Source organism: Hypanus sabinus, chromosome 5, assembly GCF_030144855.1.
Source record: "Hypanus sabinus isolate sHypSab1 chromosome 5, sHypSab1.hap1, whole genome shotgun sequence".
Lineage (NCBI taxonomy): Eukaryota > Metazoa > Chordata > Chondrichthyes > Myliobatiformes > Dasyatidae > Hypanus > Hypanus sabinus.
The window spans coordinates 33,280,802-33,341,749 of NC_082710.1; the positions used below are offsets into that span (position 1 = coordinate 33,280,802).

General features: G+C 40.0%; 1 protein-coding gene across 1 annotated transcript; it reads right to left on the minus strand.

Moving 5' to 3' along the window:
- Positions 1 to 9,212: 9,212 nt before the first annotated feature.
- Positions 9,213 to 60,259, minus strand: aldh7a1 (aldehyde dehydrogenase 7 family, member A1). Its single transcript, XM_059969687.1, has 18 exons — positions 59,920 to 60,259; positions 45,736 to 45,789; positions 45,555 to 45,620; positions 40,767 to 40,847; positions 37,002 to 37,125; positions 33,130 to 33,262; positions 29,267 to 29,311; positions 28,312 to 28,389; positions 24,877 to 24,974; positions 24,714 to 24,755; positions 20,735 to 20,829; positions 19,943 to 20,027; positions 18,258 to 18,364; positions 17,345 to 17,461; positions 16,988 to 17,085; positions 16,400 to 16,473; positions 13,957 to 14,032; positions 9,213 to 9,571 (listed from the first exon to the last, which is right to left on the minus strand). Exons 1-18 carry the CDS (start codon positions 60,103 to 60,105, stop codon positions 9,517 to 9,519), a joined length of 1,614 nt encoding a protein of 537 aa, XP_059825670.1. The 5' UTR covers positions 60,106 to 60,259; the 3' UTR covers positions 9,213 to 9,516.
- Between the last annotated feature and the right edge of the window lie 689 nt (positions 60,260 to 60,948).

Here is a 60,948-nt window from a genome sequence, read left to right on the forward strand (position 1 = left end):
GATTGTAAGACCGTACTCACTCAGTCGGGCGCAGAGTTGACGGAGGTGGGACAGATGCTCCTGACGACTGCCGCTGGCTATGAGGATGTCATCCAAATAGATGAACGCGAAGTCCAGGTCCCGTCCCACCGCGTCCATTAACCGCTGGAACGTCTGTGCGGCATTCTTCAGGCCGAACGGCATGCGGAGGAACTCGAAGAGGCCAAACGGGGTGATGAGAGCCGTCTTGGGGACGTCGTCAGGATGCATCGGGATTTGATGGTACCCTCGGACAAGGTCGACCTTGGAGAAGATCCGGGCGCCGTGCAGGTTTGCCGCAAAGTCCTGAATGTGCGGCACAGGGTAGCGGTCCGGTGTGGTAGCCTCGTTCAGCCTGCGGTAGTCGCCGCACGGTCTCCAGCCCCCCGTCGCTTTGGGCACCATGTGCAGGGGGGAAGCCCAGGGGCTGTCGGACCGCCGGATGATCCCCAATTCCTCCATTCTCTGGAACTCCTCCTTCGCCAGTCGGAGCTTGTCCGGGGGAAGCCGCCGAGCACGGGCATGGAGGGGTGGTCCCTGTGTCGGGATGTGGTGCTGTACGCCGTGCCTGGGCATGGCTGCTGTGAACTGCGGTGCCAGAACCGATGGGAACTCCGCCAGGACCCTGGTGAAGTCGTTGTCGGACAGCGTGATGGAGCCGAGGTGAGGGGCTGGCAACTGGGCCGCGCCCAGGGAGAACGTCTGAAAGGTCTCGGCGTGTACCAGTCTCTTCCTGGGCAGGTCAACCAGCAGGCTGTGAGCTCGCAAAAAATCCGCACCCAGAAGCGGTTGGGCTACGGCGGCCAGTGTGAAGTCCCACGTGAACTGGCTGGGGCCGAACTGTAGCTGCACCTGACGGGTGCCATAGGTCCTTACTGTGCTGCCATTCACGGCCCTCAGGGGGGGACCCGGTGCCCTGCTGCGAGTGTCGTAACTTGTCGGAGGTAAAACGCTGACCTCAGCCCCAGTATCGACCAAAAAGCGGCGTCCCGACCTGCTATCCCACACATACAGGAGGCTATCCCGATGGCCAGCCGCCGTAGCCATCAGCGGCGGCTGGCCCTGGCGTTTCCCGGGAACTTGCAGGGCGGTCGGCAACGGCGGGCTTCTGCGCCCCACCGCTGGTGGTAGAAGCACCAGTGGTCATTGGGCCGGGGGTTAGTGGGCTCTGCGGCCGGGCCTGGACTGGTTTGCTGCTGGGAGCGTGGCTGGGAGATCTGTGCGATGGACGCCCCGCTCACCTTTTTGGCATTCCACAGCAAGTCCGCCCGGGCTGCCACCTTCCGGGGGTCACTGAAATCCGCGTCGGACAGCAGCAGGCGTATGTCCTCGGGCAGCTGCTCCAGGAATGCCTGCTCAAACATGAGGCCTGTGTGTCCCTCGGCCAGAGACAACATCTCGTTCATTAAAGCCGATGGAGGTCTGTCGCCCAAGCCATCCAGGTGCAGTAAACGGGCAGCCCGCTCGCGCCGTGAGAGTCCGAAAGTCCTGAGGAGCAGGGCTTTAAATTCCGTGTACTTGCCGTCTGCCGGGGGCGACTGTACGAACTCCGCGACCTGGGCCGCTGTGTCCTGGTCGAGGGAGCTCACCACGTAGTAGTAGCGGGTGTCTTCTGAGGTGATCCGGCGAACGTGGAATTGGGCTTCGGCTTGCTGGAACCATAGGTCCGGGCGCTGTGTCCAGAAACCCGGCAGTTTCAACGAAACCGCATGAACAGAGGCGGCGTCGGTCATTTCTGGTCCAAAAATCGTTTGGACCGTCTGGGTCACCAATTGTAGCGGTGTGCTACAAACAGCGCTAAAATTACGACACGGAGTCGGTAACTGCAGTCGAAGGAAAAAACTTTATTCGAAAACTTCAGCCTCACTTTTAAGCCTCTGTCAACCGGCCCCCCATGGCGAAGAGGCTCCAAAGCTCTGTGCTCGCAAACCCCCGTAGGCTATCTAATTGTGAGTCGGTTCGCATACGCTAGGAAATGAGCCGCCACAGTCATACCTTTATTTCTCAGTTCCACCCATAACACCTCTCTAATCCAGTTCTCCAGTCTGTACTGATGAAGTGACATATTCTGACTAGTGAGGCCATCCCTCCTCCTTTAATCCCTCCCACTCTATCCAATCTAAAACACTAAAACCCCAGAATATAAAGCTGCCAGTCCTGCCCCTCTTACAACTAAGTCTCACTAATGGCTACAACATCATTATTCCAAGTGTTGATCCATGTCCTGAGCTCATTGCCTTTCCTATGATAGATACTTCTTGCATTGAAATATACACAGCTCAGGACACTAGTTGCCCATGCTCAATCATTTGATACCTGACTTTGTCGGAGGTCTCTCCAACATCTGTCTCCACAACCTCTCCACCAACTGTTCTGGCACTCAGGTTTCGCTAACCATTTAGAACTTAACCCAGAAATGCAGAAAATTGTCTTGCTAACATGACATTTAACAATGGAGTGGAATAGTGGCCATAATCGGAGAAATGACAACAACTAACATCTTTGTAGTAAGTATGTTAGACCAGTAGATATAGCAGCAGTAGGCCATTCAGCCCATCAAGTCTGCTCTGCCATTCAGTCATGGGCTGATCCAATTCTTCCAGTTATCCCCACCCCCTGCATTCACCCCATACCCTTTGATGCCCTGGCTAATCAAGAACGAATCTATCTCTGCCTTAAACACACCCAATGACTTGGCCTCCACAGTCGCTCTTGGCAACAAATTCCAGATTTACCATCCTCTGACAAAAGTAATTTCTCTGCATCTCAGTTCTAAATGGATGTCCTTCAATCCTGAAGTTGTGCCCTCTTGTCCTAGACTCCCCTACCATGGGAAATAACTTTGCCACATCTAATCTGCTCAGGCTTTTTAATATTTGGAATGTTTCTATGAGATTCCCCCCTCATTCTCCTGAACTCCAGGTCATACAGCCTAAGAGCTGCCAGACATTCCTCATATGGTAACCCTTTTCATTCCTGGAATCTTTCTCATGAATCTTTTCTGAACCCTCTCCAATGTCAGTATACCCTTTCTAAAATAAGCAGCCCAAAACTGCACACAATAACTCCAAATGTGGTCTCACAAGTGCCTTATACAGCTTCAACATTACATCCCTACTCTTATATTCTAAACCTCTGGAAACGAATGCCAACATTGCATTTGTCTTCTTCACAACTGACTCAACTGGAGGTTAACCTTTAGAATACCTTGCACAAGGACTCCCAAGTCTATTTGCATCTCTGCATTTTGAATTCTCTCCCCATCTAAATAATAGTCTGCCCATTTATTTCTTCCACCAAAGTGCATGACCATACACTTTCCAACATTGTATTTCATTTGCCACTTCTTTGCCCGTTCCCTTAAACTACTCAAGTCCCTCTGCAGGCTCTCTGTTTCCTCAACACTGCCCACTCCTCCACCTATCTTTGTATCATTGGCAAATTTAGCCACAAATCCATTAATACCGTAATGGATACCTTAATATTCATATACTTGATGGCTTAAAGGGAAAGTGCCACAAGGTATCTGTCTAATGTAGAAGTCTTCATTAAAAAAAAGTCTCAATGCTCTAGACTAAGTTCCCATTAGTGAGCCCATTCAATGACATAATGGTGTCTATACTTTTCTTGAAGAGGGATCCACATCAAGGGATTCCTGTATTGTTTACTTACGGCCTGTTATACCACTGGCTTTTAGGGCATCGATGAAAGTCCTCCACCTCTGACAGCATTCATTGCTTCCTTCATCGTATCAGTAGCTTCCTCTCGGTTGTCACTACTGTCGGTCATGCAGGTGGAAACTCGGGAATACCGTAGGAGTCAGATGTAGAAGGATCTTTCATTGCTGTTTCTTACCAGTCAGGGTTGTTAGCCCTGAGCTGAACCTCCAAACCTGGTGGACTAGTGGGCCACTCTTCGTCTGGCCTTTACTCTTTGACCTGTTTGGCATGGGTGACCCTCCAAAGAGCTAAGGCATAAAGCCCTGACTCCAGCCAACATAGCTGTCCAGGGCATTGAGACATGCAAGTCTCCAAACCACGACAAAGTTGTGCTCTTGTAAAACAGCACTGTAAGTGACCCTTCTGCATAATGAGCCTGCTGCACCCAAATACACCCATGTGACCAATTAACCCTACAAACCCATACATCTTTGGAATGTGGGAGTAAACAGTGCACTCTGCAGAAACCCACACTGCCGTGGGGAGAACATACAAACTCCTTACAGATAGTGGCAGTATTTAGAGTTGGTCTTGTCAATTAAGGAATGGCCCCACTGTAAATGTATAATTCTACAGAACCACTTATCGGCATCCAAACTACTGAAGTCAGCTATAGAAGGATGTAACATATTCAAGATCAGGAAGATTCTTCCACCAAGTTTCTCTGCAGACCCGCTTGAGCCAAATAAAGATCTGTTACTTCTGCAGCTCTGTTTATGATGTTGCTCACTTAAAATCACAGCAGTATGAATTGTATATTGCACACAGCATATGTTCAAACAACTTTGCACATGGGCACATCATCCACATGTGCTACATTTTTAAGTCCACAAATGGAGAAAAACACTAGGAGTATGTGGCATGTCAATCATAGTTAGATTCAGATAAAAATGCCATAAAGCCCATAACATCACAGCGCTGTAATAGTATTTCTACACCAATGTTTCTAATGCTATTTCAAGTGCATATAAACTCAAGTCTATATCTCTGGGGTTGAATTTAAATCCACATTTTCTGACTCAGATGTAGTATTGTTTTGATTCTAATGCAAGTAAACATATCTACTGACAGACAATGCCCAAGTATAATAAAGGAATTAACTTTAAACCTATCCTTTTAGTATGGCAATTTGACAAATGGCAAAGAACCAAGTACTCCACCAGGATTTAACAATGTAAAACAATAAACAATCTACACTAGGAAAATTTATGTGCATTTTAAGGTATTTCACATATCCATTCTGATCCTTGGCTTACTATAAACAGCTTGGGGTCCATATTCCTTAATCACTAAATTTTATAAACTCACTTTTATAAAACAAATAAGGACACAGGTCTTAAGGTCTCTTCACAGTTGATGCCTGACTTGCTAATTAAGCTATACATTTACAAAATGATGTACGTTATGCCATCTTGCATAATGCACGAGCATCATTTAAAGATGAATGTGTTTCCACTGTAACACACAAACTGCATATATATACACACACACATATACAGTGGCATGCAACAGTTTGGGCACCCCTGGTCAAAATTTCTGTTACGTGAGTGGAAGATGAACTGATCTCCAAAAGTCATAAAGTTAAAGATGAAATATTCTTTTCAATATTTTAAGCAAGATTAGTGTATTATTTTTGTTTTGTACAATTTTAGAGTGAAAAAAGGAAAGGAGCACCATGCAAAAGTTTGGGCACCCCAAGAGATCTGAGCTCTCAGATAACTTTTACGAAGGTCTCAGACCTTAATTAGCTTGTTAGGGCTATGGCTTGCTCACAGTTGTTGTTAGGAAAGGCCAGGTGATGCAAATTTCAAAGCTTTATGAATACCGACTCCTCAAAACTTTGTCCCAACAATCAGCAGCCATGGGCTCCTCTAAGCAGCTGCCTAGCACTCTGAAAATTAAAATAAATGATGCCCACAAAGCAGAAGGCTATAAGAAGATAGCAAAACGTTTTCAGGTAGCCGTTTCCTCAGTTTGTAATGTAATTAAGAAATGGCAGTTAACAGGAACGGTGGAGGTCAAGTTGAGGTCTGGAAGACCATGAAAGCTTTCTGAAAGAACTGCTCATAGGATTGCTAGAAAGGCAAATCAAAACCCCTGTTTGTCTGCAAAAGACCTTCAGGAAGATTTAGCAGACTCTGGAGTGATGGTGCTCTGTTCTACTGTGCAGCGACACTTGCACAAATATGACCTTCATGGAATAGTCATCAGAAGAAAACCTTTCCTGCATCCTCACCACAAAATTCAGAGTCAGAAGTTTGCAAAGGAACATCTAAACAAGCCTGATGCATTTTGGAAACAAGTCCTGTGGACTGATGAAGTTAAAATAGAACTTTTTGGCCACGATGAGTAAAGGTATGTTTGGAGAAAAAAAGGTGCAGAATTTCATGAAAAGAACACCTGTCCAACTGTTAAGCACAGGGGTGGATCGATCATGCTTTGGGCTTGTGTTGCAGCCAGTGGCACAGGGAACATTTCACTAGTAGAGGGAAGAATGAATTCAATTCAATTAAAAACATCACACCGTCTATAAAAAGCCTGAAGATAAAAAGAGGATGGCTTCCACAACAGGATAATGATCCTAAACACACCTCAAAATCCACAATGGACTACCTCAAGAGGCGCAAGCTGAAGGTTTTGCCATGGTCCTCACAGTCCTCCATCCTAAACATCATCGAAAATCTGTGGATAGACCTCAAAAGAACAGTGCATGCCAGACGGCCCAGGAATCTCACAGAACTAGAAGTCTTTTGCGAGGAAGAATGGGCGAAAATCTCCCAAACAAGAATTGAAAGAACGGAAGAAGTGCTACACCTGCCCCCACACTTCTTCCCTCACCACCATCCCAGGCCCCAGACAGTCCTTTCAGGTGAGGCACCATTTCACCTGCGAGTCAACTGGGGTGATATACTGTATCCGGTGCTCCCGATGTGGCCATTTATACGTTGGGGAGACCCGCTGCAGACTGGGAGACCGTTTCGCCGAACACCGGCACTCAGTCCTCCTGCAGTGGCGGGATCTCCCTGTGGCCACACACTTCAATTCCACTCCGACATGTCTGTCCATGGCCTCCTCTACCGTCAAGATGAGGCCACACGCAGGTCGATGGAGCAATACCTTATCTCCCGCCTAGGTAGCCTCCTAGGTTGCATTAACATCCAACTCACAGACCTCCGTTGATACCCCTGCCCCCCCCCCCCTTACCCTCATACCTATCTATAATTTTAGTCTGGTTCTCTTTCTCTCTCTCTCTTCCCCCCCTCACTATAATCTCCCCCCCCCCCCAGCCCTACCTTTCTTTCTCTTTTATTTCCCATAATTCTCCACCTTCCCCCTAGCCCATTTCTTCCCAGCTCTCTACTTCATCCCTCCCCCCATTTCTTATCCTCCCTCGACCATCCCATGTTACTTCACTCTTGATTAAGGGTTTTGGCCCGAAATGTCATTACTACCTCCTCCCATAGATGCTGTCTGGCCAGAGTTCTGAGTTCTGCCAGCATTTTGTGTTTTTATTTCCAGCATCTGCAGGTTCACTCGTGTTGCCTTTAAAAGACTCGTAGCTCGCTACAGAGAGCGTTTACAAGCTGTAATACTTGCCAAAGTGGGTGTTACTAAGTACTGGCCATGCAGGGTGCCCAAACTTTTGCTTCCGGCCCTTTTCCTTTTTTGAAAATGGAAATAATAGTTATCTTGCTTAAAATATTAAAGAAATGTGTCATCTTTAACTATGCCTTGTGGAAATCAGCTAATCTTTTACTTACTTAGCTATTTACAGTTACAGAAATTTTGACCAGGGGTGCCCAAATTTTTGCGTGTGCGTGTGCGCATACATACACAGACACACACACACACGTCTCTGTGTCATCTCAAAGAGAGATTTCATTTTATATTGCTCCCTTAATTAAATGATTCTCGGTTAGAATCTCCAAAGATTCTCTTCAACAGACTAACCAACTAAATGAATCTTTACCATTACATCCTAATAAGAATGAAGAACAAAACTAATTCAAATTTAAATACAAGAGATTGTGCAGATGAAAAATACTGCTGGAATTTAGCAAGTCACAGGCAGCAACAATGGAGGGGAATAAAGAGTCGCCACTTCAGGCTGAGACCCTTCATCAGGACTGGAAAGGAAAATCGAAGACCCTCGAATAAGAAGCTGGGGGAAGGGGAAGGAGTACGGCTGACAGGTGAAACCAGACGAGGGAGACGGTGGTTCAAACTTCCAGTTTTCCATTGCAACAGCAGCACTACAGAAGTGTCAGACACCGTACAGCACTTCATGCACAAGGTAATCACTTTTATTGCATTTTCCAAACAGTGGCTATTTTTCCAAATATGGGAATAACGTAAAAGAACACTCATTATAATTTAATTGGTCTTGGCTGAAGGGTCAAGGAGAGAGATGAGATCATTTAAACAAATGGTATCCTATTTATTATCTATTTTGCAGTCCACCCAAATTTCCTCCTTGTAGGCTTCAATATACAAGTTCTAAAACCCCAGCATCTTCCCTCTCACTGCCCACCTTAGTACAGTTAACCACCCCACAAGCTGGAATGTAGTCAAGATGACAGTGCACTTGCATCAATAACATCAAATAACTGCAGCTAAGTAATAGGAAATGGACTTCATTTTAAACCACTGCAAATTATAGACACCATCAACAGATTTTGAATGCAGTTTGATTTACATGAATATTATATTCATACTGTTCCAATGAATTCAACAGATCGATGCATATTCTCTTTTTAATCCAGAACAGAAGTTGCTAATTTCAGAAAGACACCAATCAACATCAGGACTGAACCTGGCTTGCTAAACTTTTGTAGCAACAGCTTCTGCACCAAGAGCTGCTCTGTAAAATAACCTAGGCTGCCTGACCTCAGTGGTTGGCAATTACCTTTCTGCTGTTTCATGGGCTCATTCAACACCTCTAACCTTGCTTCCTCCCACCCCAGAGGATGTCACAGATCCTGAGATGTTTAGCAATATAAGTAGTCCAGATTATTTATGCTTTCTCTACCCACAATCATCATACCAACCTTTTCTAGGGCTGGAGAAATGCAGAAATGATACATGATCATACAAATGAAACACAGGGCAGAGATTCAACCAAAGAAACCAGTAAGAACTTAACAATTTAATTGATCAAATTACTTGTTAAATTTAATAATAACCACTGGGTTATTTTTATCAAGAATATTCCTGGAGGATAGAGGCCCCTTTCTTTCTCATTTTTTCTCTGCACATTGTATTGTTTTATACATTTGTGACTGTACTGCTTGATACTTCAAAGACGCTATATTACACAAATGCTTCCAAATTAACACTGCATCCAAAAATAGAAGACCCCAAATACAGATTACTTCTACACAAATATAGGTGCTATAATAGTAATTATTACTGTAAAGTGCTCAAGTGACCATTATAAAGATCAGTTAAACAAAGAAAATAAAGGACTGGCTCAAATTCATTTCAAAGTGTGAGGATTTATTTTCATTTTACTTGCCATTGGAGGGAAACTAATCCAATGTTCTATACAGAGGTTATCCTGTTAGTAATGAAAAGCAGATGTGTTACATCACAGTTCCATCTCTGAAAGTCTGAAGAAAAGCAAAATCCCAAATATCCAAGTCTGGTAGTTCATAGGTAAAATCATTTCAGATTTTAGAGTTTGCACAACATGATTTAATTCCCCTTATGAAAATTATTCTAAACTTTCATCCTCACTCATTCAAAGTCTTGATAGTTGATATAATATCACATATCATCTTTATTCAAACTTGATCCCTTGAGCCAAAGGAAGTTCCTTGCTATAGTTGATGGTGCTAAAACAATGGGGAGAAAGAAAGAGAGTTAGTTTCAGTCTATAGAATAAATGATCTGGGCTGAGAAACTGTATGAAAACAACAACTAAATTTATGATTTATGCCTTTGCTGTCTTGGGATTACTTATCAAGATCAAGACCAAAATTCTGCAGAGGCTAGGAATATGAAAACATATACAGAAAATGCTGGAAAGTTGATAACTTTTCATTATGCATGGTCATAGTTCATCAACACGTTCTTGGTCCAGATACTCTTCATTCAGTGGCTGTGGTTATAACCCCTCCTTAAAGTGTAACAGGCCACAAGTGGCAACTAGACATCAGGTGATGGAAGCAGCAGCCACATCCTCTCCTCGGATACCATTCAGGGGCAATTGAATGGATTAACATTAAAAGATTTTAAAATAATGACTTTAAAACAGGTTAAACCATTGTAAAGGCAGGTTATTAATAGAGGGAAGCAAAACCAGAAGCTAAGCTAAACCCTTTTTTTGAGGTTGATAGCTTAAGACCTGTTGCCTGTACCAGTCGGAAACACTGGTACAGTGCAGAAACACTGTTGTCCCCTCCCGTTGCAGTGAGCTCAGCTTCAATAGTTGCTAATGACGGATTTCTGTGGACCAGGACCAAGCTTGTACTTTCTTCTTCACAGATACTGCCTGACCTACTAAGCACTGTCAGCATTTTCTGTTTTTATATCAGAATCAAGATATTGCATGAAAAGTTTAACAAGTACTGGAGCCAAACATTTGTGATAACACCCTCAGAACAACTATTTGCAGAAACAGTAACTGATGAAATCGTAATTCAGAAGAAAGGAACCGTTTAACATTGGCCTCTGATTTATTATGCAGCATCTGAGAAATCTGCAACAGCTATTAGTAATTTGGTAAGTTAGAAACTCCATTTGTGCTCACAGAACACTGGTGCTATTCTGACATAACCAATTTGGAAAATTGATTTAAAAAGTGGGAAGAGTAACCAATATAATATGTAAAGAATTAGAGAGGTCAAAACACCGAACAGTACAAATTTTAACATCATGAAGAGCTCCATCCAAGTTAAGATTCTTCAGTCCTAAAGGGAAATAAATGTTCTGTAGATTAAGGACGTTTCAGAACTAACAATTTTCCTCAGATTAGTAAGATTTCCGAGTGGTTGGCTCATTGGCTTGATTTCAGCCACACCCACTCAATTTTACACACTTGATGATTGGGCAAGTTGGTGAAAAAAATTTTCTTCTGAAATTTCACAAAAAAATCCTAACCTAAAAAAAACCACCAAATCAGGAAAATTTCCTACTGTTTTGCTGACACCTACAGGTTAGGTTGGTATTTGCAAAATTCAACACGAAACATATATTGGTTTCTTTAATGCAGAAAAATGTCCAAGGCATTTCACATAGCATAATGAGAAAGAAGTGGACACCAAGTCATTTAAATTGTTATCAGGAGGGGTGAGCTAAAGCTGAAAAAAATTAGAAAATAACACAGAGAATGCTGTGAACACACAGAAGGTCATGCACATCTGTGGAATGAGACATGGAATGAGAGCTGACACTTATGGTCAAAGACACTGCCAGAACTGCAGGTTAGTCAAGACTAGATTTTAAAGATGATCTTAAAAGACAAGGGGTAAGTGTATGGAGGGTACCTTAAGAGATATTTTTTATTTATTTTATTTATCTAGAGATTCAGCACAGTAACAGGATCTTCAGGCACCACAGGCCCCTGCCAAGCACCTATCTTTGGAACGTGGGAGGAGACTCACACAGACATGGGGAGCCCATACAACCTTTGTACAGAACCCAGCTCACTTCAGTGGTGTTACTCTAATCATCCCCAGAGCATGGAGTCTAGAAGCTGAAGGAACAACCACAGTAAACAGGAGTGAGCAGGGGAGGAGTGCACACAAGCGGGGGGGAGGGGGTGGGAAGCTGCAGCTGAAAAAAAGCAGGTTTGAAAGAATCTGCAAAAAAAAACATGTTTTTCAATCAAAGTGCCCCAAGCTCCAAGGCAACGTTGTCAGTCCGTTCCACATGATATAACTGCTGTTTCACAAAATATGGGGCATTAGTGTATCCGGCATGGCACTACCTTGCTTCACCTTAGCACTTTTGGTGCTCTGGTCTCAACACTCACAGGCAGCCACTCATTTATACTTAATGAAAAGTCATCATCCTGGACCACCATCTAGTGAGCTGGGAACCTATCATGAGAGTCTCATAGTCGGGTCAGCCGAAGGGAGGGCTGCCACTCCATGCTAAAAGGAGAACTCAGGAGGGCAGCAGACAATAGTTGTTTCTTTCCTGTGTTTACAATCCACAATTCTTACAGCTTTTCTCATCACCTTCAGTCGAATGTGATGAGAAGGGTGTGTCCTTCCCCACCACTCTGCAATCCTCCTCAGCAACATGCTCAACACTGGGCCGCTTCCACCACACACAAAAGGCAGCGATGAGGGAGACGGCTGTCTCAACACACAGAAGGGCTTTCACCATGCTGATGTTGTTGCAGACCCTTCTACCCACACATCTTGTCCACCAACAGTACCATGCGTGACCTTGTCCTACCTGGCACGGCCAACTGATTGCTGGACGAGCCAAGAAGTGGTAGGGGCACGTCCAGGTCACCAGTGCTACTGTGCTGTTAAAATCTCTGCATATAAAATGGCGTGATACCCTCTCAGCACTGGCTGCTTTAGAGTCATAAAGTGATAGAGCACTACAGCAGAGAAACAGGCCCTTTGGCCCATCTGGTTTTCTCCCTAGTCCCATCACCCTGCAACCTCCATATCTCTTTCATCCACGTAGCTATCCAAACTTCTCTTAAATGTTACAACTCAACTCACACCTACCATTTCTACAAGTTGCTCATTCCACATTCGCACCACCTTTCACTCTAGAGCTACGTTCTTATTCTTGGTTTTGCCCAACATGAGGGGAGAAAAGCCTGCATGCATTCACCCTTTTTTGTTCCCCTCTGCGCACTGGGTGGCAACCTTTAGCATATGTTTGGTGTTTTTTTTTAAAAACAAGGCCAAGTTGCTAGCTTGATGCTCAACCCAGCACGGACAGACAGTGTGCAAGGAGCCTGCGGATTCGAACCCAGGACCATTCCCTTCGAAGTCTGGTATGGATGCTACTACAGTCCACACCTGCTCCTGTCCGTACCCCTCTTAATTTCACATACTGCTGTAAGATCTCCTGTCATTCCCCTGTTCTCCAGGGAATAAAGTCCTACCCTATTTACCCTATCCCTGTAAGTCCCAAGTCCCAGCAACATCCATGTAAGTTTTCTCTGCTCTCTATCAGGCTTATTGATATCTTTCCTGTAGGTAGGTGGCTGACCTGAACTGCCACATAATATTCCAAATTTGGCCTCATCATGTCTTATACAACTTACTGCGCTCATTCCAGGTACTGCATGCTGAGCTCTACACACGGGACGAGTGTACGTCAGAAAGTACAGACAATGCAGGATTATCCACCTCAGCATGTGGGAACTCACTGTGTCACATGCTCTGAACACATCAGGCCAACCTATGTCAGAGCACTTCTTGGTATATTATTTTTAAAGCACTATGAAGTAAAGGAAATAAGGAAGAACACAAAGTGCAACACATCAAAGAAATATTCTATAAGGAAGAACACACTGTTATAAAAAGATATTCTAACAGACAACGTAAGAGGGACTGCAGATGCTGCAAAATCTGAAACGATGTACACTAGATGCTGGAGGAACTCAGCTGGTCAGGCAGCATCTCAGACCGAAACATCGACTATCCATTTCCATCCAAAGCTCTGCCTGACCTGCTGAGTTCCTCCAGAATTTTGTGCATGTTGCTCGATATTCCAAATGACCTTGTATCTCAGCCTGACCTCTATTTGAATTGAACATCTGCCTATCCATCTATACCCTTCCATGGAAGTTATGGCTACACCTCATGGGCTCCCAACGATATACCAAGTTACAAGCAGGCATTTTCCCTCAGCACAATAGTACATTGGAACTGAAATGGTGTGGCTATCCAGTTCTTAGAAGCCTAGCATTATGTGGACAGTGACAAGTTCCATAGGATATCTGCTAGTTGTTTTCTTTTTTAAATTCATGATTTGACAGATTATGAAAAGATTTCCAGCTACAAATGTAGACATTAACATTCAGGACTTCAATCCTGAAACATGTTACATTTACTAAATTGAGGTCAATGATCAAATCACCCATGATCTTTCTGAATCACAGAGCATGCTCAAGTAATCCTGCTTCTCTTTCTCATGTCTGAAAATTAAACTTAAAGCTCTAGACATTTTTAATTTTTATTTAATCCATTCCTCCCATTCATATTCTAGTCATTCAGAGTGACCCAATTGTCCTTTTACCTACCAGGTAGACCTCCTCATGTAATGCTTCCATGCATCACTGCCGGATTCTCTGCCTCCACCCGTATGTTTCTCTCCACCTAAAAACATTCATGTTTCAGAATCAGCATCGGTTTAATATCCCTGGCTTGTGTCAAGATATTTGTCACCTTTGCGGAAGCAGTACGTTGCAATACATCATAGAGATAAAAAACAATGAATTGCAGTAAGTACTGTATGTGTGTATATTATACGCACACACACACACACACAGAGTAGTTAAATTAAATAAATAATGCAAATAAATTTAAAATAAATTTTAAAGAAATAGTGAGATAGTGTTCATGAGTTCAATGTCCATTTAGAAATCGGGTGTCAGAGGGAAAGATGCTGTTCCTCGGTCATTGAGTGTGTGCCTTCAGGTTTCTGTACCTCCTTCCTGATGGAAGCAAAGAGAACAGGGCACGCCCTGGCGGATCGGGGTCTTTAATGATGGATGCTGCCTTTTTGAGGCATCGCTCCTTGAAGATGTCCCGGACGCTACGGAGGCTGGTGCCCAAGATGGAGCTGACTAAACTTACAACTCTCTTAGGGTATAAAAGGGGAAAAAAAACAGGCAGCAGGGCTTTGCATCAGTAACTTCTGGAGATGTCAACAATTCAGTAACTCTCCAATATCATATCAACATGGGACTTTAATGGCACTGGACTAGCAGATGTTTTAGAATGCACAGTACTCCTACTAATACACAAATATAATTGTAATTAACAAACACAAATTGCTGGAGGAACTCAGGTGCTCAACCAGCACCAGTGGAGGGGAATGAACAATTGACCTTTCATCGGGACTAGAAAGGAAGGGGAAACGAGGTGTTGGGTGAGTGAAGGAGTACAAGCTAGCAGGTGATAGGTGAGGGGGAAGCTAGGTGGGTGGGGGTGGAGGGAATGAAGTGAGAAGCTGGAAGGGGTTAAGTGTAAGAAGTAAAGGGCTGAAGAAGAAATCTGATAAGTGAGGAGAGTGGACCGCGTGAGAACAGGAAGGAGGAGAGGCACCAAAGATAGGCAGAGGAGGAGAAAAGATGCAAGAGCAGAACCAGAAAGGGGGAAAAGAAAAAAAACAGGGAAGGGAGAGGGGAGAGAAATTACCAGAAGTTAGAGAAATCAATGTTTATGCCATCAAGTTGGAGACTACCAAGACAGAAGATGAGGTGTTGCTTCTCCAGCGTGAGAATGGCCACATCACTGCAGTAGAGCAGGTCATAAACTGTCATGTTAGAACGGGAATGGAAAGGAGAATTAAAAAGGGTGGCTACAGTAGTAGAAACACCTTTCCACTGCACCAAATTAATTTAAAAGGAGCACAGGAAATGAGGGCCCGAGCCAGTATAAAGAGCCAATTTTACCATGTATAAAGGCAACATTGGAAAAAAAAGAAATTGACAGGTCAGATGCTGAATCTTTAGGATTTACAGAAAATGAGACAGTGGATTAGCAGTTTCACTCTACATCCATTGTGAGACAGAGGCATCATCTCTAACAAGGTCGCAGTGTCACCAAATCACCACCTGATTGCTTAGATCAGGACTGTGCCAGAATCAAAGTTTAAAAACAGCTTTGGAAGCCATTTCTCAAAATCTGTAAGTGTCAGGTATAAATCCATCCACCTTTGTATCAAAGAAGATTTCCTATGATTTCCTCAGGAATTAGTGAATTTCAATGTGACCAAAATCTAAAACCAGGAAGATGCTGACTATCAAAGGATTAATTATTTAAACAAGGCCTCAAAGCATTCAATAAGTAATAACCACCTGAGAGTGGAGTGTAAAATGAGCACTATTGCTAATCTGTGACTGATTTTCCCACCTGACTCTGCATGCAGAGTGAAGAACAGTGAGCCATTCTATTAAGAAAGGACAGAATAAAGCAGAAGATCTCAGTCATTTAGAATTCATTATTATAAAATGTAAAGGCAAGAGTTAAAAATTATGCAAAGGATAAATCAAGAAAACCTGCCTTTGTTTATGTGTACATTGTTGAATGCGATTTTTAAAATTAAGGTAACTTAAATTTGATTTCATTTCTGTACAATTATTTGCCGTCAAATTGTGAAAAGCCATGCGATGCAATTGCCACATATGTAGGAAATCATCTGGTTTAATATCACGTTAAGAGTAACAAGGAATCATTGTTCAGCAAGGCACAGGATATTTTGAAACAAATTAATTGGACCAGAGACTTGTTTCCATAGTCTTGTACATTCTGCATTTTCTTACTAAACCATTCAATTCAGATGTGTTTTTTCTGCCATGAATACTTCAATGACAAAGTATAATTCTGTGTCTGACTGATCCGCTCATTATTAATCTTGCAACACACTTCCCATCACAGTGCATTAAAAATTTACGAGTAAAACAATTTTGAAACTGTAAATTAAGAAAGTTCCTGTTACAAATGTAATTTTAAAATTACCAAAGGCTCCTCCGATTTCGGCACCACTGGTTGGAATGTTGATGTTCACAACTCCGCAATCTGAACCTTTGGGTCTGAGCAGAAGAGGTAAAAAAACATTATCAGAAATGGGAAACAAATAATAAGTAAAAACTTTATCACAGAGATTATTTGTAAAAAGTATCTACTTTTCACTGTACTTTCTACACTGAGTTGAATCTCTAGAGTTATTGAATACAACATCAGAGCAAATGCAAAACAAAATAATCAAGGTTTGAAAGAAAATCTGAAAAGAAAAAACTAAAATCATGTAACAAGAAGTCAACTAAAGCAAAAAGGTACTGAATGGCCTGAAGGGTTTCCACCTTTTCATTTCACAACATTGCAGCAACAGATGTAAAAACAGCAAAAAAAAACAGATTACACTCTAATCCTTTATGTTCTTCATGGGGGAGGGGTTGTTAAAATAAGTAATCAGTATTGGGTGAAGGTATTAGTATGTGCCTTTTTATTGTATGCTTAAAGAACTACTGAGTTAGCGCAGTGTTTCTGAGTTTGGAAGTAAATCACTGCAAATTATTTGTGCAAAAATAAATTTAAAGAGCTTACCCCAGCCAACGGAACATTCGACCTACATCCTTGGTGAAGATGCTACTGGAAAGACCCTGTTTGACCTCGTTGTTCCATGTAAATGCTTCTTTCTCAGACTGAAAGATAAAAGAAAGAAAAATAAATCATGACATTATTGTTGGAATTAGGTACTATAAGATAACCCTGTTTTTGCATACACTATAATAAGTAAGCTTAATTATGTTCATTTGTAAAAACTGTAACTAACGGTGACTCAGTATTTTATTCAAATAGAGCCATATGATTACATGCAAATAAATTAGAACTTTCAAGAGTTCAATGCTCCATTTTACCGCATTTTAAAATGCTCTCTTTGCAATAATGAACACACTTTACCTTAAATTTGAGAACATACAAAATGGGTGCAAATGTCTCAGTATGAACAATTGCTGCATCGTGGGGCAGTCCAGTTACAATGGTTGGTTCTACATAGTTTCCTGGACGATCAATGGCCTATCACAAAACAACAAAATCAATATTAGTACACATAGTTTGCCTCTGCTAAAACAGACGGCAAAATGCAAAGAAAACATATTCCTCTCCTTGGCTTCTCCTGCAGAAGGAGTTTGCCAATGCAGTCCAAGTCAATTGGACAATGTTTTAACAAACTGAGTGATTGGCATACTGTCCTCCTGAAGCAGCAATATGGAATTTGAATTTAGTTACAGGATAAGACAGCCCAGTTAATAAGAAACAGCACAAAGGCAGTGTGCTTATAATTGAACACACTGAACAATGAGTGAAAACCAATACTCCTCTTACTGTCAGATTACCTGTCTGACTTCGACTATACATTCTTCAGTTGAATAATTTGAAGACCTGTCAAAATTCTTCATTCCTCACAAAGCATGCTCATTACTTCCTCCCCAGAACTGCTCATTTCTGCTTTTACTTCACTCTCTTGGATGCCAAAATCCTTCATCAGCAGCCAATTATCCCTAAGCTCCTCTTCCTCAGTTCACATGGTAAACTACTTGCTCAAATCACAGCTACCGTAATGTCCGTGTCAAACACACAATGCTGAATTAAACTAAATCTCTTCTGCCTGCACGTGATCCTTAACTCTCTTTTCCCTGCATATTAATGTGTCGAACAGCCTCTTTAAAGCCCACATATCTGCTCCAACCAAACCTTGGGCAGCCTGTTCCAATCACCTGTCACTCTGAGTAAAAGAATCCACCCTGCGTATCTCTTTAAAACTTTTCCCCTCTCGCATTAAATACTCGTTTTCTAGTAGCAAACGCCTTACCTTTCCACCGTAAACTACCTTGCCACCTTGCTGTTTGGCCTGATCCACTGCATTCTTGTACATATCCACTGCTTGCTTAGTGTGAAGGGGGCCATACAAGGTATTAGCTAAAAGGGGAGAAAAGCATAATATTTACTCAACTTGGGAAGAAAGTAGTCTAAAGTGCAGAACACATCTTGTTATAGCACTATCTCATTTTTCAACAGATAACTATCATCAATCAATAATTACTTTGCTGCATATGGTGCTATAATTATTTTAAAAACCTGAGATATAAAATAAACATCTTTGTAATATCTGCATACTTATCTCCCCTTAATTTTGTTCCTGAACACAAGTGATCTTAGCTTACCTGGTATGTGTTTCAACTAATGTTAATGCTGGGTGCGTATGAAGTGCCCTATCCTGTAAATCTGGGCAATCAGTTGGTGCTCTCTTAAGCTCTATGTAGTTATAGATTGTTGAGGTCTGGGATCAGATTCTACAGTGTCAGAGTTGGCATGCTTCCATATTGGACAAAAGCTGAGAGATAGAAAATGTGACAAAAAAATGGCAGCTGGCACACATTTACAGCACCTATTATTACCACTGATAAGCTCCACCTGCTCCTGCTTTTGACTAGGACACAAGAGGTGATAAGAGTACTGACAGCCACTCAACGGTGGCAGAGGCAGCCAAGGAGGTAGGGAGCTGTGTGGCCAAGGATAGGAAGCAGGAAAGTACGAGCAACAAGAAACAGTTTGTCAGGGGCAAGGCAAGTGAGCTGGCAGTTTACTGTGACTGGCTGATTCACATCACCTCTGACGGGAAGACCAAACGGCAGTAATTACAGGCTTATCTTTCAAATAGTTATGAAAGCAAGAGTTAACATTTCAGTATCTAATCTTAACAAAATTTTATTACTTTTACAACAATTAGAAACAGTCCTGACAGGAGGTAAGTAGAAGAATTTTAAAAGAAACTAATATATTGCCAATGACCTTAATCACAGATGGCCAGAAGAATTTAAATAATTTTAGTAACTATTTGTTGTAGAGAGTGGAGCCTTTCCTCCAGGCTCATGTAAGTGTCTGCTAAATTCTGAACATGGTAGCTATCTGCCTGCAATGGAGATTCTGGTTTGTAAGTTTCTTGCATGGTAGGCTTGGTTTCATTGCTTCATTTTTAAAGCTAGTGATTCAGTGCATTCCCCGAGCAGCTTGACCAGAGACACAGAACAAAGAACATCTCAGCACAGAATGGGTCCTTTGGCCCACGTCGCTGTGCTAACCAGTTAGCCTGTTCTTGAGATCAATCTAACCCTTCCTTCCTACACAGCCCGTAACTTCCCATTTTTTTTTCATCCATGGGCGTATCTCAGAGTCTCTTAAATCTATCAGCCTCTACCACCGCCCCCAACAATGCATTCCAGGCTCCTACATTTAAACCATTACCCCTAAACATTTCGCCACTCAACTCAAACAGATGTCCTCTGGTATCAGCTTTTGCCACCCTGCTGTTCACTCCACGTCTCCTATCATCTTCTGCATCTCTATCAAGTCTCCTCAAGAGCCTGAGCTCGTTTTACCTTTCCTCATAAAACATGTTCTCAATTTCAGACAAATCATAGTTATAAAGTTAGTACTACAACAAATTATTGGTCACGATGGCTTTCAATCTGAGCAACAAAATTCCTTTAAACTTACGGTCCAATGGGTCTCCAATTCGGATCTGTTTATAAGCTTTGGTAAGTCTTTCCACCACCTCGTCGTGAACACTTTCATGTAAAAACTAGAAGAAAAAATCCCAAAAAGGTAAAGGAGGGTTTACTTCAGAATCATTATCAGGTCTAATATCACCGGCATATGTCATGAAGTTTGATAACTTTACAGCAGTATTACAAAGCAATACATGATAAATATAGAGAAAAAAAACTTTTAAATTACATTAATTATAAACACCTCTTTTAAATAGTGAAGCTAAAATAAGTAGTGCAAAAAACAGAAATATAAAGAAGTAGTGAGGTAGTGTTCATGCACTTCAGTGTTCATTTAGAAGTTGGATGGCAGAGGGGAAGAAGCTGTTCCTTTATCACTGAGTGTGCCTTCAGGCTTCTGTACCTCCTTCCTGACAGTAACAATGAGAAGAGGGTATGTCCTGGGTGGTGGGGGCCCTTAATGATGCACGTTGCCTTCCTAAGGCACCACTCCCTAAAGGTGTCCAGGATACTACAGAGGCTAGTACCCATGATGGGGCTGACTAGTTTTACAAGTTTCTGCAACTTACTTCGATCTTGTGCAGTACAGCCCCCACCCCTATACCAGACGTTGATGCAGCCAGTTAGACTGCACTCCACTGTTACTAACTTGCAATAGTTAAACTTAAACTTGAGCCAATTGGCACTGTCATCCCTGTCAAACTACATTAAAAACGACTGATGGTTTGGTCCAGAAAATATTTACTACGAAACATGTACCAACTGCGGTGTAACAACTCACCAGACGTCTGGTTGTTGTGCACCTCTGCCCTGCAGTTCCCACAGCAGCAAACAGAACAGATGGAATCACCATATTTAGATCAGCATCATCAAACACTGCCAGGAAAGAGACAATAACCAGTCAAATCCCATAAAAAAATACAATCAGAGAACAAACATCGCCAAAGTAATCAGGAACCAACACATTCTGATGCACGTCAAAGTTTTCCAGCGGATATTTGGTCTCCAGACAATGCGCCTGAAGACTAACTTGATAACCTAAAGCAGGGGTTCCCAACCTGGGGCCTCCAGACCCCTCGGTGGGGTCCACAGCATAACAAAGATTAGGAAGCCCTGTCCTAAAGGATGACCCATGAACATATTTGAACTCAGATGCTTTAATGCTGAGACCTACAGAGAATTAAACAAACGTTTTAAATCATGCATTTAGGAATAAAACTATTTAGAAAAACAATAAATTACAACACCAACTGCACAATCTTGCTTTCATTTCAATATTTAAATAATTAGTGTATATTTCTCTTCCGTGTGCAATATTCGTTTTACAGTTAACATCATATTTGGGTTTCTTATGATGATGAATTATTATGAAGTTGTTTAGCCAATTGCATACATATTCTCTGAATTATCAAACTTCGCAGACAATCACAATTGCACTTAAAAATACAAGGTGAAATATTCTCCTAGAGTATGTTAACTGGCTCTTCCTATTTAAAATACTGGCTATAATTAAACAGAAAGCTGAGAACATTAAACCACACCTATCTAGAGTTCAGAATTACAACCCACATGTGACATTTGGTCATTTTTGTGTAATGTTTTGTAATGCTTCTTTCTATTTATAAAAGCTTGCACAATATCTAATAGATCCAAACTTTGTGTGCTGTTCACATTCTGGAAGAAATTTTAAAAATTGTGGACTATTGAAAATGTAATAAATTGCATTCATTTCCAACAAAGTGGGAGATACAGAATTTATTGAATTATTCTCATCAGCATTTCCGAAACAGAACAAATTGACAAAAGCTTCAATTCCAATTTCAATTTGGAAGTCTTGCAATTCATTATCGTGACCAGAAGGTGGCACACAGGCTCTTTGAAATGCTTCATCTCCCAAAAAAAATCAGAATTCCTTTTACACCACCAAGAGATAGAGCAGCAGTGGAAACAAAGTTGTATAGAATTCCTAAGGTATTATGCATCTCAAAATAATCTACATGATGATCAAGTATTAGAGCCCTAAAGTCAGATTAATACCGCACAAGCCCTTTGGCCCACTGGCTCATGCCAACAAAGCCAGTCCCATTTGCCTCTGTTTAGCCTTCATCTTTTACTTGTTTATTACTGTAACAGCTTCAATCAGCTCCTCTAGTAGCTTGTTCCTTTAATGCAAACCTTCTGTATGAAGAAGTTGCCCTCGACGTTATTCAAGTTAGTTATTCATTTAGAGATGCTCCACTACAACAGGCCCTTCTGGCTCATCGAGCCAACACCACCCAATTACACCCCGTGACCAACTAACCAACCAACTTGCACGTCTTTGGAGTGTGCGGGAAAACCGGAGCGCCTGGAGAAAACTCACACAGTCATGAGGAGAACGTACAAACTCCTTGGAGACAGTGACAGAATTGAACGTGGCTCACCGGCATTGTAAAGCAATGATATACTACTGTACCGTGCCACAGAATGCAGAGTTAGCGCATTCTTAAACGATAGTTACTACTTTCATATAGGGAAATCCTAAAGCGAATTTGCTTAAATAAGGTCAAGAATGATCAAGGTAACGATAGTCTTAGTTAAGGAGTACCTATTGTTTATAAACCGAGAGATAATGCTCCAGCTCCCATTCAAATGAGTACAATGAGATGATATACATCCACCTGGGAGAGCACACACAACTTTGCTGTAATAAACTGTACAAAAGATGGTAATTCTGACAATTAGGCAACTACCTTTCCAATATGACACTAGACATTTAAATAAAATGTAGGGGCTCGCCCAACCCAGCAGTTGATCTTTCAACTGTGTGGCAGATAGAGACATTCTTTTCCAAATTGCTGGTACATAATTAAATAAAACTGTCCATACATATTAAACATTCTATATTTAATTAGAGCAATTGAGGCTTTTTCAGCCTCAGGTTGGCTAAGACTAGAACTAGAAGTCATAGTTTTAGGGTGTATGGTAAAATACTTGACGGGAATCTGAGAAGGAAGTTCTTCACTCAGAGGGTAGTGTCGGTGTGGATCGAGCTGCCAGTAAAAGTGGTAACATTTAAGAGAAGTTTGGATAAGCACATGGATGAGAGTGGTTTAGAGAACCAGATTCATTCTCACTGACATGTCACCTAATTAGTTGGTAACAGTAGAGTGCAAGGTACAAAACATTGCTATGATGTGATAAAAATAAAATAAATAGTGCAAAAGAAGAATATTGTGGGTGCTAATGGAGGGAATAGGCAGATCGGGTCAGCATGGACTAGGTGGGCTGAAGGGCCTATTTCTGTACGGTAGCACTCATGACCATGACTCCAAGTCACTTGAGTTATCTGGTACAAACTGGAAGGTGAGCAGGGCATTAAGGTTAGGTGTAATGACGGCCTTGACAAGCAAAGTTGCTGCTGAACATGCCTGGTTGTCGGTTCAAGTTAGAGAGCTGCATGCCGAATAGCTCTGATATCTCCCTCGTGAGCGGAGGCTCTTCAGGTCAACTATTCTCAATGAAGACTCATGGAGAGTCTGACTTTCTGCACAACCACACTTTGTCTCTTCCCTCTTGTCCCTGCTACTGCTCCCTTTTATTCCCCCGTCATGGGCCCAGAGTCACCCTGCCAGATCTCCCACAGCTGTAGTAAAAACGTCTGGCAGGCAGACAACAGCATCACAAGTACCCTTTCCCAAAGTTATAATTAACTTCTTGTAAGTTAGATTAAAGTCCAAAAAAGTTAACAAGCAAACTAAAAGGCCAACCTGGCAATGAATCTTCAGTGAGCACATGATCCTTGTTAACAGAGTGTTTGAAGGACTATCTGATGATACAGTAACCAACATTAATTCCACGTTTGAGAGTCATATAGAAAAGACACAGGCACTTCATCCCCACGTCCAGGCCAACCATCAAGTCCACATCTATACTAATTCCATTTACCAGCAATTCGACCATCACCTACTTTGCCCTGGCAATTCAAGTACCTCACTTCGCTGCTTCTTAAATCTCGTGAAACCATCTCCTTGCAAGCACTTTCAACGAAAATTGCCTCACCAGGCATATGCCTCTCACAATGTTATACACCTCTTCTGGTTTCTGCACTTAGCCTCTGCTCTTCCGAGGGAAACAAATGCAGCCTATCCCAGTCTCTCCTCACAACTGAAACATTCCAACCCGGGCAACGTCTCTTCATTCACCCCCTTCTTTAAGGATGGTTTCATTCTCAGCATTATGGATTCACAATTAATCTTTCCTTTGACAGTCTGACAATGGTCTAGCAAACAGAGGAACTGGAAATAATAAAAAAAATAGTGGATTCCAGTTAATTGGGACACAGTGGGCCTAGTACATTTTGGCCAAATTAAGCAGCTGCCCAATTAGCTGAAGTTTAATGGAAGTAAATAAAAAGGCATAAAGAGACAAACTACCATTTAGTTGAATAACAATTTAAATTACATGCAAAACAAATTATAACATTAGCAATACTACTATAAAATTGTGTATTAGTTCATAATAATTACAGACAGAGGAATGCATTCCAGTGTTCCAAAGGACATAAGCCTAGCCAAATTCATCCAGGAAATTGCTCGGCAACATTCTCCTGTCCCAATTAAGCAGCAACAAGTCCCAAATACACAAAGGGAAACTTTGCTCTTTAAGAGTTGTCCCAAATAAGCAGCTGTCCCAATTAACCAGAATCCACTGAATTTCCAACATGACTTTGTGACTTTGGACTAAACTATTACAAATCACCAAATACTTCAATACTTTACCAATGATAGCATTATTGCCCCCAAGCTCCAGAAGCTTACGCCCTGAAAGGGAAAGAATAAAATACAATTATTTTTTCACAAAACTGTTAAATCATGAACTAAAATTGCCAGCTTCAAATAAAAAAATACAGGCTTCCTTAGGGCTGCTGTCAAAATCTCTTACCAAATCGTTCTTGAACTACTAAGGACACTTGTTTTCCAACATTTGTGCTTCCAGTAAAGGACAGAAGGTCTACTCGCTCATCTTTACTCATTGCAGTACTGAAAGTAATAAGAGAAATTTAGAACGTCAATCACCTTCCAGAATACTCAGTTATGAACTCATGAACAGTTTACCTAGTTGGCACCTGGCAAGTTTAATTAATTCAATGAGCAACTCTCTCCAAATCTCCAATCTGCCTTTGTTCTCAAGATCCCTGGAACATTCTGTCACTTCCCAGAGTAGTGCCAATCGTACCCAAACAACCCTTGCAAAGTCATTTCAGATTCCACTCACAGTACCAAATCAACTTTTAATGTCACAAGGCCATCCTAAATGTCCTTTATAATAAATACCCTTCTCTTTAATCACCACTGCCTTCTCCAGCACCATACTGTCTGCTTTAATTCTCTTATATTTCCAGGAATAGTACTGAGATCATAATTTTGTCCATGCCTGAACAAGACCAACAATGAGTCCAGATTAAGCAAAACTGGGTTTTAGAATCTTTATCCTTTTCCATCTCGCTAAGTTTCAATGAGGAGTGAAGCACACCACTGATATATCCACCCTCAACCAATTATAGTCTCGTAAGCAATCATATGTGAACTTAACTACTCTACCACTACTGCCAATTATATTCATCAAATATTCCCTCCAAAAACCTCTCGACCCATCAATATGCTTTAACTGCATCTCATAAAGGTCTCAGACCAGGGTTACAATCGGATGGTACTATTATCTATTAATGTTGAATGTCAAATTTTGTTTAACCCCCCCCCCACCCCCGCAGTGCTTTGGGATATAGTGATACAGTACATAAACACCTGTTGTGAACACTGGTTCTCCCTTATCTACAGCGTGGTTGCTTTTCGAATGTATAATGCCACGTAGCACTGCATACAGGAAATCGTGACTGATTCAAATTAGGAAGCATTGCTTTTGTGAGGGTGTGGATGGCGACAAGATTTCGAGAGAGGCTGCGGGGAAGACAGTGAGAAAAGAAGCAAAAATACAACTTAATAGGAAAGAGTAGGTTATGAACCTACTCGACTTTGGAGCAGTGAAAAATGTTGGAGGGGGATTGGGGAATGACGTCAGATAAACTACTCAAAATAAAAAGCAAATTAGATTTTGATTCCAGCTGGAAACAGGAAGAGAGGAGATATGCAATCAAATGAATCACTTTTGACCAGAAATGACTAAGACATCTATGCAATTTGGTATAGGAAATTTGACAATATATCAATAGAGGCAGTAACTATGACATTGTGGACTTCCTTCGAATCGGCAATGCGTCCATGACACATACTGCACAGACTTTCCTTTGGGTTGTAGCATTTCAAGTCAAGTCATGTAACTTTTATTGTCATTTCGACCATAACTGCTGGTACAGTACATAGGAAAAACAAGACGTTTTTCAGGACCATGGTGTTACATGACACAGTTCAAAAACTAGACTGAATTACGTAAAGAACAACACAGTGAGAGAAAAAAAAAACAACTACACTAGGCTACAGACCTACCCAGGACTGCATAAAGTGCAAAAAAACAGTGCAGGCATTACAATAAATAATAAACAAGACAATAGGGCAGTAAGGTGTCAGTCCAGGCTCTGGGTATTGAGGAGTCTGATAGCTTGGGGGAAGAAACTGCTAAGTAGTCTGGTCGTGAGAGCCCAAATGCTTTGGAGCCTTTTCCCAGATAGCAGGAGGGAGAAGAGATTGTATGAGGGGTGTGTGGGGTCCTTCATAATGCTGTTTGCTTTGCGGATGCAGTGTATAGTGTAAATGTCCGTAATGGCGGGAAGAGAGACCCCGATGATCTTCTCAGCTGACCTCATTATCTGCTGCAGGGCTTGTGATCTGAGATGGTGCAATTTCCGAACCAGGCAATGATGCAGCTGCTCAGGATGCTCTCAATACAACCCTTGTAGAATGTGATGAGGATGGGGGGGGGGGGGGTGGGGGGGTGGAGGGAGATGGACTTTCCTCAGCCTTCGCAGAAAGTAGAGATGTTGCTGGGCTTCCTTTGCTATGGAGCTGGTGTTGAAGGACCAGGTGAGACTCCCCGCCAGGTGAACACCAATACATTTTTCCCCACAATACCTTAGGTTCTGGTTAATTGGGCCAACAATTCACCGAGATGTATTTGGGACAACTCTTAAAAGAACAAAAACTAATTGAGAAAATAGCCAGATTCCTTTCATTTACTTGGGACATTAGGGCAGGACACTGTTGCCGAATGATTTCTAACTAGCATCAGTCACATTAGACACAACACCATGCTTCGAGAGATCAGTTTTCAAATAGCATCAGTTGCTTGTGTTTGTGTTCAAGAAGCAGTGATTTTTGTCACTGATAGTTGGTGAGAGATAAGCAGTAAGGCAATTCAGAAATGTTTTGCTCACCATGGTTTCAAGCTTTCGGACTTGGAGATGCCAGAAACAGCCGAGAGCGAAAATGAAACAATTTCACTACTTCAGCAAGTTACAAACTATGAAGAATTTGAAGGTGTCGACAACCATCTTAAACATTACAATGAAAATTCAATTCAGGAAGACACAATTGTTGAAGGCATTACATGAAGGTAGCCAATTATTTGCATTTGGTGACTGCACTTTTCATTTACAGTCAAAAGTGCATGATGCAGATGAATTCCTCTGTCGATAAGTATGAGGATCTAATACACAGTTTTATAGCAGCATTAGTATTGGTAGTGTTCTGATTTTTTCTGTATTTCATTTAAATACATGATTTCTTACTTAGTTTGTCTTTTTTTAAACCTTTTTAACTAGTTCCAAGAAACCGGCTAATTGAGGCAGTTGCTTATTTGGGCCAAAACATACTGGTTCCGATGTGTTCCAATTAACTGAATCCACAGTAATGTTTGCATTTTACATTCAAAAGATGCATATTTTGATCCATTTATTATACCCATATTATTATTCTTTTAAGAAACTTTGTCAAATCAACTGCTTTGGAAATTTTACCCATCAAATCAATCCCAGTTGTTAGCCTTCCCCTATCTGATTTCTGTTGGTTACCTTTACTCCTTCTCACTCTTGTCCTACTTCATATCTAACTATCTATGTCAGGACCTTAATGTCCTTTCCCACCTTGGTTAAACTGCCAGCCACTTTAAAGGCATTTCTAAATGGAGGAGGAGACAACCTTTTCTAACTTAACATAAGTTTGGAGCAAAATGATTATTTGCACCCTGCATCTACAAACATCCAGGGTACCCATGAGAGATCAAGAGATGTATTTAAGAATACTGTTTTCTTTAGGTACTTTTACTCTGCTGTGTCAAACACTATTCACATTGAAAACAACCCAGTACATTTCAAGAGAATGAACTTTAGAGTTGGCACATAGTTAGTATTCACACTTCACTTACCCAATGTCAGCACCGCCGCAGGTTAGGGAACAAATAGCTCCAGGTAATTTATTATCTTCTAAAACTTGTTCAATAATTCTAAAAAAAAAGAAAGAGCATCTTGGAAATGAAGTCTAATTTTAATATGAGGTAGTGTAAAATAATTAAAGCATGCACAGTATACCATTCAGTGTTGCTGCCTCATAGTTCTAGCAGGTTAGGTATGATCCCAATGTCAAGCACTGTGTTTGTGCAGTTTGTATGTTCTCCAAGTGAGGAGTTCCCCTGGATGCTCCAGCACCCTCCCCCAGCTCTAACACATGGTGGCAAGTTCAGTCTTAGAGCTACAGGGAAATAACAGGGCAACGGAGACAGATGATTGTTCTGTTGGGAGCTAGCACGGGACCGTGCAGTATATTAAGTTCACAAAAAGATTATTTTACTTAAAATGTGATTTTTTCTGAAGCTTTGCAAAATTGATAGAAACAAGCCACATAAGGAACTCACAGTGCACTGTAATGACAAAATAGAAAGACACTTGATTTAAAAAATTAACCTTAGAAAATTCAATCAAGTTCATATAACTTTGGATCACAACACTGCTAACTGCAAGACGCTAACGGAGCTATCTGAGGTCAGAGTTTGGACTTTAAAATGGGAATTTGAGCAGAACGGGTACTCACTGATCCACAAAACTTCATTAAAACTAACCTGAAAACATAGGTTAAGCTTAATATTTAAACCTCAATAAATTAGACCTTCGGACACAACTGATCAATATGTTTAAACCAGTTTTGTTTAAAAAGGTGAGAAGTTACAGATCAGACCCACTGAATTCCTCCTGTGTTCTGTTTATATTTAATTTTAACAAAGAATAAAATATGCATGAAGATCACATTACACATTAAACTATTTTAGAACACAGAACTTATACTACAGGAAGAAGAGCAAAACAATGTCTGTATAAAATACTTACTTTGTTACAGCTACACTCGTGAGTGGTGTGGTCGGAGCTCCTTTCCTACAACGTAAAATAAATGTATAAAAATTCTTAATGCACTTATACTGCCAAGAAAAAGCCATTGGGGTAAAAACATGGTTAAGGGTGGAAAATTACATCATTGTGATGAGGAGTGTTTGATGGCTCTGGGCCTGTAGTTGCTACAGTTTAGAAGAATGAGGGTCGATCTCACTGAAACCTATCGAATATTGAAAGACCTAGACAGAGTGGATATAGAGAGCATGTTTCTTACACTGGGAAGTCTAGGGCCGAGAGGGCACAGCCTCAGAATTTAAGGACATCCCTTTAGAAGACAAACGAGGAGGAATATCTTTTGAATCTGCGGAATTCAATACCACAGGCAGCTGTGGAGGCCGAGTCATTATATATATTAAAAGCAGAAGCTGATAGGTTCTTGAATAGTCACAGCGTCAACGGTTATGGGGAGAAGGCAGGAAAATGAAGTTGAGAGGGATAATATATCACCCATGATGGAATTGCAGAGGAGACCTGATGGGCCGAATGGCCCAATTCTGCTCCTATGTCTATGGTTTTATAGATCCACTCTAAATCTATTATCCTTAATCTATGTCCTCCAGCTTTATCTACCACTGGTTCGGGGAACAGTTTTCTGTAGTCTCTCCTACACACCTCAATTTTACATACCCTCAATTATGCCTCCTACATTTCAGGGAAAACAGGCACTATTTCTCCTCATAAGTGAAACACTGTGCTCTGAGCAACATCCTGGTGAATCTCCTCTGCGATCTCTCCAGTGGCATTTAATGTTTCCTACCAGAACTGCAAGCAGTACACCAGCTGAGGTCTGACTAAATTTTTATTAAGTGTCAGCATAACCTCCCTGCTCTTGTATTCAAAGCCAGGACTAATGACGACAATATCCAATATAACTTGAATAACTGTGGCATTTAACTGTGCTGTCACCTTGAAGAATACACGGACATACATCAGGTTCCACATGTTCTCAATACTCCGTAGGGCCATTGTGTATATCGTGGCCTCATCAGTACTCTGGAGGAGCAACACCTCGCATTTATCAAGATTAAAGTGAATCTGGCATTTCGCAGACTATTTTATCAGCACATTGATTTTCACTCTTGTTATCCGAGATTACCTTCTGCATGATTAACAACTCCACCAGCAAATATGTTGATCATGCCTCCTACATCCATATCCAATTAATTAATGTATAATGCAAACAGCAAGGGACTGAGCACATAGTGTTTGTGGAATGTCACAGGTCACAGGCATCCACTATAAAAGCAACCGTCTCCATCATCCTCGGTTTATTGCCAAACCAATTTTAGATTCACAGGACAGCACAGCACAGTATAAGTTCTTCGGCCCACAAGGTTGTGCCGACCTTTTAACTTACTCCAAAATCAATCTAACCCTTCCCTCCCACACAGCCCTCCATCTTACTTTACCAACATGCCCTGCATCTAATAAGCCCTAACATTTTGAACCAGTTTCCCATGCAGAAATGATCAAAGGCCTTACTGAAACTACATCTATTGCAGGGAATCTTTCAATGCACTTCACTACCTTTTCAAAAGAATCCAGTCAGATTGGTCAGACAGAATCGATCCTTGACTAGATGTTTGTCATCTCCGATTAGTCCCTGCCCTCCCCAGTTATCATTAATCCTTTTCTCCCCAGTAGTTTCTCTGTTACTGTTGCCAGGCTCACAGGCTTTTCGCTGATGCCTCTTGAAAAGAGGGACCATATTTGCTGTCTTTCTGTTTTCCCAGTACCTCACTAGCAAAGATCTAAACAAATCTGACAGAGCCTCAACAGGTTCTTCCCTCATCTCCCATATTAGCCTGGGATAATTCTCATCCAGTCCTGGTACTTATCCAGTTTTAAACCCACAATGACATGGGAGTACCTCCTCTTTATTCATGGAGGTTTGTGCTAGAATTTGCCTTCCCCTTCACCAAAATCTCCATCTATGGTCTGTTTTCTTTGTGAATACCAATAAAGCATTCATTTCGAACCTCACCTATACCTCTGGATCCACACACAGGTTGCCCCCAATGGACTCTACTCCTGATTATTCTTCGGCCCTCAATGTTCTTATAAATCATCTTCTGAATTTTCTTAATCCAGCACTTGCGATATTTTGTGATCTCCCTTTGCCTTTCTAATCAACTTTCTAGATGTATTCCAACACTTGATACTCTACATAGGTCAAATCTACACAACTGAGCAGCTTTCTCTTTACAAAGCTAATCAATTCCAAAATCAGGAAATGACTGATGTCAAGAGTTTACTGCTCAACCTAACCTTAATTGCAGATCAACACAACAAACCTCCAACCCATCTTGTTTTTATTTGTGTTGCACAACACAACACACGCAGAATTTTAACTCCCAGAAGAAACTGAATACAGATTTTGCTGAATGACTTTACACCCCTTTGACAGTTCTATATACTTGAAGTTTCCAGTATCCACCCACTACTAGGAAATCGTATTGTAAGAAAAAAACGTTATTCCGGCCCTCAAGTGAGCACTCTTTCAAATAAAATAAAAATACCAAGCTAATTTTGTACCCAGACCTGATTTTGCACCAAAATCTGTAAACTAGCTGTATAAAATTATTGTGTTTCTATTACTTTATCTCAGTATTTTATTCTCATTGTTGTGTCACTGTTAGCAGGATTAAAATAAAGGAGAACAGCTAGAGTTAAGAGAGTGAACAGATCGCGCCGTAGTGCTAGAGGAATCAACATCAAAGTCTGACAAGGAAGACACTTCATCATACTACAAGAGACAGGGATAAGACAAAAGCTAAATATTTTAATTGCAAAATGGTGGTGCAAACAGGAGCAAGTGAAAAAAATGGTCCCTAGTTTAAATGTAGAACTCAAAATATGATAAGATATCCACATTGCATAATCACAGCTACAGTAACTATGCAAACTGAGAGATTCAAGTTAATAACTGAATATTGTAAGGTTGGTCATTTAAGGCTAACAAAACATTGGCCATTACACAATCGGTCGTTCTGACAGTTAGAGCCAAGTAGTAAATGTCTGTTGTCAGATCTGAGAATAAATAGTTATTTGTAGATTAGTATCAGGAAACAATTATGGAATTGTTCACGTGCAATTCCAGTCATAGAACAACAGGGCTCAATCTTAATTTTCCTCTCAAGCAATGCAGTAAACCACTACATTATAAAATTATATAAGTGTGTAACAACAAAGAGAAAACAACCCACGGAGGATTTTTAAAAAGCACATCAGATCTTTTATAACAGAGCCCCAAATTACAAAAAATGACAGCCAAATTTATCCTGGAACCTCTTTTCCCTTTTGTTTTGCTAAAAATTGAGCAGTACCTAATTCTGCATATGAAATGGATTCCAAGAACATTATTTTTAATGAGGTATACTGTACTGAAGAATACATTTTCCCCAATCCTTCCAAAGTATCATCAAGACTTCAGTCTCACCCCTTCATCGGCTATCAAGTATTTCCAATTCCGTTCTACAGTTAAGCACATAAATAGCTTTATCAAATCTTATCTCACCCTATCTGATCAATAGACCAGGCATTAACATGGAATCCATTTTATTAAGACACTGCACTCCACAGAATTTTTTAGCCTGAAAAAGTGGAGAGGGGGAGAGGAAAGTAATCAGCCAATAAGCCCATCTCTCGGAAAAGTCAAGAACAACCCCATCCTCTTGAATGTTCATAAACTACGTAAACTACGTAAGACGGTCATAAAAAATGTTAGTGTTTAGTTAAAATGCATCAAGAAAGAAGCACGATGAATGCAGCTCAAGATGATCACTGTCAACATAACTTACCATAAGCAACAGTTTCCACAGACAAGTGCAATAGCGTTATTCCAGCCATAAACTGCCACTGGAAAGTTAAATGCAGTGATGATTCCTACTAGACCAAGTGGATTCCATTGTTCAATGAGAGCATGTCCAGGACCTTGAAAAGATTTAATGGAAAAGAAATAAAATATTCCCCATCATGAGTGGAGACAGGTGATGATTGATTCTGTTTCAGTGATTTGGAGTAGCATAGCAGTTAGCACGACACTATTACATCTTGGGGTGTCAGAGTTCAGAGTTCAAATCCACTGCTGTCCATTTATACGTCTTTCCAGTGAGCACACGAGTTTCCCCCTGGTGCACCAGTTTCTTCCCACATTCCCACAAGACTCACTGGTTAATAGGTTAATTGATTATAAACTGTCCTGCAATTAGGCTAGGATTAAATAGGTGGGTTGCTGGGCAGCATGGCTTGTTGGGCCAGAAGGGCTGTATCTCTAACTAAATAAACAGAAGCCTATAGAGGTACAATGTCATTGAAATTTTTTACATAATTTGAAGGAGTGGTGATAGTGGTTTTAGCAGGGGAAAGTCCACTGAAGCTCTAGTGTGTGAATGGGAGAAACCACACAGAAATTCTATCCCTGGTCTGAAATATATTCTAATTCAGTTATTCTAATTTACTGCACCATGAGTTTATCTTCCTTTTAACTTACTAGTTCTATAACACAAACCCCAAATTGAAGACTACTTGTTTAAGAATAGATTAAATCAGGTTGTCCATGAAGAATTAAATCACAGTTAAACAGTCATCTGATTAAGGTACAGGATAAGTGATTGGACAGGCTATGAACTTCCTACAACTCTACCTCTTGCAAGGACTCCAAACTATTCTTTTAGTCCCTTCATTTTATTTGATCCATTGAGACTTTCCACAGAAATGCCTGGTTGACAAAATGCTCGACCCTCCTTCTAAATGGAAGGAGGATAGTGTTCTGCCAGTCCACACCTTACATCTCAGCAGTCTCTGGGTTTAACAGTCCAGTCTTCACAGTTTCTGACAGCTTCGACAACATTCGACCGCATCATTAGGGCACCACGGTAGCGTAGTTGTTAGCGCAATGCTATTACAGATCGGGGCATCAGTCTGGAGCTCAATTCTGCTGTCACGTGTAAGGAGTCTGTACAAACCCCAGCGGAGTGCATGGGTTTTCCCCCAGATGCTCCAGTTCCCTCCCACAGTCCAAAGATAGACCGCGTAGGTTAATTGATCATTGTAAGTTGTCCCGTGATTAGGCTAGGGTTAAAATCAAGTTTGGTGGGGTTGCGTGGCCAATTCTGCTCGGTATTGTTAAATAAAATAAGTAACTAAATAAATCTTCATCTCCCCTCTCAACATTCTGAAAGCTGACTCCCTAGTGTGCCCTTCCACCTCCAGCAGCTACCGACTTCCTTAAGGCACCTTGCTATAGGAGATGCCACACCCGCCTTTTGCTTTTTCACTTCCTATAATTCCATGTCCAAAATAATCTATCCTAGCGAAACAGCAATTCACTTGCGTGCCCATTCTAATGCACTGCCTTCAGTAAACAATGAACAAAGTGAAAAGGTCTGTGATTAGTGTTCTGTAGGGATCTCTACTGGGACCTCTATGGTTGTCTTATATATGCTTCGGATGGGCATGTTTGCAGATGACACAATGATTGCCAGTGTTGTGGATTGTAAGGAGGATTGCCAAAGGTTACAGAAGGATATAAATAAACTGCCTGCGACATGGGCAGAGAAGTGACAGGTGAAGTTTAATACAGGCAATTTTGCAATAGCTCCCTTAAAGTGGCTGTACAGGTTGGGTGGCAAGGCATTAAGTTCAAGAGCTAGGAAGTTGCATTTGAGTTTTATAAAGCTCTGATTACTCCACATATAGGGTATTACATTTAATTCTGGTCAATTCATCATAGGAAGGATGTGAAGACTTTTGAAAGGGTACAGAGTATGTTTAACACATACTCAGCTGTACTATGTGGAGAGTTCGGACTGCTGGGTCTATTTTTCCAGAGCAGTAAAGGCTGAGAGGAGATTTATTTGAGGTTTAAAAAAATTATGCGAAGCAACTGGTACCTTTTTCCCAGGATTGAAATATCTAGTACTAGGGAGCATGAATCTGAGACAAGGAAAGTTTTTGGTTTTACACAGAGGGAGCAGTGGTGGCCCGAAATGCACTGTCAGGGGTTACAGTAGAGACAGACAGCATAGGAGTGTTTAAGAGACTCTTAGATAGTAACATGGATATGCAAAGAAAGGAAGGATATGGTCAATGCACGGGCAAGAGGGATTCGATTAACTAGCACTCACTGGTTCAATTGTTTAGCTGAAGGAACGATTTTGTGCTGTACTGTTCGATATTCTGCATTCAAACACAAATTAGATTATCGTGATGGGAGACTGGAGCTCCATGCTCCCTACCACTTTTTATCCCATACCCATTCTGATATCTGTGGTCTTCTGAACAGTTGTAATGAGTCCCTACTATATGTAAACGAGGAATAATACATCTTCTGTCTGAGCATGTTGTGGCCCTCCAGACTCTACAGCTTCATTAGCTTATCTTTGGTATCATAAATGAGCTTTTGATGCAAGTCAAACTCTATAAAATTGGGTCACTTTTTCTCCTTTCACAGCATGCCATGCCAGGATGTCCTATACTCCTGCATTTCACATTCTTTTGTTTGACTTTCACTCTCTAACTACCTTCATGTCAGAGATACTGCTCCATTTTTTTTTCCCCACTCACTTAACTGCACCATTAACATTTAGATGATCTCAGCAACTTATCCTCATGGCCCATACCCCCACATTTTCTTCAACTTAAAAATAACTCATTTTCAATCTTTTCTGGTTCAAATGAAGGTTCTTCAAATGAAATGTTAACTGCTTCTATTTTTAATCTATTAAGGTACAACTAGAAGACTCGTCCAGCCCTCGATTTAATCCTAGCCCAATCACAGGACAATTTACAATCAGCAATTAACTTACCAACAGGTACATCTCTGGACTGTGGGAGGAACCCATGTGGTCTTGGAGAGAAAGTACAAACTCCTCACAAACAGCAGCATGAATTGAACCCAGGTCGCCTGTACTGTAAAAGTGTTGTGCTAACCACTATGCTACTGTGCCGCCCCACAATACTGTCTGGCACGCTGAATCTTGTCAGCTTTTTATTATGGTTCAGTAAGTTTCTTCACCAGGATGATTGCTTTATATCAAGGCAGCAGCTCAGTAGCTCCTTTTGAAGTCAATTAGAGATGGGTAGTGATGCCTACATCCCCAAACATGAAAACTATAAATAGTTTCCAAATTTAATGTCTATGATAGCAATAGTATGGATAAATTTGTACATTTAAAAGGATTATTACCATTTGGGTGTTTATTAAGACAATTATAAATTGTTACAATTTACAATAATATACCAAAGTTTTAATAAATATAGAATTAATTCATCTAATCAGAAATATTTTGCAGCTGACAATTGCCAATGATCATGTACCACACAGTAAGATAGAAGCAAAAAATAATTTTGCAATTTGTTGCTTATAAACCAAGTTGGATACTTGCTTTTAAACAATTACAAGAAAATGTTGTTGACAACAATCTGATGGTCATTGCAAAGTGAAAAATATTCCCTTGTAAGAAACTAGACTCTTGTCAGACAGCAGAATCCTGGCATCAGTGGTGGAACAGGCATTACCCAAATCTGGATAATTTATTTAGGGTTCTTTCAATTTTTACATCTTAACTGCAGCTTCTGTTCGACAGCATTTAACGGGTGGAAAACAGCAGAGCAATACAATGGGCATTCACAACAACATGAACACATTCAAACATAGGGAGTCACTTACGTTCAGATGGTAGTACAGGTCCTCCAAACATTCGTGATAGTCCAACTGCATAGTCACAAATATCTATATACTCCTGGACTTCTCCTACGCCTTCAACGGAAATTTTCCCCATCTCCAATGAAAGCTAAAAAATTAGAAGGAAATTTAATTATTTGTGGCTGCTATATCAAGCTCTCAATCATGAATGTTGAGATATCTAATCTGAATATTACGCAACAATACATTAACAAAAGTAAAGCAATTCCCTTACTATGTTACAAACCAGCCTCCATAGATACTTCAATTAAATCCTTAAAATCCTTAGGTCTTGTAACTATTGCAAAGCCAATTTTCCTTTTCAATTTTCACACAAGCTTGTATTTCAGTTAGAAATATGCAATTCCAACTTGTTGTCCTAAAAGGCAGAATCCAAACAACACCAACAAAATGCTGGTGGAACACAGCAGGCCAGGCAGCATCTATAAGGAGAAGCATTGTCGATGTTTCAGGCCGAGACCCTTCATCAGGACATCAGGCAGAATCCAAGATGCTTTACCGTCAACGTACTGTTATCAATGTACCACAGCTCTGAGGGGCCGAAGGGGCGGGAGCAGCCCCCTCCTTCCGGAGAATCGTAAGAGCACTATTAATTCGGGTCTCGGACCCAGGCAAATGAGGGACAATGTAATGGTTTTGGCCAGGGCTCTTAGAGACACCTGTGCTGAGGGCATGACCCTGCTATGTAAAAACTGGGTGGAGATTGCATCACCCTACTTTAATGGACATCTACAACTCTGCAAGTCCAGATAAAAGGGGACTGCAGAAGGCGGTACCCCAGAGAGACACACCAGAAGGACACCATCGCTCAACGCTCCCGTGATAGCTGGAAGCCAGTCAAAAGCCACGTGCGCTCCGTAACTTCTCTGCCTGGGGAGCGGGTGGCTGATAATACCGAGAAGGACTTCGAACTAATAACAGGGAAACAACGCTCCCCTGATTCAACGGTGTTGCTTTGTCAAAGACCCGGGCAAGTTTTCCCGTTTTCTCCTCACTCTCTCTGAAACACGTGAAACCCAGCGATTCCTCAAAAAGACTGAAGGCTGCAGACTTCTGAGTGACTTTTATATTCCCAATGGACAATATATTATCCCCTAGACAACAGTCGAGATTATTTCTTAATGAAGATTATTGCTATACCTGCGCTTTAGATTGAGTTTTGCCGATTTATATGTTCTGAATGTTTGGTTTAACCTTAATTTTGTACCCCTTTTATGAATAAAACGTTCGAAAATAGTGCTATCAGACTCCAACGGACCTCTCTATCATTGCTGGTGAGTTATCCAGTTACGGGATACGTAACAGTACTTTCTGAAGTGCAGTCATTGCTTTAATAAAGAAAAGGCGATAGCTTGTTTGCATTAAGCAGATAAACAGTCAGAAACTTTACATTCCTTGGCATTATCATTTCAGAGGATCCGTCTGGGGTCCAGCATGCAAGTGCCATTAGAAAGAAGGCAAGGCAGTGCCTCTATTTTCTTTAAGGTTTGCAAAGATACAGCACGTATTGTAAAACCCTGACAAATTTCTACAGATGTATGATGGAGAGTATAGTGACTGGTTGCATCACAACCTGGTTTCTGTTTCTATTTCAGCTTTCTGGCTTCTGCAGTCTTTTACTTGTTCTCTGCATTCCTTATACTAATTAAAGTGAGCATTTGTTCACCAACAGCAACAACTCTTTATTGGATTCTATACAATTTTAAATTCTTGATTATAATCTGTATTTAGATGATATAGATGGCATATCCCAGAAACTGAACATTTTTTTCCTCTAAGATTCAAATTCTAAACATCTACAATGTCTATAATAATCTTTTGCAGTCTCAATCCTAACTAGCCAACTGCATAAGAATGTATTTTGACTCAAAAGTCTGAACTAGTATATCAGCCACTTACTACTTTGAAAATGATCTATTTCCTATCATAACTTTATCATAGTAATTCATTTCATTCCCCCCCCCCCAAAAAAGCTCTGTCTCGGATAAAGCCATTTTATGTGCATTCTCAGCAGCCAACATGATGCTAACCCGTGCTTCCAACCTTGTATTTACCATTTCACTAACACTGCCTTTCTCTAATTTAGAAGATATCAGTTTTTGTTACCTCAATAATCCACTGAGTTGAACTAAAGGTCCAGATGTTAAGTATACAAATCTCACATTTAAATCCAGTTACAGCAATTAAATAAATGTGGAGCAAAATAACTAGTATTTGTTACAATGGAATTGTTACATTGAGATCTTATCTCCACTTAGATAAATTTGTTGTTACCATAATTAATCTTTAACAGAGAGGAGTAGCTATTTACCTCAACAGTTTATCTATTGAAGGTTGGTGTAACTTGTACAGGAAAAGAAATTAAATGCATCTTTAATAAAGCAACAGCAATTTCTAAGGATCCTCCTCTTTTCTATGACATCAAGGAAACCACTCAGACAAAATTACACAAAGTTATTTACGCTACTGCAGAGGATGATGTTGCTACTATATTCTGACAAGATATCCTCAATGGAAACTTTAACTAGTAACTCATTAACATTCTATGATACTAAAAGACAGATGTGTTTAAATTTGTGTCTTTTGTTTAAAACCTCTTACTCAAATGTAAATATTGGTAAAGCCATTCCAGAAATTCCAATTCTACATTTGTTACTGTTCAGCTTTTGGATTCAGCATTAAACACATAAAAGTGTAACATTTGTAATTTATAACAAAATGTTAAGGTTAAAAAAAACACAAGCACAAGCTTTCATTTTGTTGCTAAACAGTACCTTGCACATGTCGATCTACATTTGCTTAATAAAATAAGAGGTACAGTTACTTCCACTGGCCCCAAAAATTAGTTTTATCCTCATTTTGAAAATACAAAACTACAAGCAGAAATGGCTAACAAACATTTGGCATACGTAAAAAGGCAGTTGATAACAAATAACATTCAGATCATTTCATTATGTTTGGAGTTCTAGATTTCATTCCCTGAGATTTCTCACCTCAGCTTACTGTTGGGAAAGTTGTTAAGTAAAATTCAAAAGAAAACTCTGGATGCTGGGATTGAAAAAAACAAGTTTTTTAAAAAAAGTCCTTAATTGATCACGTCAAACTTTTGGGTCCTTGGAAATTCGACCTTGAATGAACACAGAATAACTAAAGTATGGAAGTGTAATCTAATATTTTTGTATGCTGTACTTGCTTCCCTCTCCTTTATAAAAGTTTTCTTTTCCTCCCTGTAATAAGATGTAAGGAATTTAGGACAATTTTATTGACTTGTCTGCTTTACATTGCCAGCTACTCGAAGGTTCAAAGGCTCAAAAGGTTCATTTATTATCAAAGTATGTATGCTCCAGATAGCCATGAAACATGGAAGCCAGGTCAAGGAGCAACAGCAAATCCAACCCCGCACAAAAACAAATGGCAACACGATCATCAACCCCCAAGCGCCTCAACCTGCACAAAACTCAACAAGATCATTGACCCCAAAATGCCTCTCCCCCACACAAAACCCTTTTGTAAAAGCTTTTGTGACAAAAGCTTTTTAAGGTTTTTCAAAAAGGGCTCTAAGTTTTTTTTTTACATACTTTCCTTGCTTGTTCTAGCTGATCTTTTATGCAAGATGATAAAGCTGAATGATACAAGGCTAATAAAAATGTTAATTACTTGAAATGGTGAATTACAAATTACATTTTTCCTAAAAGGAAAATATAAATTTTTTTACTAAATGACACTTACTAGGTTGCCTAGAACTTTAAGCTTCTTTCTCAGAGCATCACCAATTTGTCTCACGATCTCTCCTCGTTTCGGTGCTGGAATCTGAACAAGATACAAAAACATAAATTCTATTTCATTCTCTTAGGCCTGTATTTCAAATGTTAACTGACTGGCTCACTGAAAACACTGAATGATTTTAATTTGAAACAATTTTAAGACATTGAATCAAAATAGCTGTTAAAAAGATAAACTACATGCCATCATCTGTTGCATTTATAAAGACGGATTCTGTACTCAAAGTTACTGGAAGTATAATTGTGCCTGGTATTAAAAATTATATACTTATGCAGTGTTTGATTGTGTTCATTACATACAGGCAGTCCCCGTGTTACAAACAAGTTCCATTCCTGAGTCCGTATTTAAGTCAGATTTGTATGTAAGTCAGGACAGGTATATCCAGTATTATTTAGTGTCAGTTAGTCAAACATTTATCTTAGTATATATTTTACCTTTCTATGCATAAAAAACACTTAAGAAACGTATGTATTTCAATAATAAAATCAGTGCGTTGCTTAATAATAATTGTAGCTTCCATTGGGGCAGGGCCTTTCACATGCTCCATTATTCTCAGTTTATCCTTTAAAATTGTTCCAATTGTTGACCAACCGTAACTTAACGCTTTTCCAATGACCAATGGCATTTCACCTCTTTTCGATCACTTTATTATTTCCACTTTATTTTCAATCATGATTGTTTTCCGTCAATGGAACAGAAACTCTGCGGATTCAGCAGCAGCAGCGGATGGTGGGTCCTGACCCTGAGCCAGGTCCTAAAGTCCACTGCACTGAATCACTGAATTCCCTGGGTCCTAAAGTCTACCACACTGAGACAGGTTAAATGGGACAAGTAAGGGTGGTGCTGACTGGAAAAGGTTGGGGGAGGGGGTCAGGGTGAATCTTGCTAAGAAAAATTTAAGCCAAATACGAAGTTACACACTCAACACAGGGTCAACGCCAACAACTTAAAATGGCGAACTGCGTCGTGATCCATCTTAAAATGGCAGAAGGTGTTCTCCTTCCTCCATTTGTAAGTACAAGCTGTTCGTAAGTCGGTGGTTCGTAACTCAGGGACTGCCTGTATTTGTTTGGACCAAACCAAACAAATTCAGACTATTTTTTTCTTGAATTTTGTTTTATTGGCAATTTACTAAAAACACATTCATTCAAAATTTATATGTGGGGAAAAAAGGTTGATTGCTGTAGGAACTAGACTGTAAAAGCAAAATTGGCAGCAAACATAGTTTTAGAGCTCTGTTCTGTCTCTCCAAACACCCCCCCCCCCACCCCGCCCAAGATTGCATTTCTCTGTAGCCATTTCTCCTCACCATGCTGGTTCTGTGATAAAGATTTCTAAAATGGGTTCTCTGAAAGTGGCAAAAGCGAGTATTTCTTGTAAAGGTATCCATAACACCTTCAGCTAGGAAATGCTAACTTGCATTTATCCTAGGTCGTATGTTAACCTGAAAATCGTAATGTCAACAATCCATTTAAAATCTTTTGTTCTCTTTGCTGTATCTTTCAGAGGTCAAATTCACCAATCCATTCCTACCTAATCCACATGTCCTTCAACTCAGTTTCCCGAAATCTATCCATCTATATTCCACGCGTGGCCTGCCCATCAACGGAGCATTCATGCTCCCCTAAGAACTTATATTCAGTGCAAAATAATTTATGTAGCTACCATGCTTTGCTGCCATGGCTAGCATACCCTTCCTCAGGTGCTGCAACTAAAATTGGATGAAGTCCTCAAATGCGATCTCACTAAAATTCCACTTAAGTAGAACATGATGTTGTTTTGCCTCTACATCTACTTCTTTAAAAGATATGTCAACATACAATTCACCTTCTGAATTGTTCATTTTGCCTGCAGGCTAACTTTGTGAATTAAATTGCTCTGCAGCTCAAAACTTACAAGGATGTTATTAAAAAAAATACTGCTTCTGTTCTTATGACCGAGGGTCATAACCTCAGTCTCTTCCACGTTATACCTGATCTGTGAATTTTTCTCTTCTGTTTAACCTATCCATATTTCTTTGCAGGTTTATCGACCCTCCTTGCAGCTTACTATTCCTATTTATATTGTTAACGATCTGGGATACCTTGCACTTAAGTTTTTTTAAAGTCCATTAATATAGCTGGGCTGGTTGGTAATGTTGTGGCATCAACACTGGACTTCGAGGTGGATTTTCCTGAGTTTGAATCTGACTGGGTCCCAATCAGGGCAGCAGCGGTATCTGCACAGAAGAAAGGCCTGGCAATCTACTTCTGTATCTTGCCAGGAAAACTATACAGGCAACCACAATATCCATAGGGTCAGCACGAGTCGGCAGCGACTCGATGGCACTCAACAACATAACCAGCTGAGTGTTCAGTTATGATCATCACTGCACCACACTGTCATCCAAAGTAGCTTGATTTGTTCCTGCTTCCCACCTTCTGTCCTTCAGCCAATTTTCTGTAATAATGCATAACCGCCAATTCAGAGACAAAATTTCTGTGGCAAAACGTTAAATTATTCATTGCCTTTTCAAAATCCAGTAACACTGCAGCCAATTTCCTTTACATTAACACTGGATTTACACCTTAATTTCAGAAGTAAAAGGGCAAGTTAAAAGTGCAACTATTGGGTAGGGAAGGAGTTAGTCGTTTTCCATGCTGTTTACACAATGATTTGAAAACTTCCGTAACATCTTAGTGATCAAAACCATCCAATCAAAGTCATCAAGCAAATTAACTCAATCTCAAAAATGTGTATTTTTTTTAAAGAGGTCATATTCACTGCAAAATAAAAAATGCATACATAAGGTAGAAGTTGAAATATCAAAAGAAATCTTTAAAACAGTTAAAATACATTTCCTTTCAAAAATAAGAATTCATTTGTTGGGGTAAAAGACATCATAGTGAAAGACAGTCATCTCTGCTTATCCCAAAATGAGAAAGAACTGATTAGAGACTCCTTAAATCTGCACAGTCTCCCAAAATGCTTTGTAGAATGAGATTCCATAATTCAGATGCAGCAATGTGAAAGGAAAAGCAATATTTTTCCAAGTATTCACAGAATGTAATTTGAAAAAGAGCCTGTGGTGGTAGTGACCTATGCATCTATACCCTCCAGCCTTCGTAATATTAGAGACTGTGGGTTTATGTGATGTTGTTCTGGTATTTAGTGGAAGAGATATTCTAGATCAGTGGTCCCCAACCACCGAGCCGCGAGGAAACAATATGATTTGGCGGTATGAAACGATATGAGTCGTTTCCTCGCAGCCTGGGACCAGTCCACAGCCCGGTGGTTGGGGACCATTGATGTAGATGACAAACAGAATAGCTATTGTAAAATGGTAGTGGAAGTAACAAGAGGTCGCAACTGTTCAAGTAGAGAGTAAAATATTACACGTCTTAGAGATGGTGGAAATATTTTGGAATAACAAAATGCAAGTCACGTAAATAGTACACTACTTATTTTTGAAACACCGACCCTGATTCCAGACGTTGTCACGTGGAACTTTAACCATGTCAGGCTGTTAAGTGTCAATTCCCACATTTTTGAAATGTGGACTACACAAGTTTAGTTGACAGGGATTGACTTTGCAATGTCCAAATTTGTTTTTGTTTCTAAAGTATATATACAAAGTTATTCCCACCCCCCCCCCCCACAGTTAGTTTGCCAAACAGGAGTAAATACAAAGAAAGGATGTAGCGAGACTGATGATGTATTTGTAAACAAGGATTTAGGTTTCAAACTCAGGCACACACAACAGGTCCTCCCCAGCTTACTGAGAATGTGAAAAGGGTAAGGGGTACGTGTAGAGGGGGTGGGTGAGGGGAAAGTGTAGCAAAATATGTAGACAGGACAAGACAGAGGTACGTCATTGGGGAAGTAAGGAGAGGTAGCTAAAATAAGGTGCCAGGCCAGACATGGAGGCCACAAGGAAAAGGGAACCTGCGACCACAAGACAATCTGTTTGGCAAAGTATTTTGAGTATTACCTATTTCAAGTGTTTTGAAGTGCGTCTGTACTAATTCCAAGAATTACACTTGAACCTTTGCTAATTCTGAGTATTTCGCATGCTTAGCTATGCAATAGCCAATCAATTGATGAATTCGAATCGGTAACCATATTTGCGAATGTAATACCCTGCTTTTGGGTATAAGTAATACCTTTGTAAACTGACAAATTGGGAGTTGGCTACCTTACGCCCGAAGTGCGTGGGGCTGCGAACTCCTCTCTGAATAAAAATCGTTTCAGAGGTAATTTCGTGTCTCTGGTGTTTTTCCTCAACTGAGCAGGTTAATAATTTCAGGTTGACAATTTACAAACACCCAACTTATGCACAGCCCATACATATAAACAAGTGTTTGAGAGACCAGTGGTACAGAGTTAGCAGCTGCTGCGGTACTGCAGGGAGCTCTCTGTGGCCCCATTATCAATGTACAATCGGTCTGCAGGAATGGAAACTGGGGGGGACTTGTCTCATGGATTCAAATTAGGGAAAGAAATAAATAAGTGTAGGCAAACAGAGCTCTGGATGAACTGGCATTGAATGTAGGATGGATTTTAGGATTATACTGAAGAATCTTTTTAACAAAAATCAAACCAGGAAATGTCTTATCCAAGCTTAGGAATAATATTTATACCCAGGACATTGACAATCAGAAACTAATACATAGAGCTATGGAGCCGTAGATTACAAATGGCCTCTTCTACTTTATGTTAAACTTTTCTTGCAAAGTATTGGTTCAGAACACTTACGTCCGCCCAAATTTCCCATGCTTCTTTTGCTTTTTGTACTGTTTCTTCATAGTCCTCCAAATTGGCCTAGAATATAACACAAGTTAAAGCCAAGAACAAAATGATGTCATCACTGTCCAGCAAATGCATAGGAATAGGTTATCAAGTAAGTTTCAAGTCCGAATATATAAAAAGTAATTACCTGCCTTACTCTGGCTATTGGTTCATTATTTGCTGGACAATAGGAAGTGACAACCTGTGGTAAAGCAGAGTCATTTCATTACACTCTCAGAATCAACATCATCCAAATACATTTCACCTTTAATGTACTCACTGGAAACAATTTCAGAAAAAAAGGCACAAAAATAATGATGGAGTAAAGGCAAAGGCTTTCGTGCATCTTTCAAGTTCAAGTTTATTGTCATTCAACCATGCAGGTGTTTACTGCCAAATGAAATAACGTTCCTCAGGACTAAGGTGCACATCACAGTACATAACACAAAGTAATATTACCACACATAATTTAACAGACAAGAAGGTACATTTACAACTCAAGTTTAAAAAGTAAACAGTATTACACTTCATATGTGATGATACCTGGGTGGAGGCAGGGAGCTCAGCAGTCTTACAGCCTGGAAGCAGCAGCTGTCTTCCATCTGAACAATCCTCGCCATCATGCGGCGATGGTCGGGAGGAGGGTAGGGCAGGGCAAGAAGTTTGTTGGATGGATGGGAGGGTTCATCGGCAATGCTAAGGGCCCAGTGTACGGAGCACTCCTGATAAATAACTCAAATAGGTGGAAGAAAAACCCCGCGCAATGATCCCTCTTCACAATCCTTTGAAGAGTCTTACAGTCAGAAGCCTTGTCATTCCTGTACAAGACTGTGTTGCAGCTGTTCAGCACATTCAGTGGTGCTTCTGTAAAAACTGGTTAGAATGGGGCCTCAATCTCTTCAGGAAGTGGAGATGCTGCTGTACCTTCTTGAATAAAAGGTGAGACTGACTGTTATGCGCACTCCCTGAATCTTGTTCTAACACTCTCCATGGATGAACTGTTTATGTACAGTGAGGAGGGGCCAGTCTGCACCTTCCCAAAGTCCACAATTATCTCTTTAGTCTTGTCCATGTTGAGACTCAAGTTATGTTACCAGCCAGTCTACCTCAACCCTGCACACTGTCTGGTAATCATTGCTGATGAGGCCAACCACTGTTGTGTCATCAGCGAACTTGATTTGATTTGAAATGGTTCTAGCTGTACAATCACTTGTCAGCAGTGTGAACAGCAGTGAGCTGAGCACACAGACCCAGGGGAGCCAAGCTGGTGCTTAGCTTGAAGAAGCTAAAGATGTTGCTGCCAACACAGACAGACTGTGGTCTTTCTATCAAGGAAAACAAGATTCAGTTACAGACAGAGGTGTTGACACATGAAGCCAGTTTACCCACCAGCTTTGGAGGGGTGATCCTATTAAACACTGAGCTGAAATCGCAAACAGCATCCTGGTGTAGGAGACAGCAATTTTACCAGATGGGACAACAACCAATATGCAAAAAAAACTCTGCAATTAGAAAAAGTGAAAAAAAATTACGAAGCAACGAATATTGAGAAAGTGAGATGAAAAGCCCTTGAAACTGAGTCCACAATATGTGGGAATGGTTCAGTGATAAAGCATCACAGCCATTCATTATGTTTTGCTTTGCAGGAAGTAACTGCCTTCAAACCCTGCCAGAGATGGTGTGCAAACAATTCCATGTCTAACTTCAATCGGAATTGATATCTTGCCCTTAAAATAGCGTTCCATGGGTTGTACCTACACTTCTTGTATGGTTCTGGATCACCAGTCTTGAATTCCATAGATTGAGTTCTCAGCAGGCTATGAATCGCCTGGTTCATCCACGGCTTCTGGTCTGAATATGTTCTCAAAGGCACACACTCATCCACACAGGCTTTGAAAAGTCAGTTACAATTGTGGCATACTCATTCAGACTCAAAGATGAATCCCTGAATACTGTCCAGTCTACCAATGCAAAGCAGGCCTGTAAGCACTCCTCCACCTCTCTTGACTATACATTCTTTGTCCTCACCACTAGTGGTATGGTCTTTAGACTCTGCCAGTAAATTGGGAGTAGAAGTAAAGTCAGGTGATCGGACTTTCCAAACTGGGTATGTGATGGCAAGGTAAGCATTCTTGATGGTGGTACAGGTTGAGTACCCCTTATCTGAAATTTCAAAATCCAAAAACCTCCGAAATCCTAATTATACTTGATTGCTGACATGACGTTGTTACGAATGTGACACAACTCTGAGGGGCCGAAGAGTACAAAGTCGCCCCCTCCTTTTCGAGAATCGCAGGATCGCTATTAATTCGGGTCTTGGACCCAGGAAATGAGAGAGAGACGTCCAGAATACACAAGGTTTGGAATGTGTCCTGACCTCAACGAAACGGAACCACTGATAACGGCCATCGTCTCTTGGAGAAGGAATTGTGTATTGAGTACTGTACTATTCATTGAAGCCCTCAGGGGACGACCAGAGTGGGCTGGTTGAGGGATTGCATCATCCCAACCTGATTGACATCTGAGACCCCGTGAGTAAGGATAAAAGAGGGTCTGGGGATCAACCCCTTCAGACGCACCAGGAGAAACGCTAGAGATCCCGTGACAGCATTTAATAGCGACAGCCGGTGGGGGCTCACGTGCGTCCTCCCTTGCCAGGGTGGCGGGCTCATCACGGAAGAACGGTTTAGCTAAAGAAAAGGCCATAAGTGAACGGCCACACCAACGAGACTCCGACGGATCAAAATCATAAAAGGAAAGCCGTCGAGTTTTTCTCCCAAATCTCTCTCCAACCACTACAACAAAGCAGTCCTCAAAGGCTGCAGCCTGCATGAACTGAGTGAACTTTATATTTCCATCGGACAATACATTATCCCCTAGACAACGATAGAGCTTATTTCTTATTATTATAATACCCGCACTTTTAGATTTAGTATTGACGACGTATATTATCTGTATATTTGCATTGATATTATTTTTGTGTACTTTTACTAATAAATACTGATAAAAATAGTATCATCAGACTTCAACGGACCTCTCTATCTTTGCTGGTAAGTGACCCAGTTACGGGGTTCGTAACAACGTCAGAAATGGAAAATTCCACAACACCCTGGGAAGGTTCTCAGGTGATGCACAGGTCTCTGCGCACCACAGACATTTCTGACAAGTGACCTCATATATGTAATGAACAGAAGTTAAAGAAAAATAGAAAAAAACTGCATAAAGCAAAGCATGAAGATCCTAGTTATGTATCCTCAGTGTCGGAGTGAACATATTCTGCTTAGCTGTATGCTGATCATGAAACAAGCAAAGATCTATCACAACAAATTGTGAATATTCAGCAAACAGGTCACAGAAATTTAAGAAAAGGTACAGCATTAAAATTTTTTTAAAGCATCTGAACATGAAAATCTAGAACCAGAACAAGTCTACAATGCTTATTATTATACCTTACTTGAAACTTTAAAAAAAATGAAATACGAATACGGTGAACTATAACCTTTTAATCAAAACATGGCATTGTAGATGGAGACTGAAAGTTTCTTGTTGTTCAACAGCTGATTCAGGAATTTTCTCCCGAAGCTGCTGTGCTGTTTTACCCTGCACACACCACATTGGCATATTAACGGTATGTAATAATTTTTACTGTCAACTGCATATGTGTGATGAACAATATAAGACAAAGACTGCTTACTGGTAGCACATAAATTCACTTGGAAATAATGGCGATCCCAAGCTATATCATTATATATTTAAAAATTCAAAAAAAAATCAAAAAATCCAGAACACTTCCAGCCCCAAGCATTTTGGATAAGGGGTACTCAACCTGTAAAACCGTTGTCAAGTGTGTTGGCTCCACTGGCTCTACTCTTGACTTCATAATCTACCAAGTCGTGGCCCTTCCACCTGCTTGTCTACCTGCACTGTACTCCTCTGTAACTGTGATAATATTTTCTGCATTCTGCTATTGTTTCTTCATTGTTCTACCTCAATGTCTTTATGGTTTGATATAATCTGCATTGCTTTATGTAAATATATCTGCAACCTTGATGTCTTTTTGAGTATTTAACTTGTGTACAATGTAATGTGACAAAACGGAACTTGTGTGATCCCAGAGTGCTTTGCCGGTTTGTTGATTTATTTGGATGGAAGGCTTGCACACGGGAGGTGTCATTTATAGCAGTGTGTATGTGATTTACAGCAGAGTAAATGGAAGGGAGTGTTCTGACAATAGAGAAGACAGATGTCACGGGGGAGGGTATTGGAAGAAGCCATAAAAAGGACAAATGGACATTCTTTCTTTCTTTCTTTTTCAATCTTTTTATTGAATTTCACATACTAAAAACATAATGTAATATTGAATAGGTTATGAGTGCATTAGACTTAAAAGTTGAATTAGTAATAAGATAACAATATCTTATTAAAATATCAGCAAAAAAATAGTACATTGATCAATCTAACCTATATTAATTATACATGAAAAAGAATAAGAATAAACATCAAAAGAAAGAAAAAATTTAAAAATGCAAGAAAAAAGAATATATAATGAAAAAAAATTAAACCTAAACTAAACCAACATGGGCAATAATAACAGTTTATATGTGGTAGTGTCAAAAACTCCGGAACTCCATACCAGAACAAGAATAAGAAGAGAAAAGGTCTGGAAGAGACCAAATTAATTCATATGAAAATGTCGAATGAACGGTCCCCAAGTTTCTTCAAATTTAATTGATGAGTCAAAAATAGTGCTTCTAATTTTTTCTAAGCTCAAATAAGAAATAGTTTGAGAGAACCACTGAAACGTGGTAGGAGGATTTACTTCTTTTCAATTTTGTAATATAGACCTTCTGGCCATTAATGTTACAAAGGCGATCATTCGTCTAATTGAAGGGGAAAACCGGTTACCATCCTCATTTGGTATACCAAAAATTGCAGTAATAAAATGAGGTTGTAAATCAATATTCCAAATTGAGGAAATAATAGCAAATATGTCCTTCCAATAGTTATGTAAAGTGGGACATGACCAAAACATGTGGGTCAATGAGGCCACATCTAAATGACATCTGTCACATTGAGGGTTAATATGAGAATAGAATCGAGCAAGCTTATCTTTAGACATATGGGCTCTATGTACAACCTTAGATTGTATTAAAGCATGTTTAGCACATATAGAAGAAGTATTAACCATTTGTAGAATTTTTTCCCATTTTTCTGTTGATACATTATATTGAAGTTCTTTTTCCCATTCTTGTTTAATTCTACCTGATATTTCTGGTTGTATCTTCATAATCATATTATAAATAAGAGCCACTAATCCCTTCTGACAAGGATTCAAGGTAAAAATCATATCTGAAAAATCTATCAAAGTTGAATTGGGGAAGGATGGTAGAACTTTATGTAAAAAATTTCTGATTTGTAAGTATCTAAAAAAAATTAGATTTAGGTAACTTAAATTTGTTGGAAAGTTGGTCAAAAGACATCAAACTACCTTCAGAAAAAAGATCTCGAAAACATATTATACCTTTCCTTTTCCATATGCTAAAAGCTTGATCTGTCAAAGAAGGTTTAAAAAAGAAGTTAAGTAAGATAGGGCTATCAAGAACAATGTTTTTCAGAGTAAAAAACTTACGAAATTGAAACCAAATTCGTAATGTGTGTTTGACAATGGGGTTGGATAACTGTTTATTGAATTTAACTAAATCAGCAGGAAGAGAAGAACCAAGAACAGAGAATAGATTATATCCTTGTGCATCATTGCATTCTAAATTTACCCACTGTGGGCACAATGGTGAATCCAAATCTAATTTCCAATATATTAAGTTTTGAATATTATTCGCCCAATAGTAAAATCTAAAGTTAGGTAAAGCTAAATCACCATCTTTTTTTAGATTTTTGTAACTGCCTTTTACTTAACCTGGGGTTTTTATTTTGCCACACAAATGAGGAAATTTTTGAATCAATGTTATCAAAAAAGATTTAGGAATAAAAATTGGTAAGGCTTGAAATAAATATAAAAATTTCAGTAAATTCATCATTTTAATAGCATTAATCCGGCCAACTAATGATAAGGATAAAGGAGACCATCTTGTAGTAAGTTGTTGAATTTGATGAAGCATAGGTAAAAAATTCAATCTGAATAAATCTTTATATTTCTTGGTAATTTTTATACCTAAATAAATAAAGTTATCAGTAACAACTTTAAATGGTATCCTGTCATTCAATAAAGTTTGCGTGTTTAAAGGGAATAATTCACTCTTATCCAAGTTTAGTTTATAACCAGAAAAACTACCAAATTGAACCAACAAGGATAAAATAGCGGGAATAGACCTGTCAGGATCAGAAATATATAACAAGTCATCAGCATAAAGTGATAACTTGTATAACTTCGCATTACGGGTAATACCAAAAATATTAGGGGATTCATGAATAGCAATGGCTAAAGGTTCTAATGCAATATTAAATAATAAAGGACTTAAGGGACAACCTTGTCTCATACCACGAGATAATTGAAAAAAAGAGGATCTGTAATTATTTGTAAGAACAGAAGCAACAGGTTTATAATATATTAATTTAATCCATGATATAAAATTAGGACCAAAATTAAAATTTCTCAAGGCATTAAATAAGTATGTCCATTCAACTCTATCAAAAGCTTTTTCAGCATCTAATGAAATAACACATTCTGAGGTTGTGGGTGAAGAAGTGTAAATTATATTAATCAATTTTCTAACATTAAAAAGGGAATACCAGTTCCTAATAAAACCAGTCTGGTCTTCTGAAATAATTTGTGATAGTAACTTTTCTAATCTAATAGCTAAAATTTTTGTAAGAATCTTAGAGTCTACATTTAATAGCGATATAGGGCGATAGGATGCACATAGAGTAGGATCCTTATCTTTTTTAAGAATTACAGAGATAGTAGCTTCATAAAAAGACTGGGGTAGTCTCTTCTTAATACATGCATCATTAAAGATTTCACATAACCAAGGGGAAAGCAAAGAAGAAAAAGTTTTTAAAAATTCTATAATATAACCATCAGGACCAGGAGCTTTCCCTGAATTCATTGATGAGATAGCCTCTCCTATTTCAGCCATAGAAATAGGAGCAACGAACAAGCTCCGATCTTCATCTGTCAATTTAGGAATATTCAAATTGTTAAAAAAATTATCCATCATGGATAGATCGCCATCAAATTCTGATTGATATAAAGATTTATAAAAATCTTGGAAAGTATTATTAATTTCTTTATGATCAGTAGTCAAATTACCGTCTTGCTTACGAATTTTAATAATTTGTCGCTTAGTCGAAATAGCTTTTAATTGGTTAGCTAACAATTTACCAGTTCGATCACTATGAATATAAAATTGAGCCCTAGTCTTAATTAATTGATTCTCAATTGAAGAAGATAATAATAAGCTATGTTCCATTTGAAGCTCAACTCTCTTCTTATAAAGTTCTTTGGCAGGAGTCACGGAGTAAATCTTAACAATTTCTTTAATTTTATCCACTAATAAAGCAATATCTAAATATCTTTGTTTTCTTTTACCGACAGAATATGAGATAATTTGTCCACGGATAAAAGCCTTAAAAGAGTCCCAAAGTATTCCTCTGTCAATCTCTTCGGTATAGTTTGTTGAAAAAAACAAGTCAATTTGCTGTTTTATGAAGGTGATAAATTCTGGATCTTGAAGCAAAGTAGCGTTAAGTCTCCAAGATCTAGTATTATTGAAAGAGTCCGAAATCTTGATAGATAACTTCAAAGGTGCATGATCCGAAATGGCAATAGAGTCATATTTACAATCAGTAACATCTGTTAATAAACGATGATCAATAAGGAAATAATCAATTCTAGAATAACTGTGATAAACATGTGAAAAAAATGAAAATTCTTTATCTTTAGGGTTCAAAAACCGCCATATTTCAGTAATTCCCGAATCAACCATAAAGGAATTAATAAGTAAGGCTGATCTATTCGGAAGAATTCAAATAGGTTTAGATCTATCCATCGAAGGATTCAGACAACAGTTGAAATCTCCACCCATTATCAGCATATATTCATTTAGATTAGGGAGAGAAGTAAATAAACATTTAAAAAATTCAGGGCAGTCAAAGTTTGGAGCATAAATATTAACTAGAGCCACTTCTCGATTAAAAAGTGAGCCAGTTATCAACAAAAATCTGCCCTGTGGATCAGAAATAATTTCATGATGTGTAAACGAAATTGAGGGGTCTATAAAAATAGACACACCTCTAATTTTGGCAGTACAATTCGAGTGAAATTGTTGACCCTTCCAGAACCTAAAAAAGCATTGATTATCCTCCCTCCTAATATGGGTCTCCTGTACAAAAATAATATTAGCATTTAGTCTATGGAATATTTTAAATATTTTTTTACGTTTAATCGGATGATTTAAACCATTAGTATTCCAAGAGATAAAATTAATAGAATTATCCATCATGCCAATACTAATTGTATATATCATAAAAGGTTAAAAAGATACATAACCCATAATTCAGGAAGAAGGAAAAATGATTCAGGAGCAACCGGAGAACATGACACTTCAACAATATTAATAATCTAAAGTCGGCCCATAAACTAAAAGCAAAAAAATAAAAAGCAAAAGCGTGAAAAAAGATCCCTCCCCCCTCCCCCAACCCCACGAAAAAAAAGCCAAGCAGCAGGCACATAAACTAATACTAATATTGCCCCCATTTCAAGATGGCAACTTCATGAAAAGAAAAAAAAAGACTATATAACACCCAGATATAAATACAGGGTTGTAAAAAGAAAGAATATATCAAACAAAATGAAAAAATATAACAAAGCAAAAGAACATTAATAAAAAAGGATAAATATTAAAATTTAAAATAGTGTAATATGCCTTTAAAAAAAGATTCCATATTCAAATACAAGAAAATGACGTTTCAAAAACAAAGACATGGGAAGAAGAAACAACATTTTGAAAAAACCTATTACAGAATATAAATGTAAATTCACCAATCTATTAAAAAAAGGTCATCGAAAAAGGATTTAAAAAGGATTCAACAATCACTACTATAAAAAAAGGTCCAAAAATCCAAAACATTCGTCCCATTTTCAAGTACAAGCAAATAAATGCTTACGGAAAGCAAAGTCTTATGGGAAGAAGAAACGACATCTTAAAAAATAAATCATTATTACAGAGTATTAACATGTATATCCCATTCAGAAGAAAAAAATTAAGAAAAAAAACATTATAGTAAAATTAGAAGAGCATCTATAAACCATGATAATAAAAAAAGACCAGGTCTACAGACCAAAGTAAAAAGCTATACCGCAGCTTCATAAGTTAAAGCCCAAAACGAAATGGCATCTTCTCTTCAAAAATTCTTCAACATAACACATAGTTCAACTTGTACTAGAAGACCAATATTCTTCGACGAATTTCTTCGCTTCTTCCGGAGTATTAAAGAAGCGCTGACTGTTGTCACTCAACGTAATTCTGAGATTCACTGGGTATCTTAAAGCTTGTTTAAGACCAATCGAATGAATCTCTGCCATCACTGGTTTAAAAGCGATTCTCGCCTACATCACATCAAATGAATAATCTTCAACAATACGAAACTTGTTGTTTCTGTGAGAAATCATACCTTTCTGACGAGCTAATCGGATTAAAAGCTCTTTCTCCCGAGAATAATGGAGGCGAACAATCACAGCTCGTGGCTTATCTTTCGAGATCGAAAATCTCGAAACTCTGTGGGCACGATCAACAGTAGGTTTAGCTCGCAAAGCGTCCTCACCAAAAATTTCCCACAATAAGTTAGAGAAATACTCAGTTAAGTCACCAGACTCAACATTTTCGGGAAATCCGATAATACGCAAGTTTTGTCTGCGAGATCAGTTTTCAAGATCTGTGATTTTAAACTTACTCTGCTCCACTATTTTAACGGTCGACCATAACTTCTCCTCCAAAGTTTCAATAGTAAGTATTTTTTCACAAATTAACTCGTCAAGAGCCGCAAACTTTTCTTCATGCCGTTCAATATCTGCTGCCTGTGATTGAAGCTTGGTATCAAACGATCTAACAAGTTCTTCAAGCTCAGACATTTTCGCAGTAAGCTTATTTTCCAGACTTGCAAATTTAGTATCCAGTTTAGTATCCAGAAGACTGGAGATTGCCTCAAGAGATGGAGGGTCTTTAGAGGATTTCTTAGATACAGACATTTTAATTTTGAAAAAATTAAATAAAATATTATTTTAAAAAAGAAGTAAATCGTGAGTATCAACCCATGTAATTATGTACGAAAAGATTTGATTAAAGGGTGATTATAGTTTAAAAAATGAAGAGCGCCCGAAGGCAGATGTCTACGTCGCCATCTGGAAACTCCGCCCCCCCAAATGGACATTAAAGACAGATGCAACATATGTAGATAAGAAAGGAATGCATTTATGGGATAGAACAACCTCAAAGACATGAAGTTGATGAATTACTGGACTTTATAAATGTATAAAAATGGTTTGAGCGGTAAGATTGAAGCTACTTTCCAACGACTTAATGTATGGAGATAGACTTGCCCTTGCAAGTAATAAATTGACATAATTTGATTCACACTGAATGTGGTTGTAGTTTATTACAGTACATTAAAAGACCCAGCTGAACAGTACACAATAGCTTGCAAAACTAAGTTGATTCATGGTATCTCAGTGTATGTGACAATAATAAATCAATTCCAATTCCAAACCATGCTACTCATATACAACAAACACCACAAGATAAAGCACTGGAATGCAATTGTTTTAGGATATCTAAAACAAGATTGCTCTTGATAAAGAGCATTGTAGCGTCAATGCATAGCTTGAGGTATAGCATAGCAGCAAGGACTGCAGGTCCTTGGGGTTATTGGAGAATAAAGTTGCATTGTTTGCTGTGTAACCAAAACTATGTAACCAGCTTTGTGTTTGCTATTTGCTATGTATGTATCCAATTTAAAAGGAGAATGAAATCTCTGTATTGTCTCTGTACTATTGAACACATCAGTGCCTTAAGAAAGTAGCTAACAGTGAAAGTAAGTAATGCAGAGATAACAGTGGTAGACGGGATCATGGAGTGGTGTGATGGTATGGGGACCAGTCAAAGCCAGGAAGGGGGACACATGTTCCAAGGAGTAGACTAGAGCAAGTATGGGCTACTGAGCAGAAATATTGATGGCGAACGGATAAGCTAATGTGCTGGTGATAAGCGTTGCAAGCGGATAGGGTATGCTAATGTAACTGAGATAGGAGATGGGGTATGCTGATGTAACTGAGATAGGAGACCGGGTATGCTAATTCGACTAAGATAAGCAATTACTATAAAGAATACTGTGAACTAGGCTCGGCAGACAATTAGTGACACGCTCATTGTCTCAGCTTTTGTTTGCAAATAAAGGCTTAAACTTCTCGAAGAATCTTCTGCATCTCCTGGTTATTTCAAGAAACCACGACAGGGTTTTGCAACCCAACTGGGGCAAGAGGTACATAATCAAAAGGGGCAGGCAGAACTTCAAGGTTCATCAACGGGGTTTGTGAAACTTTAACTTATATTGGTAGAAGAATAGGGATGATCATGCAAAAGTAGAAAAAAGGAATATATATGAAGGCTGCTTAATAATAGAGAATGAAGTAACAATCTATCAACAGGACCACGAGGAACATAAAGACAAGATCATAATTAGCATGTAAGCACAAAAAGGGGCAATTAATATTGGTAGGCCACAAACACAAACAGCCCCATGGAAATGTGAGGTAGTGGAAATAAGGCCTGAAAGTGGAGAAGACAGGGGAGCTCAGTATTCAGGGATGCAAGAAAAAGGGGAAAAAAACTGAAGTGTGGTGGCAGTTTGGTTAAAAACATTGTCACGTTAAAAGAAAGAATTTACGCGAAGGGACAAAGACAGCATCCACTAGGTTAGAGCCGAAAAGTAAAAAGGGCAGGACCATTTCCCAGCTTATTCCAAACACCCACAAGAGAGGGAAATAGAGAAACAAATCTGCAGAATTGCAGATAAGGTACAAGAAGTACAAAGTGGTGATTTTGAGTACTTTAGTTAACCAGATACTGCCTGGGGTCATGTTACAGTGGAGAGAAAGATGGGGGGAGAAATTTCTGAAATGTTTTTAGGAGAATTTCCTTGACTAGTAGTTTTTTTTGCACACTAGCAAGAAGGGATTGCCAGGTATGTCATTCAGGAATGGGGTTGGTCAAAGAAAAGGTCAGCACAAGGGCACTTCGGCAAAAATTATCTGCATACTATAAATTAGTAATTGAGAAGAATTAGGAACATTGTAAAAACAAGCTTATTAACTTCGATAAGCTGAGAAGTGACCTAACTAAGTTAAAAGCAAATCAAAGATTGACAGAGACGTCTAAGAAATCATCAGTGGGAGATCTTTAATGATATAGTTTAGCTACATATTACCAGTTCAGCACAATCCCACAAGAGGGAAAGTTAAGGCAACAACTACAGCCAGGGATGCTTGACTGACGAGGGAGATGAAAAATAGGAAGAAACAAAAAAAGGGTGTGGCAGATGGATTACAAGCAAATCCTGTCAAGCCAGAACCAGTCCAATCAGCAAGGTGACTAAGGAAGAAAATAGAGCTGGTAACTACAGTATGCAAGAATAGAATAGCAGTTAACATAAAAGTAAACCCAAAAATCTCACCAATATGCAAGTAGTATGGAGGTATTATAAAGTCACTGGTATGCATCCCCACCCAGGTGGAGATTCCAAGCCTTTGTACCCTACAGAGCAAACAATATTCTTCATGAGAGTGTGCATGGCAATAATTTTTTTTCTCTCTCCCTGGCAATGCCTTCAGGATAACTTCTGGTGGCAAGCATCTGCAGTACTGCACCGCAGGAGCTGCCTGTCTTTTCGAAGACCATTACAGAGTCTGGGCTGTGATCACCTCCAGTCAGAATACCTCCTTGCCAGGGGAGGGTGGTGCTCTGGTTGCCGGGGAGATCAGATGAAGGAAAAACCACAAGGTATAGGAATGAACTGCGTGTCACCAGCCAGATCTTAAAACCCTCCTCAGGAGCCAGTCCTTAACAGGAGGGTATCTCGGATACGTTCACTGTTCCATTTCATGTCACATACAGGCTTATTTTTTTTTGTAGAGGCTGCTTCTGGACTTCCTTGCCTCATCTGCCTACCAGACAGGGTATCCCAGTCCCCCAGTGGAAGTCTCTCTACAAGGCAATCCTTTCTCCTCCTCCGCCCCTCCCCCCCTTTTACATCAGAGGTCTGGGGTGAAGAGAGCTGCATAGAGCAATGCCGGACAATAGTTGTTAAACAGGTTCACAGATTCCCAAGGCTGCCTGGGGCATGGAGGAGTCCAATTATGAAAGGGTGCAGCCCCTTTCTGAGTAGATGAAGGGATTGCCCCTCTTTTCCACTGCATCACAGCACTCCCCTGACAAGTGCACGGAGGAGGCCAGGCCTGTCAAGGGACCTTCTTGTCAGATGCCCCGATTCTGGCTCACATTGGCCATCACAAGTCCAGGCTGCAGGCCAAGAACACTGCCCCAACCAAACGCTTACCCCTCCTTGAGGCTACAGGCATGCTTGGATGTCCCTGAACAGAGAGCAGGCAGTGTCTAGTGGCTCTCCAGGTGAGTGCCTGAGGGTCTGCAATCAATACTGAACAAGAATTATTCTATTGTAGTTTGAGGTATATTTGTAACTACTAAGTTGAGAATGCTGTAAATATAATGGATATGTTAACATTTTAATGACAAACCTATACTTTAATGTGCTTTATCCATGAGCATTGAATAGTTCTAAGTGATTCCATTCATAAACCAAAAATGTTACTGACTTTACCAGCAGGTACACATTCAAAGAATTCTGTAACTAACCATTAATCCGAGCATTTATGGCATTTGGCAATGTTTAAACGCAAGGATTAGCTGACTTTCACACTTACAGCAACACATCGGTACAGTATCGCACAGTATCCTATTAAGATTTTTAGATAAAAAAACACGTGTTGACAGCAGACATTAATTGGCTGCAAGTTAAAGCTCACCACTAACATAAAGCTAACTTGATTTGAAGTCGACTAAAATTTGCGCTTCGAAATGTTGCTTACTCGCTCTATTAATTGGATTTTTGGAGAAGGCGGCGGCGGGTTGGTCTATAAATCACATTATTCAGGTTTCGTGGGAGATTGCACAAAGCGGGAGAGAAATACCGTTCCAAACCAGCAAACTAGTTAGTCGCTCTGAGACTGCCGTGTGCTCTTTCTAATAATAGCCGAGCCAGTCGGTTTGTGCACGTCGCAGCGCAAGCTGGCTGCCCTGCTTACCTCGCCTCTCCCGCCCCAGCTCCCGTTGAACACGCCGAGGTTGTCTTCCTTCAGGCCCAGCTCTTTCAGCCAGCCGTAGTTGGGCTGCTGAATGAGAAGGCTGGACATGGCGGCAGACGATCTCCAGTCCCAGAAAGCCTTTCTTCGCAGCAAAGGCCAGGCTAAGGACAGCGTCACCCTCTGCATCGTTATGGCAGACGGCAGAGGTCTCGCTGGTAGTAAAGCGGAAAAAAATCCTAGCGCTGAATCTGTGATTGGTGGAAGCGAGTACCACCCATCCACAGGCAAGACGAACGGGACGGAACGGAACTTGGTGACAGTAGCTCGAGTGAAACTATAATACTTAAGCTCCATATAATTTGCATAACTCCTCTGTACTGGGGAGTTACATTAATAAACATAAATTTGTTTTCAATTGCACCCCCCCCCCTCCGGCTCATTGATCATTACTAAAATGCTTCTCCTCACTCCAACACTAGTCAATTCCTAGACACTGCTTGGTTAAAGACATAACAGGAATCTCTGATCTACGGGCTGTTCCTGGGGATACACACCGAGACCAACATCCGGAGCTGCTGGCAGATCATCAACTCGGTGAAAGACGCTCTTTGGTCGGCCCGAAACTTGATGGTCTGCCAGCACACGGAGATGTCCGTGGGGGAATGCTGCCGACTGGCACATTCTCGGCTGACAGCCGCACTCAAACTCGGTGCAGCCACCGCAAGGGCACGGTGGGGAAGGACCCCAGTCTAGGGTTATTCTCCCGTGGGAGTTGAGGGGTTGGGGGTATACCCCCTGAATGTAAATATGAAAGAATAAAGTGCCACGTGGGTGGCAAAACATTAGAACTTTTAAAATGTAAAGACAGTAATGGTACCAACTGTAAAGAATTGAAAGTCTTTGAATGGTTATTGTATATAATTTTATTTTGGAATAAAGTATATTTTGTTTTAAAAAAAATAGGAATTTGACCAAATAAATCTGACACCTTAAATCACAGAGGAAAGGACTGCATGTTATGGGAGATCG

What these genes read in the sequence shown, in the direction of transcription:
- aldh7a1 (XM_059969687.1), bottom strand. Translation starts at nt 60,105, where the DNA reads ATGCAGAGGGTGACGCTGTCCTTAGCCTGGCCTTTGCTGCGAAGAAAG. An exon ending in AATTGGAGACCCATTGGACC is followed by an intron (nt 18,365 to 19,942) that starts GTAAGTTTAAAG and finishes CTCCCCTTTTAG; the next exon opens with CTAATACCTTGTATGGCCCC. An exon ending in CGAATGTTCCGTTGGCTGGG is followed by an intron (nt 16,474 to 16,987) that starts GTAAGCTCTTTA and finishes TCTTCTGCTCAG; the next exon opens with ACCCAAAGGTTCAGATTGCG.